The 60948-nt window shown below is 41.9% G+C and overlaps 1 protein-coding gene across 1 annotated transcript; it reads left to right on the top strand.

The window, feature by feature from the left end:
* Window positions 1-2265: 2265 nt before the first annotated feature.
* cpne7 (copine VII) lies at window positions 2266-53080 on the top strand (the record flags this gene model as incomplete). The annotated part of the gene is made up of 15 exons (XM_080765705.1): window positions 2266-2439; window positions 16621-16803; window positions 17959-18033; window positions 21116-21190; window positions 27783-27866; window positions 27985-28074; window positions 28722-28820; window positions 29021-29107; window positions 29493-29552; window positions 32634-32767; window positions 42892-42946; window positions 44264-44315; window positions 46118-46251; window positions 48627-48863; window positions 52928-53080. The coding sequence occupies 15 exons, from the start codon at window positions 2266-2268 to the stop codon at window positions 53078-53080; spliced, it is 1692 nt and encodes a 563-aa protein (XP_080621831.1).
* Between the last annotated feature and the right edge of the window lie 7868 nt (window positions 53081-60948).

Genomic DNA, 60948 nt, shown 5'->3' with positions numbered 1-60948 from the left:
CAAACCTTCCAGGAAGAGGCTGTAGTTTCCAATAGCTTGGAATCCCTACTGATGATGTCATTGGTAGTCAGTTTCATGAACTGTCCACAGCCCACCTCTGAGATGCAGAGCATATATATTGAAATTCACTTGGGTGAAGTCAAGTGCTCCTTTAATATTTTTCAACGCTCCTTTTCAGCCTGCCAAACTTCAATGGGTTGTTAAAGTGATGTTGCATAAGACATTTGTTCACTATTGTTTTAATGTTAACTATTAGGCTACTGCAGAAGGCTCTGGGCTACTGCACAACAAGATACAAATATGCAGGTGATTCATAATAGTGGAGTAGCTATTTAGAAACATACGTTTACGTTTTCAGTTTGTATGTGGAGAGAGCCAATACAATGTGTATTACCCAGTCAACAGGGCATCCATCCATGGATCAGTGCTGTGCCCTGTTGGCCAGGTGTAGCTAATCAGTGCTGATTACACCTCAATAAATGGCTGCGCCCAGGGCACCCCTCTGTGGATTCGTCAATTTACTCTATAGACAGCCTACCTCCAAAGACCATAAATTATATATAAAGTTCTGTGGGCTGCTTGTATGATTCTTTGGTGATATTCTGGACCCATAAAGTGTAGCCTATAGCGTCGAGGTTTAGCCTATAATAGTAGCCTACATAACCTTCTGTATTATCCACCCCTGTCTCTTCAAGCCGAGCACACCTCCCTTTCCCCGGCCGTGCCACTTTCCACCGCGAATTTCGGAATAAACACACAGTGCGCTGTCTGAGGGAGAGGATTACACGCCTAACAAGTGTGTTTAGTCTAAAGAGCCACGCCAGGTAGGAAGAAGCTCTGATTTCTCTCTCCTTTTGTTTTAAATTTGAGTTTAGTCCATTTTATGCATGTGGGGTAGATTTTTAGATAATAACTCAAGGAATTGTGTGCTCTTGTTTTTTTTCTTCTCCAAAATGGTCATTCAAGCGCAGGCTATAGATCAGAAGTGAGCAACGTTGTGACGGGTGATTCATAAAAATGTTTTATTTCCACGCGATGGTTCATTTTGAGACAAATTTCGTCCTGGACGAAATGTATTAAATTCGTAGCAAAACCTTAGTCTCTGACTTTTTAAATGTGATTCTCTCCGACTAGCCTATAGAAATAACAACCAGACGTACGTGTTGCTTTGTTTATAGCAGAAGTTTTGCCTACTAGTATTTGGTAGTGATTGTGCCACATAATATACTTGTGCTACACTCATTAGCATATTTAAAAAACGATTTAAATCAGTTAAGTCTAAGTATAGGAATATAGGATACACGTGCCGAGAGCAAGAGTCACTATGAAAGGCGCTGTCCATGGTTCTGAAAGCGCGGTGAAGGTAGTGCCTGCTGTCGCCCTATATCAATACGGGCTGTGCCTCAACCTCAACCCAATCGACTATTAGCCTAAATCTTGTACAATACTGTCCTACAAGTAATAAAGGCTACGGGGGGAGATTAGCCGATTATGGGTTTAAAAGTGTTTCAACTGGTCAGCCAAATTAGTTATCGGCAAATAACATTACACTAATTGTAAATTTGTTCTTGAGGTAATTGTTTAACACCCCAAAAACAAAGGCTATGACCGGATGATCGGAAAAAACGTAGTTTACTATACTTCGGCTTTGTAGGGCAGAATAGCTGTTTTCAGCACCATAAGGTCCTGCATGCTACAGAAACACCTTGTTGAATTAAATGTGTTTAATTCATAATTCCATTATTCACAACCACTATAAATGGGAAATTGGTTGTTGAGTTAGACAAAATGTCTATAGATAACTTTGAGAATAGCAAGGAAATGGCTTGGAGCTAATCCTCTGTTTTATAATGCAATCTTGGGTCATCATGGGTGGGGTGGCCAACCGCATCTTTGGACTGGACAGCATGTAAGGGTGGCCACAAAAAATCTGACTAACATTAAACATATTTTTTTAAATTATCTTTCCAGTGGTCTAATCAGGTGTCAACTTACAACCACACCATCTTTCCTGTCCTGTCAGTCATCTTTACCAAGATGAGATGCTTATCTTCTCAAAGGGAGAGCTTTGACAGGCAGTGATAACTGTGTGGGTTTGTTCCCATATATACTCTCATTTCTGTGACATCTGGAAAGATCCAATCTACAGTGAGAGGGGCTTACTTGACTCCTCCGACACATTGCCCATCCCTGTGAGTCATCAAACTGCATCGCCTCTTATCCGTTATCTGGTTGGTTGGCAGCTCCTGTTTCTCCTGAGCTAGAATGAATGACATCCAGGAGGCCACCTCCCCAGCGTCCGGCCTCGCCGGGCCCGCTACCTGCGTCTCCAAAGTGGAACTGCGTGTCTCTTGCAAAGCCCTCCTGGACCGAGAAACATTGAACAAGTCAGACCCGTGTGTCATCCTCATGGTGCAGACCCAAGGACAGTGGACAGAGGTAAGCCTCCTCTTCATTTAGGTCATTCAGTCAGTCCACTGCTGGACCTTTTGGGTCTCAATATCTGTGTAAGCCACATTAATGCAGTGTGACAAAGCAGTCAGTCAAAGATCAATATTGGAGTAAACTGACTTCACACTATTGAGTGAGTGAGTGCATGAGTGAGTGTTATTGAGTGATGAAAGTGGTGAATTGATCATTTAACAAAGTCAGTCCATTGTTCAAAACTGTAAGCTCTGTGTGTATAGGCTTTATCTTATGTCTTACTATGACCAGCACGTTCGACTTTGATCAATATCATTAGGGCGTCAGTGTAGTAGTAGAAATTGTGACTCAATCATAAAAACAATGCATCTAACAAGTACGTGCCTTTATCCCAATTTAACATGTGTTACATTGATTAAACCATTCGGAACACACTTTCAAACACCGATGACGGAGTTAACCGTGCAAGGCATTAACCTCCTCTTCGGGGAGCAGTTGGTGTCTTGCTCAAGGACACTTCGACATGCAGCCATGGGTTCCTAGCCGGCCACCAGTGGCGTGCACAGACATTTAGAGGGGCAGGAGGTGCTCAAGTGAAAAAAGGGCACCTTGTGCAGCGCGTGGAACCAGCTGGTTGCCTTAACCCATTTTGGGGCGGGAACCCATTTTGGTGTTAGCATTATGGTATGCTTTAGCTATTGAAAAATAGCAGATCTACAAGCTCATAGCGCGCCACCGAGTGGCGCGCTATGAGCTTATAGGTCTGCTATTTTTTTTTAATCGAAGAACCACTAGACATAGAAACATAGCTTTAGATTGTGGGGGCCTAAATAATATAGAAGAACCGTTTTTATCAAGAATTGATCAATTTCACCATGGTCCACACACTACAAAAAAAAAAGAAAAGAGAACTTTCTTTTCTTTTTCTTTTTTTTTTAAGAGCAAATTGCCAAAAAGGTAGGTGGTGCCAGTGTCTATCTGTGCACGCCACTGCCGGCCGCTCTACTCCTGAAATACAGTAACTACACTGAATTGTCACACAACCAGACATAAAAAGCACAGTGGGAGGGACACGCCTATCTCCATTTTCTGACGTCAAGGCTGCATGAATCACGTTGGAGCTGAAAACTGACAAACGTTTTATATGGAAAGGCTCATGTTTATAGTAGTGTGTGCACTGGCAGCGATGTTGGCAATGTAGTTATTATGCATGATGATAAATCCAGTTTTTGCTATGCAGTGTTTCTTATTTGAGACTGAGAGGAGTAGATTGCTTTCTCATATACACAGTAAAGTCCTCAGTGTTAATGTAACTCTGAGAGTGTACAGTCGGTTCCATTTGTACACTCTCAGAGTGAAATTAATGCTCGGGATTTTACAGTGTATCAGTCCGAGGCTGATCCTGGGCAGTAGTATGCTGTATAGGTCACTTCTATCATTTTTAATTAAGTTAGGTAGGCCAGGGGAAATGAAAAGCACATCTAGCAGAGAGTATGTCAACACATTGGTATGAGAATGTTACATTTTATGGAATTCCTGCTGCAAACAATCAAATCAAGCATATTCTCTTGTCCAAAAACCTTTCAAGAAATTGACAACCTGTGTTCCAATGGAAGTTTTGTTAATACTTTTCATTGGTTAAATATTTATAAAACCCTTAGACTGACTTTACCACTTCAACCTGGTGTCCCTATTTCGGGCATGTCATTATGTGTGACAATTGTCAAAAAACAAATAATCCAAATTTAGAAAACTAAGATCGGTGCCCGGCTGTAGAGCACAGAGTCAGGAACGATGGAAGTTGGAGATCTACACATCTGTGTGTGTCCCTTTTATGCCCATATATGGAGTTCTGTGTCAAGCATGCCCAATTATGGAGTGTTGTGATGTCAGAACAGGCCAACTCCATACTGTATATGGATCCTGGGCACGGGCCCCGTCCAGAGCCTGGTCAGAGGCCTTTTGTGGCGGTTCTTGACAACCGTGTGTCCGACCGACTCGACACCGGGCACTGCCCTCCCTGTGGGTGTGTGGAACACGTGTCAAATTTGATGTCGGTGGGGCGAACGTAGCTCTGTTATCTATCAACTATCAACTATCAACTTCCGCCGCTCGCATGAATGCAGACCAGCCTCTACTCTTTAGTGTAAATAAAAAGAACGTTTTTGCTACTCACCAAAACAAAGGCGGGTTGTGTCAATAGAAAGACTACTTTCCTTAGTGGAAGCACTCTGAGCCCCCCCACCACACGTATAAAATGTACTTTTTGGCCAAAAAGGGATTTTGTTTCCACCGGGAAAAAAAAACATTTTTAGTTACTCCGCTGCGCCCTCTACTGATATTGCCCAGAGAACTGCCTCATAGAGAATATTCTTGCTCTGGTGAAAAAAAAATCCCTTTTTGGCCAAAAAGTACCGTTTATACGTGTGGTGGGGGGGCTCAGAGTGCTTCCACTAAGGAAAGTAGTCTTTCTATTGACACAACCCGCCTTTGTTTTGGTGAGTAGCAAAAACGTTCTTTTTATTTACGCCAAAGACGAGAGGCTGGTCTGATTTCGATTTGAGATTTAAAATTGTAAGTCCCATAGCCTTGTACTGCGCAGGGCAGAATTGTAGAAGCAGTAGAAGGCTATGGATCAGAGCTAGGGCGAACGGTTCTCGAGTTATGTGCCTTACAGCCGTACACACAGAGAGACGTACAGAGTCATGGTGTATTTATAGATAGATAGACTAGACCGGTGCCCGGCTGTAGAGCACCGAGTCGGTAACGATGGAAGTTGGAGATCCAGGACCCACCTGTCTATGCAATACCCGTTATACCCGTGTCAGAGTACCCTTTTATGACTGTGTCCCTTTTATGCCCATATATGGAGATTTCTGTATGTCTCTCTCTGTGTCCCTTTATTCCTATATATGGAGTTCTGTATCAAGCATGCCCAAATGAAGTGTTGTGATGTCAGAACAGGCCAGCTCCATATATGGAGCTTGGGCAGGGGCCCTGTCCAGAGCCCGGGCAGAGGCCTTTTGTGGCAGTTATGGGCACTCTACTCCTTGTGGGGGTGTGGAACGGGTGTGGAACGCGTGTGGAACGAGTGTGGAACGCGTGTGGAACGTGTGTGGAACGCGTGTGGAACGGGTGTGGAACGTGTGTGGAACGAGTGTGGAACGTGTGTGGAATGGGTGTGGAACGTGTGTGGAACGCATGTGGAACGAGTGTGGAACGCGTGTGGAACGTGTGTGGAACGGGTGTGGAACATGTGTGGAACGCGTGTGGAACGAGTGTGGAACGCGTGTGGAACGTGTGTGGAACGCGTGTGGAACGCGTGTGGAACGCGTGTGGAACGCGTGTGGAACTTGAAGTCGGTGGGGCGAACGGATCCCGAGTTACGTGGATTACAACCGTGTGTTCGCCAACCATAATCCGGTCATTTTGGTCTACTGCCTACTGAGAAACGACAAGCCTCCTCATACCCTCACCTAAACATAACCGCAAGAAGCACGCAGCAGTGCGGTTCCAACCTTAACGCATGTTCGCCAACCTTAATCCGGTCGTTTTCCGGGTTTTCGTTTCATCAATGCCAATCGCAGCCAGTAGGCTCCTAGACTACATGCAGTAGGTCGATAAGATCGGCTTGATACTGTAAGTAACCTACTGGGAATTATCGGTTGATACCATTCGAAGCGGGTGGATAGATATAGTAGATCCAAAACGTGTTGTATTGCGATGTGTTGTGAGCTTCTTTCTAAATCAACTATTTTTGCTGCTTGTTTCAGGAAAATATGGCATTAATGCTAGTGATGTTAGCAAACTGGAGAGGCATGGAAAACATTTAGTTGAATGTGCCCCAGTGGTGTTTAGGCTATTTGAATGTGAGACTTTGTCCTGTGTTGTAATATGATGAGAAAATTGACCTGGTCGGAGGGAGGGAGAATCAGAATACATGAGCAGTTGTTTTTCATTAAATATCGTCGTCGTCAGGTTAGTCTCGCGTGGCCAGACTGTTGCCTCCCGCAAATTTCAAATGCTTCCGTCATACAGTCTGTAGCAAAAAGGAAGCTCTGATCATGAGAAACGATCATGTGACGTCTCCTCCCTGCTTCTGTTTCATCTTTACAGTCGCGCAAATGTATCCTTATATAAATCTAAATCATCTAAGCATACTGTATATAGCTTGCTGCTTAGCAGAAATGTAAATTAAAATATAAAATAAAGTCAAGTAAAGATATTTAAAAAAAACAAGATGAACAGACGGCAGCTTCCGTGTTTGGATTTCACGAGTTGTAGTTCCAGACTGTACATACATACTGTACATACAGTAGCATTCGGAGATTGTGGAATAGTTAGTACGCGAGACCACTGTCAGGTGGAACCTTGTATGTCCAAAAATGGAAAAATGAACCTGTGTTTCAATGGATCCAATGTATAGTTATTTTTTCAAATAGACCTGAAACAGCAGATCTACATGCTCGCACCATGTTGTGAGCATATACTGTAGATCTGCTATTTTTGTAGCTTTTGTGTAACACTGTAGTATGACGAAGTGCGATATTCATTTATTATATAAAAAGTTGAAATATGGAGATACAGGGTTTCTCCAAAAGCGACGTTAGAACAGTGTGTTTTATACACTAGTAAATCATACTACTTGAACTACATTAAACTATGTGTTGCCAGTGTGCAACTGTGTGTGTCTTATGGTTCACCAGTAAAACAAACGCACACACGCACACGCACGCAAGCACAAAGCAGACATACAGTACATTATAATAGACATCAGCTCTTCATAGCGGATATTATTTATGGTTATATACTTTACCACCTTGCAGTGCAGCTCATCCTTTGCTATTGGGGTCTTACAGTATGTACAGTACATGTGTGGGTGGGGTTTGGATGCACACTACTATGGAAGCACAGTAAAGACCAATAACCTCACAGTAAGTCCACATCCAAAAGGAGAAATCTAAAAACAACACCACTCCGTATAGGTACAGTATAGGCTACTATCTTCAACTGTTTGTTGTGTTTGAATATTTGCTAATGGAAATGAAAGAATAATTACTGGTCTTGGTTTAGTGTATTTAGTCAAAGATGGATGGATGGATCAATGGATTGATCATGGATTGATAGATCCTTTGATTCCTGTGGGGAAATTCAGGTGTCTTAACACCAAGAGCAGTAAGCATGGAACACGATATACTGTAGGTATACCTCTAAAAGTATAAAATAGATCCGCCTCACAGCAATGATATGCAGTGAATATAATGGGTAAATAATATACAATCTACACTATGCAACTTTCCTCTTCTTCACCCGGATTTAAATTTGGTTTCCTAGCTAATGGAGCCTGCCTGCTTGCTCAGAGGACAGATCCTGGGCCCTATTTTGCTGGTCTTAATTACTGCCAAATCTTATGTCTTCTGGAGGCGGTGTCAGCGCTAGTTCGCTATTTTGAGGGCTGTAAAATACGCATTGCACCGAGAAACAGAATCAGAATATCTTTATTGTCATTGTACAAGACATTGAAATTGATTTGCAATCCAGCTCAGTGCATTTAAAACAAAAGACATAATACTCTATATAAAATACAAACATTTAAGGCATATTGCACAGTAAGTCCTTTTAGTCCGTAGAGTGTCAAGTGTCAGAGTTCAAGTGTCAGTGTTTAGAGCTATGACTGCTCTGGGGTAGAAACTGTTTTTTCAGTCTGTTCGTCCTTGAATTTATAGCGCCTCCCTGAGGGCATGAGTTGCAGCAGGCGATGACCTGGGTGGGATGGGTCCTTGAGGATATACTGTTGGCTCTCCTGCTACAGTGTCTCTTGTAGAGGTCCTCCAGAGATGGAACATGCCATGATCCTCTGGGCAGTGTTTATGACCCCCTGGAGGGACTTTCTTTCTGCCGCCGTGTAGCTGCAAAACCACAGAGAGATGCCGTAGATCAGTACCGACTCGATGGAACAGCGGTAGAAGGACAGGAGCACACTCTCCATTAGGTCCATTTTCATGAGCACTCTGAGAAAGTACAGTCGCTGATGACCTTTTTTCTGGAGCGCAGTGGTGTTAATTTTCCAGGTCATGTTGTCCGAGATGTTCATGCCCAGGAACCTGAAGTCTGAGACCCTTTCCACCTCCTCTCCCTTGATGTGGATAGGCTGAATATTCTTCCTCCTGAAGTCCACTATCAGCTCCTTGGTGTTGAGAATGAGGTTGTTCATCTCACACCATTCTGACAGCACTTATTGCACCTCTTCCCTATACGCAGTCTCATCCCCTTCTGTAATGAGTCCCACCACTGTGGTGTCATCCCCAAACTTGATGTGATGAGGCGGTACACAGTCCTGAATTAGTCATGGTTGTGGTTTGGGCGTTGCAGTAATACAACTGATTACACCATCAGCTGCAGTAGTACAACTGATTACACCATCAGCTGCAGTAGTACAACTGATTACACCATCAGCTGCAGTAGTACAACTGATTACACCATCAGCTGCAGTAATACAACTGATTACACCATCAGCTGCCATTCCCTTTAAGATAACGTGCGCTGTGCGCAACAGGCAGCCAGTGTTATCTTCCCTTAATTCTTCCACCACGGAAAGGTCCGACATTTCTATCTAGAGCTATAATACATGAGCAAATAGATCTGTTTCATGACATACTTCTACAGACAAGACAAGCAGTAAACAAACTTTACGTTTATTTCATACTGTATAGGGTTAATGAAGGAATAAGTCTTTGAAATGCCCCCTAAATTGTAAGTAAAACATGAGTCTTTTAGATCGGCTAGAGTCTAGCCGATCTAAAAGATCTAGATTATCAGAGTGAGTAGGGCTCCTCTGGCTGCCTATATGCATACATTCACTCTGCTTTTCGCCCTATAGTGTTTGATAGAGGGATAATAAAATCATAATTTATACACCATTAGTTTGATAGAAGGATAATAAAATCATAATTTATACACCAAATTAGCATAGACATATATAGAACTTTGAATTATAACTATTAGAATTGGCAGAATAGGGCTTAATTAAACTGCCGGTGTCCTACAACCACTTTTGCACTTCCAGAGACGTCTAAGGGCTGATTCATACTCCTATTTTACCGCTGTTTCGGCGCTGTAGTGCCGAAGAGACGACTTTAGGATGGTACCCGCCCCCCCCCCCCCCCCCCCCCGAACCTCAAATGACGTCACATTGTAGGCACTAAAATAGGAGTATGAATCGGCCCTTAGTGTACATGCTGAGCTGAGTCTTGATAAGTCAAGTCCAGATACCACATTGTGTCACTGCCACTTAAATGTGTGTACTTCCTGTCCTGGTTATCTTAAGCTAGCATGCATGCAGTCATGCACGCACGCACACACACACACACACACACACACACACACACACACACACACACACACACACACACACACACACACACACACACACACACACACACACACACACTTCACCAACAAACAAACACATTTTCTTGGACACAAAATAAGTGGCCCTGATAATGTCAGTCAATCATCTATTGCTTGTTATGCAGTGCCCTTTATTATAGTGAAGTGTGTGTGTGTGTGTGTGTGTGTGTGTGTGTGTGTGTGTGTGTGTCTAGGTGAGGTGAGGTGACTCAATAGAAGAGCAGGTAGATGAAATACAACCACCCCAATTGTTTAAGTTATATTGTATTGACATACTCTACTACCGTACAGATTGGACAAAATTACTTTTATTCATAAAAGGGTTACACAGTGTCGCTTTAACTTGAGTCTTAACTTGTTTATAGTCTTAAGCTAGCATGCACGCACGCACGCACGCACGCACGCACGCACGCACGCACGCACGCACGCACGCACACACACACACACAAACACACACACACACACACACACACACACACACACACACACACACACACACACACACACACCACCAACAAACAAAAACTCATTTTCTTGGACACAAAATAAGTGGCCCTGATAATGTCAGTCAATCATCTATGGCTTGTTATGCAGTGCCATTTATTGTGAAGTGTCAGAGTGTGTGTGTGTGTGTGTGTGTGTGTGTGTGTGTGTGTGTGTGTGTGTGTGTGTGTGTGTTTTTTCTGGGGGGGGCACTGCTGTCAAATCGATCAGAACTGGGAGGCAAAATTGCTTTGCAAGTTGTTTACTGCTGCCAGATAAGCCCACACAATACTGTATAGTGTGTGTCTGCCCCTGCTCTTTTCATAAACTCTGAAGGCCTCAACAATTATTTTTATAGCATTGTATGTTTGGAGTTTTGGACTTCAGTTCAGTTCAGTTCAATTTATTTTCGGAAGGAGGACATACATTCATACATTGCACACAGTTTCCATCATTTTTTCCTTGGTATAATATATATATAATAATTATATAACACACATGCAACATATAATAAAATATATACATAATATGTGGTGTGGTTTACTAATAGTGGTCTGCTAATAATATATGATATGGTTTGACTATACTTGATTTATACTTGATTTATACTTATACTTAATTCTATAAATTACAAAGGAACTTTATACAAGAACCTTCAGAAAAATAGATCAATTGAAGCAGGAGCAATCACGGTGAAAGATGTTCCAAGCGAGGAAGAAGCAGTTGTACTCTCACTCGCGTGACTGAACTTCTCAAGGGAGATGCCTTTCTGCTAACCTGACGCTGCCAGATCCAAGAAGCTTGCTACACAAGTTTGTTTCACAGCTTATTGGGATCTGGGATCTCGGGAGGCAATTCGATGACCGGGCTGTTAATTTTTTTCAAGATACTTGGTTGATGATTGGATGGGACCGTCTGTCTATCACCGTGTGGGCGTGCAAACACAACCAATCATATTGACGTGTCTTTATAGCTTCACATCCGGTTTCGCACATATCCCGCCCTTAGCTCACGCTGATTGGTTCGGTACAGGAGCTATTCGGCGTTAGCTCAACTCCTTGAGAGATCCCAGATGGTTGCGGTGTTGGGGAACATGGTTACCCAATACCGCCCCCAGCTGGCAAAGTCAGGTTACCTTTCTGCCACCTTTCTGAGGAAACTCATTTTTGTCTGCTTGTTTGTCGTCATTGCAAAATTACACAGCAACACTTGGATGCAGCTACAGGTCAATATTCAGTGCAGCAAACTCTCCTCCTCTTGCAGCCTTGCCTGCTCCTCATTGTCTAGCTTGCCATCATCTTTTTCTTCACTTGCAGAGGACAACAATGACTTTTGCTCACTCACAAAATATGCAAAGTAACGTTTTTGATCTGGTACTTCAATGACAGGGAGCTGGATCCAAAACATACTTTCTTGATCAACAATATCATGATTTCTTCATAGTGCTTTAATGCATGATTGACACAAGCATGCTTTTAACAAAAAATAATAATCATAGTAGATTAATGTGTTGTTTGTTTTTATTTATGTATCATTATTATTTGACTAGTCTACAGAATTATAGCAACCATAATGGTGAAATAAGATAATAGATTATAAAATAATGGTAAAATATTATAAAGCAGTCAAAACACCCTTTTTATAATTATATGGAACAATTAAAGACAAGCGTTCACATTCTGACAAGCATTCATGGGACACTGCCACTTAAATGTGTGAAGAAATGTATTTCCTGTTTTGTTCAACACAGCTGCACACTGTTTCGCTTAATGACTATAGAGTTGCTGTGTACCGATTTGGAGTAGGCTACTGTTAAAAAAATTGGCCTCCTTGTGGGGCTATAACGTGTGTGTGTGTGTGTGTGTGTGTGTGTGTGTGTGTGTGTGTGTGTGTGTGTGTGTGTGTGTGTGTGAGAGAGTGGGAGATGCGGAAATCTTGTATATCTGAGCATGGCTGAGCATGAGTCAGGACTTTCAACTGAGTAGTGTTTCTTTGTTTGGCAGTCTCTGACAAACACGTTGGCCAAGTTTTCAATAACAATGAACTCAAAGTCTTAAGTTTGGAAAATCTGACAGATCTAGGTTGCCCATGAATGAGTGCATTTCTGACTGCTACTACAGAGCCCTTCAAAACAAAACTAAGAAAGGTGCTCTCAGTACTACTGTATATTTGTTGAGTTTCTTTGTATATACCTTTAACACTTACAAGCCTCAAAATGTCCACCACAATTGCCAAATGCTTTGTGTAGTTGGTGTTGGTGAGGGACTACCTTTGCTCCATGCAGCCTACTTGAATCTGGGCATATAGTTGCATATAGCTACTTAAAACGTATCCACCGACCCTTTCAGTCAGACGGCCTACAGTAGGGTGACCAGATCCAAACTGTTCATTTGAGGGACAGAAGTAGGCTATCACTTGTGTGGGACAGGGTTACCGATTTATTACTTAATACCTTGATGTCATATTCCACCACATTTTGTTATTAAACCCCTCTGGTGTCTCACATTAAAATGCTAATTTTGGTCGTCATGGGTGGTATGGTCGACTTGGTATTGGTTTGTAGCCTAGGCCAGGGGATATTTCTCATGTTATTTTCACAGGCTTAAAAACACATCTTGCAGGAAGAGAGATGACAGAAAAACAGTCATTGAGTGAGGGTAGTGTGTGCACAAAAGGCACGTGACACAGTTCTCAAACCTCAAAAAGTGTTCAAATGAGCAGGATACTCAAAATAGGAAGCCAGAGTTTTCTTAAGCAAAAACAAACTATTTTATGCATTCACCTTTCAAGTGTCAAAAACGGTGTCCCTAAAACAGTACAACCTACTGTACAATGGCCAAATAGGTTGGCCCTCCTGGTCTACAGCCCTACATCGACTGCCAGACAGTGGTAGCCGGTCCCCCTTCTTAAATATAGGCTAGGCCCCTCCCACTGGACCGTACCAACCCTAACAGTTGGTCTGATCCACTGGGATGAACTGAGCATGCTCCCTACAATGGAGTCAGGCACTATAAAAGGCAGCCTCATGCTACAATCGGGTCCTTCCCCACAGGTCAGCACCAGGAAGCACTGTGGTAACACATGTCAAACATTCTCCAAACATGATTCACGACTTAGAGAATAAAGGTGAGACTTTAACCCATTTTTGTGTCCTCATACATACATACATACATACATACTGTAACACCCACTGGTCTTAATGAAAGAAGTTGATTTTTATCCCTTTCTTTTCATTTATCTGTAAAATCAATAAATGGTATCCAGGCCTTGCTGTGAACTTTTACTCTTTTATGGTTTTAGGTTGTTTTATTAATGTCTATTTTTATATCCATTTTACCATTGGGTTTTAGAGGACAGTTTCAGACCATGGTTTAGGTTAGCCCCGCAAGCAGAACCCAAATGTAGTAAAGTTTCTGACACTTTGATTACTTATAAAGCGACAATCAAATTTCATAAAAGCTTTATGTAGGGTTCCGAGAGGGGCTAGGTTTAGGTATGCGGTCTAGCCTAACTTGGACTCAGGGGGGTGGACGCCTCTGCCTTGCATAGTCCCCAGTGAATAGGCATTTTGCCCTTCACTGGTAACCCTATTTTGGATTAGTTTTAAATATATGAAGGTATTGTGGGCTGGGCTTTTTACAAAAAAGCCCCCCCTTTTAAATACTACACACATACATACATACCTACCTACATACATACATCTCAGAAGTTTTAGCAGTTTTTAAGGACCCACTTTTAGGCCAGTGCACCAGAGCAAACTCTTGCCTTTTTTTAAACCCTACCCATTTTAACCAAATACATACATATACATACATACAGTCATACAGTCATCAAACATATAATTTAGGGGAGAACACAAGAAAACAGTCTGTCATCTATTAAATGAGTCAGTGGTAGGGTAATCTGCCACAATGGGACTAGGGCATTTCAACACTGATGTCTGCCAGTCACATTGTGGGACAGGGTCTTCATTTGTGGGACGTCTGAAAAGTCTTGGAAATGAGGGACTGTCCCACGCAAAGTAAGGCAATAAGAAACCCTCCTCTCTTAGTGATCAAGCTCTGTTCTGACGTCGCAAACAACCCCTTCTCGTCGGAGATTACAAACAAACGACTTGAATTAATATAGAAGATGTCTCTATTGTCTGTGTATACGGCTATGCCTATTGTCTTGTGAAAACATTATGCAAGCTAGGAGTTATTCACCATCTGAAACAGTCGGAACTCCCACATGACGGGAAACTGGCAGGCATGGCCGTAACAGATGACACAACAGCAGAGAACAAGATCTAGGCAATAGAACAGACGAGAGAGAAAAGGAAAATGTGTGTGCGTGAGTATTTGTGCGTGTGCACGTGTGTGCATGTGTTTCCTGTAAAGCATTTTGACATTGTGGCAGTAAGGTCCTTTGAAATTATAGTGTGTGGCAGGGGTGATATGTGTGATATGCGGAAATATTGTCTGCAAATCTTGTATATCTGAGCATGGCTGAGTCAGGACTTTCGGCTAACGGTTATCGTTTGGACACCCCTAGTGGAGGCTAAAAATATGTTTGAGTTCCTGATGTCAGAGTGCACAAGAAATCTGACACTCATCATTGGTATTAGCCCCTCTCGGAACCCTCCATAAAGCTTTTATGAAATTTGGATGATCGCTTTATGTAGGGTTCCTCGACATTACAACATTTTCTAATGCAATTGTTGGAACGCGGATATAAACAAACTCCTCGTTTAGTCCGTCTGCGCGGTATTACTACATTTTTTCCTGTTATGGTTTCCGAATGTGCGAACTATAAGTACCTATACATACCTCTGAGAATATCTCCTGTGTCGCGGAAGCCGTTAAGTATTTTTAATCCATGTTTGATTTAAAATGTCGCTTTGATTTCCTCTTGTTTATTTACCGTTTATTGTACCGCCTCCCGATGTGCGGTTGGCTTTGCCGGCTAACGTCATAGCTATAGCACCACTAGCTAGCCAGATAGGCGGTACAATGAGGTGTCAATAAACAAGGTAGGAAGAAGCGACATTTTTAATCAAACATAGATTAAAAATACTTAACGGCTTCCGCGGCACAGGAGAATTCGCAGCGGTATTTATAGGTACTTATAGTTCACACATTCAGAATAACTCAAACAAACAGAAGCCCTCAAACGGCGCCGCAACGACGTATCCGACGTATTTATGTTTATTTCTGTTCGGTACCAGGTGGCACCCGACCGTGGAATAGGACCCAATGGGGTAAAGTCTACCAAATGCCAGAACTTTAGTACCATTTGGGTTCTGCTTGTGGGGCTACATTGGTATAGTCATTTGCAAGAAATATAATCTCCCTGCCTTCGGCCTCGCAGAGATCAACATGGTTACTGTTTTACAAAGTCATTCATTCTCCATTTTATAGACAATCGAACAATGCTAGATTAGTTTTAGAAACAGATTCTGCTCTTGGCTCTTAGATTTGAGGGTGAACAAAATAATTGATTTTGGTCAAAGACCACATTTCTTTCCTTTTTAAATCAGGTCAAATGTAATATGTAATCATGCATCTCTAAATAATTAGAAGAAGTGATAATGTTTTCAAGAAAACTGTTCAACCTCTACTGTACATGTTCATGAAGCTGTGTGGGAGATACGTCATGGGTGCAGAGAAAGCTCTGCTCACTTATGAGCTAAGATTTTGGAAAGCCCCTTTTGGTCGATCTCCTTTGATTCTCTAGGCAGAGGTTTGATATTTACACTGTATAACAATGCTAGCACAGGCATGCATAAACCATGTCTTATTTGTCTCAGAGTATACACAATCTTTTTTGCTTTCTCATAATAATAGAACTGTGTATAGAGGGTGATGTATGACAACGTTCCGAACACAATCTTTTCCAACAACTTGTGAATATCTTTTGAATTTGAATAACCCAACTCATAATTGTATTTATTTTGTTTTATTTTATTTTATTTTTTGTTATTTATATTGTTTTTGTTATCTGTACCTAAATTATTATTTTTGTATCCTACTGTTTATATCACATGTCTGTATGTATGTTTGTTTTTGTATGTCTGTACTCAATTATTAATATTATGTCTTTATATTGTTTTAATGATGACGATAACTGGGGGGAGGGATGGGGTGAGGGAGAAAAATAAAATAAAAAATGGTATGTTCAAACTGTACTAAATTGTTGATGCCTACTACCAATAAACATATATTTAAAAAAAATAAGAGTATACACAATCTACTTTCTTATTATATTCCATAAATGCAGTTTAGTGTTTAATTATTCACTGTGTTCTCTCTTGTTTCAATTCAGCTGGACAGGACGGAGGTGATAAAGAGCAACCTGCACCCAGTTTTTGCCAAGGTCTTCATGTTGGACTATTACTTTGAAGAGGTTCAAAAGCTGCGGTTTGAGGTCTATGACATCCACGGCGCACATAGCATTGGGACTCGAGAGGACGACTTCCTGGGCGGCGTGGAGTGTACTCTTGGTCAAGTAGGTGTAGTTTTGACTGACCTCATTGGTGGTTTTGAACCCAGTTAGAACACCTATTCGTTGTTATACCTCTCAATCCGGGAACCCCTTTATGTAACATGGCTATGTATCCATCTGTTTCTGCGGGAATGTACTGGGGCTCCTTGTGTGTGGGTACACCCAGACCTACGTGACAAGGGGCGGCAAGATGCCGCCTTAGAGCAGGCGTCTTTTCCGGGTATTTAAACAGCTGGTGGATGGAAATGCTGCTCACGCACGGCTGCAACTTGACGCGTCAGCAAAAAAACGGAAACGCTTTGCCGGCGGTGCAAGTTTCAGCCGTGGACGAACGCCATTTCCATCCACCACTTGTTTAAAAACCCAGAAGAGACGCCTGCTCTAGGCGGCATCGTGCCGCCACTTGTCGCGTATGTCTGGGTACACTGCGAGTGCTTCACTTCCTTCAGCCAGTGTTGCCATGTCTGCTTATTATTAGCAACCGTTGGCTTGTTTTTCTGTAAAGTCGCTTGAAAATAATGGTAGTTGCTGGTTGTGTGTTTTTTTGGGCTTGTTTCCTAATGTTATTTAGACCAGTGGTTCCCACATTTCTAAACCATTTTGTCCACGGACATCCATCTGAAAATATTTTGTGCCACGGACCCCGTAAGAAATATTTCAATTATTCTCAATATGTTTGAAAATAACAGATGTACAACCTTAAAACGTGTTGCTGTGAGCTTGTAGATCTGCTATTCTCATTTGAGCTTGTTTTCATAGACCATGGCCACTTTGTTTCTCTTGCTAAAGCTGGCAATACTGCACACACAAAACGCAAAGGCTTCTGGGACACTGGAAACGGGTCAGGATTTAGAAGGCCTCAGGTCTAAATGGCCTCAGGTCTCAATGGGTTAATATCTGTTAGTTCTGTTACTTTGTACTAGTTGTCTCAAGTATTGATCAAATAGAAACAAACCGAGCACAACTCAGTTTATTCAAACAGCAGTTTACAGTTGCACGACTCCACAAAACTCAATGTATAAAAGAAATAATAGGCAGCACAATTAAAATGAAGGCATGCGGTCATACACAGACGTGTTTCAGAGTACTGACTCACATCCATCTGTACTGGTCAAGCTGGGCTCAAGGACAATCACGTGTTTATTCTGTTCGTTGCAGATTGTGGCCCAGAAGAAGATGGTCAAGCCTTTGCTGTTAAAGTATGGGAAATACGCAGGGAAATCCACCATCACGGTATGTAATGTCCCATATACATCACGGTAGTGACCTTACTGCTCTGTGGAAGTAGAAGCAGAAGGCTGAGTCAAGTGCAGTTAATGTAATTGTTTCATCCAAGTAAATTAGCGTAGGTTCCCGTCAGAATGCATTGCTGCTTGACGCATACTGGCCATGTGGCATTCTAGGAGTGAACATAAGTTGTGAGTGCAGTCGTTGTAATTCCAATTTCCATGGCATATAGGTTTCAAATTGGTCGCATTTGTGGTGCCATCTGTGGCCAGAAGTGAAAGCTTGTTTTGGCGGTGTGTTCTTTTTGATTCATTTGATGTTCATGATGATTTTCTTTGTAAAATAGGCCCCTCTCACAACATTTGGAAGCCAATACAAATCTGTATCATCTGAAATGGGTGAATGATAATGAACTTTATTTATATAGCACCTTTCAGAACACGGTTCCAAAGTGCTGTACAGTAGTACAAGGTTAAAAAACACAAACGACATATAATACTGTAGCAAATCACAATCAAGGGCAGTTTAAAAACGAGAAACACAAAAAGAAAAGAAGACAAAATAGCAGCAGTTAAAAATGAAGCATACATATATGGGAGTGGTGAATCAAACTTGTGGATACCGGTATAAGAAGATGTGCAAACACTATGCTGTCTATACTGCCATTCAGACAACGACAGTAATATCACAATAACACAGACGTTGTTTTTTTCCTTCCCCACAGTAATCTTGTTAACTGAGTCATAGCATTGCAGGCATTACTTTCTTCGTTATACTGAAAAAAAAGCAGAGAGGTAGAAGAAGGGTTTTTAAATCGTTGGGGGTGATTTCCCTTTGGCCATGGTGATACGTATCTGTATTGATTTTACTCTAATTCAGTGTACACTGACTGTACTGCTAAAGTGCAGTTTCTGCCTTGTGCAGGACAGTAACTGTTGAATAGAAAATGACTTGTAATGATTGAGGATCAAGTGATAGAAAGGGTTTATTCCACAGGGCTTGTTTGTTTACCAATTAAACTCCTTGTACATCAAATAGCAAAAATTGCAGATCTACAAACTCATAACACGTCTCTTGTGAGCTTGTAGAGTGAATTTGCAGAGTGAATATTCAACTATTTATTACCAAATGTTTTCCTCCATCATGACGTGCCCAGATTAGGGACGGTAGGGTTAATGTATACAACATGTCTTCATGTAGAGTAGTGTTGGTTGCATATTATTGTAAGCATCTTTGAAACTCCATCTGCTACACTTATGGTTGATTACATTTTAAATGTAAAGAGAGGGGGGGAAATGATGGTGGAACCACTGTGATGTTACTGTCAGCTCATCTCTCTCGTTGCTTCAGTGCAGTGGAGCAGTGAAAACTGATCTTCTGAAAGAGTAACACTGTTCTTTTCTTTTTGAGTGGTGCAAGCACTCCAATAGACAGCTATGTGTGTGGCTGTGTCCCTGGGTCTGTCTGTCCCATGTGTCCCTGGCTGTGTCCGATCACGAAAATAGTGTTATAGCGTTTGTTCACCACCAAGTGTCACTGTTGCACAGCCTAACACACAGACATAGACACACACAGGCCAGGGAGGAGGGCTTGTACAGTACAGTACAGTACAGTACAGTACAGTACAGTACAGTACAGTACAGTACAGTACAGTACAGTACAGTACAGTAGGTTGACTCATGCATGTGCTACTGTACATATAGGCTATATCTTAAAATGCTAATTTCACGGCTTATACATGAACTTGTTTTTTTTTAATATTTCATACATGAACATCACTGGAGTTCCGTCTGCTGTAGCCAGTTTCACATGATCCATAATTATGTTCTGCAGGCTGTGAACCATGAGTGGAGATCAGCAGAGGGTGCTGTGTGGGTCTTTTTTATTATTTTTAAAGACAATCCTGACTCAAATGGCTTAACCCATTTTGGGGTGGGAACCCCTTTTGGTGTTTTAAACATTATGTTATAACTTAGCTATTGAAAAATAGCAGACCTACAAGCTCGTAGTGTGCCACAGAGTGGCAAATACGAGCTTGTAGGTCTGCTATTTTTAAAGAAATCGTGAAAATATTTATTTCAGAAAACTGGAGGATTTAGAAGATTTTCTTTTTTTAATTTTGAGGTCAGGCCTAAAGCCTATACACACAAAACAAACAAGTAAACAGTGAAAACAAACAGCAGACATAGTTGCAAATTCACCAACCTTGCATACAGGCTCTTATCATGATGGTTTTGTAGGTTATGCAGCAAAACATTTACTGTACAACACCAGCATTTTAATTTGTGTTTCCAGATAACCACACCATCAAAGTTAAAGCCTGGCCCGAACGGTCTGTCCGTCCCCTGAGCATCTATTTCTGTCTTAATGTAAATTACTACTGTAATAAATGACTCTGTGTGAAAGCTTCTGGCCACACAACGTTCCTAAAGCTTCTGTCATGGGGTTGAATTTTCTATTTCAAGTTCAAAACGGGGACATGTGTATAAATTGCTCTTTCGGTGAAGAGCTGAAATGCTGTATGAATCCTGACAATGGGGTATTAAAAACGTCTCACTGTGACATGCCCTGCCGTTGCAAATTAAAGTCTCCAAACGTCTCCGAGCTTCACTATAATCACATGGTGTGATGGCAAACTAATCTGGCCTTGTTTGTTTGGGGGGGGGGGGGGACCTTCTCTTCATTTTAAACTGTTTGTTATGCCATCATGTAGAGAGTAGTGTGTAGATGTATGGACTCTACTCCCACTAACAACATGTTAACAACAGCAACAGGATTATAGCTACATTAGGATGAACAGAATTATAGTTTCATGTTCAATCGCATGAAGAAATGACATTGTGTCAAAAGGAGATGATGTATAGAATCGGCTCTGAATTACAGTAACATCATCCGTCCGAGCGTCATGTTTTTTTTACCCAATCCTGTGTTAGTAAGATTGTTGTCGGTATAGATATTGAAATCTTTTAAATCCTCTGGGTTGACTTGACTCCAACTCTATGTGTCACAATAGAGATTCATTAACACTGAGCATAAACAAACCAGGCAGAGGATGAAATGTCACTGATAAATGTAATTTATTTCTCAGGTGCACGCAGAGGAGATTTCTGGCAACAATGGATATGTGGAGCTCTCCTTCTGTGCCAAGAAGCTGGATGATAAGGTACAAATTGTAGATTTAACATGATAGAAATACCAACATGGTTACATCCTCGGATGCCTTTTATTAACCCATTTTCTGCGGGAACCCCTTTTGGTGTTTTAAACATGATGTTATAATTTAGCTGTTGAAAAATAGCAGATCTACAAGCTCATAGCGCGCTACGAGCTTGTATAGGTCTGCTATTTGAGCTTGTATAGGTCTGCTATTTCTGAAAAATGGTGACAATATTTATTTCAGAAAACTGGAGGGTTTTGAATTTATTTTTTTAACTTTTTGAGGTCAGGCCTAATGGGTTAAATATGGTATTGCATTCACACTGCTACATAGATAACATATCAGGCTGTGACAGGCTATATAGGCTTTGCATGCATAAATGTCTGCATGGATGTGTACAGTACTGTACATGTGGGATGTGTGGGTACGCAGCTACTGTACCATTCATGGAGATTTATGTAATGGACTCATGTTTTGTGAAGGTTGAGAGGGAGATATTATGTGATACTCTATACCGTGACCAAGTATACTCAGTAATGCATCACTTGCCCTGGAGCCCAGCAGGTATCACCATGTGTCTACAGCAGTAGCATGTCTGCACAGCCCTCTCTCTCTCTCTCTGCTTTTGAGCGTTGGAATGGACCATATTGATCTTTATATGCATTATATCCACATGTGTAATCAATCCTTAACATGTTCTATAATCGCCGTACAAATGGAAGAAATCAATATGGAGTCCTCCAGGCACAGCTCCACAAGGTTGTATTTGGTAAAAGATTCTGAAAATAACTATATTTTCACTGAGATACAAGTGTTATAGAAATTATTGATCACAGTATGAAACACCTTCTTTGAAGTAGTACGCTAGAGAGAGAGAGAGAGAGAGAGAGAGAGAGAGAGAGAGAGAGAGAGAGAGAGAGAGAGAGAGAGAGAGAGAGAGAGAGAGAGAGAGAGAGAGAGAGAGAGAGAGAGAGAGATCCCTAATTTGAATCCACCATTAATAACTCCTCACTCCAATATGTTCTGGGGTTAACAGTCCAAATGCGGAGTTGTGGAACATATTTATCATGCCAATAATGCAGAGAGAGAGGGGGAGGTCTGGTGATGTCTATTATTATTATTCATATCAGTAGTCATCTCTCACTGGTTATAATTGTTCACAAATCTATTATTTACATTCCGATGGCTCCGATTCCCTAAATCATAATTGATTTGTGAATTTCCGAGGCTATTGTTTGGTTAAAACAGCATTAGACCATCAGGCCATTTTAGTTAGCGAAATGGCATTCAGCCCTGAATATTCCCATTTCATTGTATGGCCATGACACAAACACATGGAAAAGGTAAGGGAATTGTTCAATATACACCACCATATTTCCAGACACAGGATTACAAAAAAGAAGAAATGGGCAGAAATGGGACAAAATGAGCAGGACGATAACCTACTGTTTTACGACATAGAAACATTTGCTTCATCACCATTTTAAAATTCCACTTCAGTCGCTTCATCCTGACTCCGGGCCTGATAGCGTCGACTGCAAGGGGGACATTCTTTATTATTTATTTTCACCTTTAACTCGCTTCATTGGCTTTTTATAGTTTTAGATAGAAGCAAGGGGGGGGGGGGGGGGGGATTCTATAAGGCAAAGATCAGAAAGGCAATTCAATAAAGCAGAACATGTTTATTGTAAAGCAATAACAGAGCGTGCCAGCGTGATGCTGACCCCGGACCGGCGGACCGCACTGACCTTTTCCTGTGTGCATTTTCACACGTGGCTTTTGATCGAGGCCAACACTTGACATTTCAGCCGACATTGTAAAAAATATCTCTCTAAGAGCTGTGAACTGTGAAGTGTGAACACAGACACGACTTTAGGCTTTACTGTATTTGCCCAAGCTGTGTCAGTAAGATTGTTGACAGTAGTACTGTATAGATTGAATGTTTTGCTGCATATTTGCTTGAGGTTCCTGTCAGTGCCAAGATTCCACAGTAAAATCCTCAGTGTTAATTAAATCAGAGTGTACAAATGTAATCAATTGGTTACCATTTTGGTTACAGTTGTACACTTTCTGAGTTACTAATGGTGAAATTATATAGCCTACTGTAAGTAACAGCTGTGATTTCAGCTGTGACTGCCAATGTCTGTTGCCTCTCCGTGACCAATGCCAAGCTTTGAATTTAACAACGAACAAAACGTAATTATAATATTTGCCACTAAATATTTCCACAAACAGAGAGGGTGTCCTTTATATTTATTTGTTGTTACCTCTGTAAAGCCCCCCCATGTAAAGCGTCTTTGGGTACTCAAAAAAGCGCTATATAAGTTTGAGATATTATTATTATTATATTGGAGTTAATGCTGTTTAAAGTTAAAATGTTAAAAGTTCCTATCGATCGAGTTATCGATCTAACTCCAGATGATGCGGTCGGACGGTGCATTACCCGTTTTAAACTGAAACGGTTAAATAAAATAAATATGTCTCTATATGAATAATAAATATATGCATCTGAAAACATTTGAGGTAGGAAATAATAGGCAATAGTGCAGTAGCATAACGTGCCTCAGTGCTGCCTCTCTCTGGCATGAGAAGTGCGCGACGCAGAAGGCTCAACGGCTTCTGCCAGAAATATGTGCACAAAGCAGCTACATGTGTGAAGCCCATCGATCTCGGTATCGGAGGGGAAGGGACGCTTGATTATGGATCCTGTCGCAAAAGAACACTTCCGCTTAGAGGCAGCCAGGCCCACGGCCGTCTTGAGTTACAGGCTGTCAGGCAGCCAGGCAGGCGGGCGGGCAGCCAGGCAGCCAGGCAGGCAGGCAGGCGGGCAGCCAGGCAGGCAGGCAGGCAGGCAGGCAGGCAGGCTGGCAGCCAGCCAGGCAGGCAGGCAGGCAGGCAGCCAGGCAGTCAGGCGGGCAGCCAGGCAGGCAGGCGGGCAGCCAGGCAGGCGGGCAGGCAGGCAGGCAGGCAGGCAGGCAGGCAGGCAGGCGGGCAGCCAGGCAGGCAGGCGGGCAGCCAGGCAGGCAGGCAGGCACTATGCGCAATGCGTTTTTAACAGAATAGCATTGTTATTTTAAACGCGTTTTTTAAACAAGCCCTACACAAGCGAGCCGTTTTTAACAAAACAGAGTTGTTCAGGCATTCAACGCGAATGGGGACCACCTGAAACCCAAGGACCACTGGTTGGATGGATTTAGAGAATTAAAAAGAAAAAACCTTCTAAGGTATACTTCATATTTTAGATAGATAGACGCATCGCGATTGTGTTCTTAAAGGGACACTTCACCCTTTTTGCAAAAAAAATATATGTTAATGACATTTAGAAGCTTTAGAACACTTTCCTGGGGTTCTTTATGTGTGTAATATGTGGTTTTAGATATTTTAGATTGTAGCAGTGAGCCCAGTGTCTCTGATGTCATGGACACTGGTCTCACTTCCTCCCTGGACTACAATTCCCATAATACTTTGGTGCACTGCTGCTCCTTGTGGATAGGGGAGGGCTGTCTTACTGAGACAACATGTAGCCCTAGATGTAGTCCAGGAAGTAAGTGAGCCCAGTGTCCATGACATCAGAGACACCGGGCTCACTGCTACAATCTAAAATATCTAAAACCACATATTACACACATAAAGAACCCCAGGAATGTGTTCTAAAGCTTCTAAACGTCATTAACATATATTCTTTTGCAAAAAGGGTGAACTGTCCCTTTAACAGCGGTGCCTGCCCAGTGCCTAGTGCCTGGCTGACAGCCTGTCACTCAAGACGGCGGTGGGCCCGCCTCTAAGCGCAAAGGCCACGCCTCCTTGTTCTTTTGCGGCAGGATCTATAATCAAGCGGAAGGGACAGTCCACTGAGATGGTGATTGGTTGAAGAAAAGCACACCTCCATTTCAGAAGATAACTTCAAAATAAAGATATAGCAAAAAGCCATTTCATGACATCTTTAAACTAAAATGTCTAATCTTTGTAATTCTTTGTAGTCCTTTCAACCTTTTTTTTTAATGATGTTCTAATGTTCTAATTATGTAATAATTTATCATCTTCATCCTCATTCATTTTCAGTAGCTGTCACCAAATACTAGAGAAGCCTACTTAATGACCAAGTTCACCAATTAAAAGATGGGGAGAGAGAGGGGGAGAGGGAGGGAGAGAGAGAGAGAGGGGGGGAGAGGGAGAGGGATAGGGAGGGAGAGAGGGAGGGAGAGAGAGAGAGGGGGAGGGAGAGAGAGAGGCATAGGGAGAGAGAGAGAGAGAGAGAGAGAGGGAGAGATGGAGAGCTGAATTAGACATGCCAGATGTCAAGAGTTCATAAAGATGAATTACTGGGTTACTCTCAAAGGAATCCGTGTGGCATTAAGATGACTTTGAGGAGCTCATTTCTCTCACATCATTTTAACGATCAGGCACATTATTTACACCACATGGATTGTCTTTTGTCATGAATCATGATCGCAGTCAACACTGATCAACCTTTTGGTTAAAGACGGCTTATCTTAACATGAGCGACAGCAGATGGGCGCATCCACCAAACCCTTTGTTAAGGTCATGTCTATCACACGGAATGAACAACTGTACACTATCCCTAATATCCCTATTCAAAACAATTATAAAAGTAGCAGGTCTAATAATTATTTAATTATTGAAATTGATTTTTCTTTTCTGGCACAGGATGCAATATCCTCTACGCCAGACTCGACACAATTTAAACATTTCTTTAAAATGGTGGCATTATATAACTAGAAATGCACTCTGTCGAGGTGCCAACTTGCGCCTTACACACCAGTAGGCCATACATGGCCTACTTGTACACAAGCAGAGTGTGCAAACTTACTGCTACTAACTAATGTCTAATAAACTGCTGTTCTGACCCTATACCAACCTTGAAACGTACGTCAACAGCCAATAAGGGACCACCAGTCTCTCGAGGGGAGGCAACATGGAGGCAAGCTTTCCTGAGAAAGCGAAGCATAGCGGAAGCTTGCTAGGCTTCCGGGTACGTAACAGAAAGGGGACGTTTGGTAGGCCAATCAGAGGAGCGACTCCCTCTTTCACAGCGGCACTTGCTTTGGCAATGTAAACGTTTGTTTCCACATGCCAATAATAAAGCTCCCTTGGATTGAATTGATAAGTCCCGGAAAAGACACACTGTGATTGGCCGGTTTAGTCACTTGAGTGGCAGCGACGCAGTGTGCCTCCAGCCCTTCAGCTTGACTTCCTCCTCACGCTGTTGACGGGTCGCTCCAACGAACTGCAGCGACCAATGAGGCATCGATAGGTTTCAATATCTATGGGTGTTGCCGTGGGAGCCTCCTGATTGGCACACACGCACGCACACTACTTTTTTTTTTAACTTATCCCCATTACGCCGGCTGGCGGCTGGCGCATAGGGCAGCAACAAAGTTCCTCCACTTGCATCTGTCTTTGGCCATCCTCTCTATGGTCCCCCATAGCTCTGATGTTGTAGCTGGAGCTCCTTCTCCATCGTCCTACGCCATGTCGTTTTGGGCCTGCCTTTCTTTCTCTTTCCTTCTGGGGTCCAGTCAGTGTAAAGCGACTCTTGGGATTGCATTGATGTCCATTCTGAGCACATGGCCAATCCGGGTCCACCTGCGTTTGTTGATTATGCTGTGCATGTTGTCTTGTTGGGTGATGTTGAGGAGGTTATTGTTTGAGATGGTCTTGGGCCAGAATATGTGCAGGATCTTTCGCAGGCATGATGTGTGGAAGGTGGATATAGTTTATGGATGTCATTTTCTGTTGTTTTCCAGCATTCTGCGCCGTACAGTAGTGTTGAGAGTACGCAGCTTTACGCACACAGTAACTATAACAATAAATGTTGGGTCTGATGTTTTTGCATTTGAAGAGGAAATGACTATGATAATGGGGGTGATGAACAGGTCACATTGTTAATGATTAAATGATGACAGATGCACTTGTGTGATACACATCAGTCCAAGCCGACACCTCTGGCTAGTGGTTGCCATGCCGACCAAAAGAGGGTTACTGTGACCTCACACTGTGTTCTGGTCCCCGTGGAGACGCATCAGGCTAATGTGGCGAGAAATGTGACATTAGCTATCATTCTCTGCCTCAAAAAGACACACACACACACACACACACACACACACACACACACACACACACACACACACACACACACACACACACACACACACGGTAATCATGTATTTTCTGCCTTGAAGAATCAATTGACCTGAACAAGCAGTGGCTTGAGACACTACTTGAGACTGTCGCTGTCCTTATTTGACAGGGATGTCAAATGAGGACTTTGGTCCTTATTTGATATGTCACAGCAGTGAACAAAGGGCCCAAAATGTGAGAGAGTTATTTATTTATTTATTCTTCAATAGTGCCTAATATAAGAGACTGTGGGCTGTATTTTGCGTGGCCAAAGAGCATTGATCACGCCTCCAGGTCTTTAGTTTACTCAAGTTAGGTAATAAGACCTGGTACTTAAGACATACAAAATACAGCCCTGTGTGTGCTACTGAGCGGACCCGAGTTCTACTCACGTGAAACATGCTTGCATTGCTTAATAGATAATACTTTGATTTGACTGTCATCTCTGTTTCCGTAGGATCTCTTCAGTAAGTCAGACCCCTTTTTGGAAATATACCGCGTTAACGACGACGAGACGGAACAGCTTGTGCACAGAACGGAGGTAAAAGCCTCGGCACGCCGCCTCGCTTTATGTGTCTTCTAATCATTTTCCTGCAGCGCTCGGTTGCCCCTTTTCGCTGGAATAATCAGTGTTTGGTTTTTTTCCCCTCCGTTCACAGGTGATTAAAAACAACCTGAACCCGGTGTGGGAGCCCTTTAAAGTCTCTCTCATCTCTCTGTGTAGCTGTGATGAGGACAGGAAGCTCAAGGTGAGTGAACCATGGAGGACTTCTGGGCCTCTGCTGAGTTAAGGTCAGCCAGATCAAATGAACAAAAAGAACAGCATCTGTCATGATCGGCACAGCACAGTAAAATCCTCCACTAACGGTTTTACTGTGGAGGAAGAAAGCAATTCATATTCATATTCATGCTTTGCATGTAGGAAAGCATGCATATTAATGGTTTTCATTTCTTCTTTTTGCTCCCTTTTCGCCACAATTTAGTCGTTATGCCAACATATCCCCACCCCCCCCCCCAACACACACACACACACACACACACACACACACACACACACACACACACACACACACACACACACACACACACACACACACACACACACACACGTGTATTGTCGCTGCTGATCATCTAGCCTTTTCAATGACATTCCCAACATAGGGATGCCAGGTTGAAAGTCTTCAGTCAAATTGTACTGTATAAATGTTTAACCAATTAAAAATAATGAACAATTTCCTTTAACTAAATGATAACTATACTTTGGATAAATCTTTTCCCCATTTCCTGAAAAGTAACAGTTTTGGAGATCCAGCTTTCATTCCAACAGTGATGATATGTAAATGCCATGCCATGCTATGCTATTTCAAGACATCTCTCTGTGTGTAATCACATACAGTGCCTGGTCTGGGACTATGACTCCAGAGGGAAGCACGACTTCATTGGCGAGTTCTACGCCACCTTCAGGGAAATGCAGAAGCTCTCCAGCGGAAATAAGGTCAGTGAATGATGGTGGCAGACAAAGCACAGGGAGAGACCCTTACCCAGCCATGTGCATCACTAATGTACCACTCGCTGTACTCTAGAGAACTCCATCACAGACCAGGGCGGTGTCCTGCAGCTACTGAGATATGAGGAAGATGTATTGCCTGGTGAAGAAATGTCATAACGACATACTGTATTCCTGTGCCTTTTCAGGTGTCATGGGATTGCATCAATCCAAAATATAAACAGAAGAAGAAAAACTACAAAAACTCTGGAGTTGTCATCCTGAATGATCTTAAGGTAATTCCACCTGTAATTCTCTTGTCTTTTTTTAGTTTTTAGTTTTTTTTAACTAGAATTTTTTTTTGGTCATGCCACTTCTGTCGTGGCCTCTGCTCAGTAGGCCTATCTATAATACTGAAATAATTTGTTTTACATTTATATGATATGCCTGGGCACACTAATCAGTATACCAATATGTTTGCATGCGTAAATATGGTTATTTGCAGATTCGTACAGTTTATGAATATGTAAACATTGTGCTTCAAATGACTGTTTACAACCATGGGATTTGTCAAACATCTGACGCACCATCAAACAAGTGCACCATTTAGCAACCATTCATAACGGTGATTTATTCAGAAAAACACCACTTTTTTACGTATGTATTTTCTTTGTCTTGCAGCTCCACAGAATGCATTCCTTCCTCGACTACATCATGGGAGGGTGCCAGATCCACTTTACGGTACGGTACTTAACCCATTCTGACCTGAGATCAGATTCATACGAGGTTTCCACTGGACACACACTGGTCTGATGAACCCATTCTGACCTGAGATCAGATTCTAAAAATGTCAGTCGTTCTTCGATTTTTCAAAAATAGCAGACCTACAAGCTCGTAGCGCGCCACTCGGTGGCGCGCTATGCGCTTGTAGATCTGCTATTTTTCAATAGCTAAAGCATAACGTGATGCTAACACCAAAATGGGTTCCCGTTCAGAATGGGTTAAAGCAGCCCTTCAGTAACACATCAACAGTGGCCCTGAATGGGTATACGATTCATCCAACACACTCCAATTCTCTGCGTATTAAAAGCCGTCATCCGCGGTTAAGGTGTCGTTGGAGATAACTGGCATAGTTATTACAGTTGTTGTTGTTATAGCCTAATTTCACTTGCTAGTCCATTAAAAGGCTCTGTGCAGTCATTCAGACCGGCGTGTGTCATTAAATATTACATTCTCTAAATGTGAAAGATTACACATTGTTCAAATTGTTTTCCCCAGGCATTATATTAGTTAAATTAGTTTTTTTCTCCTCCCATATGCACCATACAGTATGTACACGTACAGACAGTTTTCAGCTGGAGGCTTTTTGGAATTAATTCAAATCTTTCTCTAACACTGGCCCTTTACTCCATGCCCTTCATGGTGCTGTCTTATTCCCATGGCAGATTACTGATGCAATGAATATTAACCCATTCTGACCTGAGATCAGATTCATACGAGGTTTCCACGGGACACACACTGGTCTGATTAACCCATTCTGACCTGAGATCAGATTCTAAAAATGTCAGTCGTTCTTCGAATTTTTCAACAAATAGCAGACCTACAAGCTCGTATCGCGCCACTCGGTGGCGCGATATGAGCTTGTAGATCTGCTATTTTTCAATAGCTAAAGCATAACATGATGCCAACACCAAAATGGGTGCCCGGTCAGAATGGGTTAATGATGACATCTACAATCTACATCTATGGTAGATTTAGTGCATTGCACTAGCTGCTTACAGTTCTGTGTATCCAACACTTGTTAGCTTGTGTCTCTCAGTAGGGAAATATTGTCTAATGCTATCCTTTAAAAAATAATCAATTTGCAAGTTACTTATTTTAATTTGCTAATTATACCATGGATGTTAATTTAATGTTGGAACACATCAACGAAATGCAAACTTGTTCTCCCCGTGTCTCCTAGGGTAGGGACACTCACGAAAAACATGCAGTAATCCTGGTCTCTAAACTGCCTCCCCCTTGTCAGCTGGGGCGCCTGATGGAGGGGAAAGGAACTGGTTGGAATAACGTGTTCCTTCCACGCGCTACGTCCAACCAGGGAAACTCCCCCCTGTCAGGTGAAAAGAAGTGGCTTGGACTCCTCATGCATTGAGAGAGTGAGCAAGGATTACATTAGACAATTGAAAATGGTGAAAAGATAATGGGTTCCGAAAATCATGGGATAACATTTTGAGAAAAAAAAAAAATAATAATAATAAAAATGGTGTTCTGAAAAGTTTTTCCACCAAAATCTTTTTTTATGTTTTATTGTGGCTTTCGCCTATATTTTATATTATATAAGGGATAGACGGGGGTAGGCAGGAAATGGGGAGAGATGTGGGGGGTGACATGCAGTGAAGGCTGTCGGGATCAGGAGTCGAACCCGCGGCACACTGCCGGACTGGATTACCAGCCAAGGCCCAGGCCTTTTTGCACCAATTTTGACCCCAATTCAATTCAAGACCGTTCCAACTGTTCTTATAAATTCAAATAAGATCTTAGAAGGTCTTCTAAGGTCTTACTCTTAACCATATGCGTGGTGGTTTAATTTATTCTGTCTATGATCTTTATGCGTACGATCCGTCCTAAATACACCCACATACAGGCCACTACAGTGTGAATATGCATTTCTTCAGAGGTCAGAATATTGTGGCCTGCAGAGCTACATGTGGATTGGTTTGGCGCTCAGTGCCTGAGGCCTCTTTATCTGTATTGAATAATGTCTAGGCCTCCAAAGCGTCATGGGAGTATTAAACGATTCTCTCATATCTCTGCTGTCGGGAAGAAACCACGTAACTCCATTCATGCATGCAATATAATAATATAAGAAACCACCTAACTCCATTTTAGGTTAGGTTAGGTTTTAGGTTCATTTTTCTGAAAATGAAAAATACAGAAAACCGTATATTTTGAAAACAAAGCAATGGGGGGTTTGTTATTTATAAGGTTTTCTTCATTTCCTGAAAAATGAACAGGTGGTTTCTCCCCCCGATTGCAGAGATGTGACATGATATGAGCACGCTGCAGGAAATTGACCAACATTATGTAAAAGGATTCGAGTTGTTGTTTTGTTGTTGTTTTTTATTATATGATTAAAATGATAGTCTATACAGTTAGTGCATACTAATGTTGTTAATGACTTTGGCAAATCTATTGGCTTCAAACAAATGAGTTTTATTAAATCAGTGACAGACGCTGAACTGGTGGACAGCTTGCATGGATGTGCTAGAAAGGGAAAGGAATTAAGGAACTACTTTCAGTGTTGACATCCAATCATAAATAATATGATATGATTATGAAACTTTATTCGTTTATTTGGTCGGGACATCAGTGTATATTGATGAACATTACATTAAAAATGTAAAGTGTAAATATACCAGATTTAGCAAGACTTGCTAATTTCCATCTGCAGTCCCCAGACATCAAACATCAAACAATACAAACAGGACTGACATACAGGACATACTAGCATACAAATACCTAGTACATTTCAAACGTAATAAGACTAGTAAGAATAAGAAATAAGAAAAGATTAAACTATTAGATAAAACTATTATTAGTGTAGGTTTACTCTAATAATCTCTCTAACACAGCATACAAAAGAAATACACCTACAATAATCATGAATGGTACGTTGCAGCTTTGGTTTTCAAGCAACCATTTTTTCAGATTGTATTTAAAAGAGGAAGATGTAGCACATTCCCTTAACTGAAGAGCTCACAAAGGATGGACCACCTTTTTGCCTATAGTTTTCATGTTTTCTTTGATCTTTCCTTTGATCAGGTGGCTATTGACTTCACGGCCTCCAACGGGGACCCCAGGAACAGCTGCTCATTGCACTACATCAACCCCTACCAGCCCAACGAGTACCTGAAGGCTCTGATCGCAGTGGGGGAGATCTGTCAGGACTACGACAGGTTGGTCAACCTCTCATCTCTCACTATAATGAGTACACACTTTTTTTTCATTCCATTTTTATTTCCATTTTCCTATCAATTATTTCTCACCTATTTATTTTTTTTGTTTTTATCGCATTCCTGATCAAATATTCCAATATTTCATTAATTGACAATTTACAATTTAGGCATTTAGCAGACGCTCTAAGCGACTTACATTAAGCAAAAAACAAAAGCATGGCATACATCACATAAAAAGTGAGTCCCTCAGATTTCTGCCTCGTTTGAACACAACTCGAGGGGGGGTCAGTGAAAACATTACACAACTGTGGATCCGTTTGTAGGATGTGCCAATGCCTGTGAAGGATATAGGCTTAATTGATTCGGCATTTCTGGAGTACTTGGTAATAAAAAGAGGGATCGCATTATTTTTTTTATTTTTATTTTTAGAGGCAGTTGTGAAGAGGTCAGCTCTAGATCTATTACTGATCTTGTCAATAGCCGAATTCAATTGCCGTTCAGTATACCCACGCTCTTTGAACTTGTGGGTCATAGTTTTTTGCTTGAAATTAGTCTCATTTTTGCAAATGCGTTTCAGTCTGCAGTACCGGCTGTAAGAAAGACTGTTTTTAAGAGGAAGGGGATGGTGGCTATCGGCTCTCAACAGACTGTTACGGTCTGTGGGCTTTGTATATAGATCTGTGTATAAGATGTCATCCTGACGGATGATCCATGTGTCTAGAAAGCTGACTCTATGGGGATCATAGTGCATGGTGAACTCCAAATGTTGGGAAGATGAATTTGGGGTGTAGGACTACTCCATCCTCGTTATGGATTGATTGACAGAGCTCGTAACTCCCACATTGCAGATGTGACAGCCAACAACTTAAGACTGCTGTCTTGAGCACGTCAGCATGTCAGGCTCACTGACTAAAGGGATTTAAAGGGGGCTCGTCGTAGAACCTATACAGGACTAACCCCAGGTCCCCAGATGGGACTGTTCAATCTGCAGGGGCCTGCACTCTCACCCACGTCAGCCAGCCGGACACTATAGGTCAACTGACCGTTGAAGGCTGTGTCCTGCTGCGGAGCCCAGCACACTTTTTCTTTTTATATTGGTAGGCTCAGAAAATGCACACAGAGTGGTATAGACTAGAGACTCCGTCTTGCCATCAGCCAACAGCCTCTCCTATACAACGCATAAGAACTGGTGTTGTTGTGATTATGTCCTTTTGTGTCTGATGTGTTTCTGTCCGTCTGTTTGATTACCGTTTGTTTATTTCACATGATGCTGCTGTAACGCAACAATTTCCCTGCAGGGATAAAAAAGTACATCTCATCTCATTCTCATTCTCATCTCAATCTCTTGAGAGAGCCCAGTTCTATTTAGTCACTAATGCTATTCTTTATTAATGCATGGGCTCTCTCTCTCTCTCTCTCTCGCCCATGCATCTTCTTTATTATTTTGTTATTAATCCTCTTTTATACGTTTTAAATATTTTAAAGGGAAACTGGAACTTTTAGACATACCCAAAGTATGTGCAGAGTTTGGGTTGTGTGGTGTGTGTGCATTGGTTTTGCTGAACATCCCAAACTAGTAGTAGCAACTACTAGGTGAATGAGTTTTATTCTTATTTTTAGTCTGCAAAGTATTTGCAGATTATTCATACGCGGGGATGTGTACAGTCAAAATATTAACAGACTTTGGCTTATTTGATATTGGTATGAGTAGTAATGTGATTGCATGTCGTTGAGACTTTAATTAAACGGGATGAGTTGGTACTGGTGTAGCTTAAGTCAGTCCACCTGGCGTGTTTACTCCGTGACATTGTGTCTAATGTTGGGTTTGAGGCACAAACGGAGGCAATAGATATCAGCATTATTGTTATTATTATTATAGTCGTCGTTCGTTGTCGGAGAGAGAGGGAGAGAGAGAGAGGCTCGCCTCATTCTCAATAGATTGTACAATAGGCATTAGAGTTACTGGTCTACCTTAACTCTTTTTTGCCAACTACGTAAATATCCCTATGGGACGTTTTATGCCAGCTACGTATATACCCGTACCCCCCCCCCCCCCACACCCCCCTTTACACCATATATGAAGCGGTTGAGCGGTTTTAACATTGGTCCGGTTGCTATAGGCAACACCTCAAAGTTCAAAGTAGGATGGTAAGAAATATATTCCCTAATTGGACATTATTCTGATAATATTCTCTGACTACCAGTAAGACGCGCAAACGCGGGAAGCGAACGCAGCTCGTACATATTTGGGTTTTTTTAAGATTTATTTTTAAGTTATTCTTTTTTTAAGTTAAGTTATTTTTAAGTTAAGTTTTTAACTTAGCCATAACCATATAAGGAGTCCCGAAAGCAGCTATACGTCCAAATATGGAGTGTGTTGCATCAATCACAAACAAATCACTCAGCTCCATATATGGGCACAAAGGGGACACACACACACACAGACAGACAGACATGATCTGCTAGGTCTCATAGTAAGTGCTCATTGCGTTCGCAACTAATGCCCAATATAAGATGCCATTTTTTACTATGCCGTCTGTGTCTCAAAGGAGAGCTGTGGAAAATTCAGAGACATGCCTACCAGTAGACCTCTATGGCCATTTAAAGAAGACTATGGGCTATAGAACGTAGAATCCCTATCGGCGATGTCATTGGTAGGCAGCAGGTTTCTGAATTCTCATTAGCCCGCCAATGGGACGCAGAGTGAGTAGAATTATGCCATGTTATAATGAGCATTGTTGAGGAATTATATGACGATATACTGTAGGGTTATGCATAGTATCTCATAAGCCTACAATGGGATCTAATCAATGGCTTGTGAAGGAACATAAAAAGAGGGGAGTCTGTGATGTAGACTGGTCCTAATCTGTTGAGAGCTTTAGTAGAAAGACTCTGGAAGATACAGGACGACTATAAATAACACCCATGTCGCCTGGTTCAGGGGTCACTCCCTTTGGTAAAGGGAAAAAGAACATGTGTATCCACTCAACAGATTTTCAAGCTCCATCCATTTTAAAGCACCTCAACACGGTGTACCGTTCTGCCCTAAGATGACCCATCTTAGACCCATCTTAACTGGTGACAGTTACGGTACCCATCATGGAACACTCTATGGGAACGCAGGCTTATCCTCTGTCTGAGAGGCGTGATAAGCACTGGTATTATGTTTGTCTCCACCAGGCCGAAGGCATGGGGAGAGAGTATGTTTTGCACTCCGTGTGTGTGTGTGTGTGTGTGTGTGTGTGTGTGTGTGTGTGTGTGTGTGTGTGTGTGTGTGTGTGTGTGTGTGTGTGTGTGTGTGTGTGCGCGTGTGCGTGTGCGTGTGCGTGTGCGTGTGTGTGCGCGTGTGCGTGTGCGTGTGCGTGTGCGTGTGCGTGTGCGTGTGCGTGTGCGTGTGCGTGTGCGTGCGTGCGTGCGTGCGTGCGTGCGTGCGTGCGTGCGTGCGTGCGTGCGTGCGTGCGGCCGGCCGTCCGTTCCGAAAAATGGAAGAACGACTGACATAGAAACATAGCTTTTTCAGAAAACTGTCAGGATGTAGAAGACATTTTTAGAAACTGATCTCAGGTCAGAATAAGAGGACATGCAGCGCAGCAGCAGCGATAGGGGCTAACAATGGCACACAAACAGAAATGAGTCATGTGACATGTCAGTACGCTACAGTATGTAGAGTCAAAGTTTAAACCAGAGGAGTGTGCGCAACTTTCAATGTGAGAAGAGAGAAGTGTTATTGTGATCACACCTTTTCTGTGAATTAAGATTCTTCTCACTCTCTAAATAGTCGAGATTAATTCTTTCTGTGTTGCATTGCTATTTTTTTGCTCTCGTGTCTCACAGTCATACACGTTTCTTAACACCACTGATTCTTAAATATCTGGGACAGTATTCTCATCTAACCATGGCGGCGGTGGCTCAGGGGTAGAGTGCCTGGATGGTAACCGCAATGTTGCCAGTTCGAACCCGGTGCTCCCCCAGAGTTACTGTCGAAGTGTCCTTGAGCAAGACACTGAACCCCTGATTGCTCCTGATGTGCTGGTTGGTGCCTTGCATGGTTTCCGCTGCCATCGGTGTATGAATGTGTGTGTGAATGGGGGAATGTAATGCACAATCTATGTAAAGCGCCTTGGATAAAGGCGCTATATAAATGCACCATTTACCATTTTAACTATAAATGCACCAAGTCTCTGTTCATACGTACGTCTGTAACCCACATAACTCGAGAACCGTTCGCCCCACCGACTTCAAATTTGACACACACGTTCTACTCCACCACAGGGGGTGCAGTGCCCGGTGTCGAGTCCGTCGGACCCACGGTTGTCCAGAACCGCCCCAAAAAAGGCCTCTGTCCCGTCTCTGGAGCTGTGTCCATATATGGAGCTGGCCTGTTCTGACATCATTCTGACATCTGCATAGACTCCATATTTGGTCATGCCTGACAAAGAACTCCATATATGGGCATAAAAGTGGCACTGACATAATAATCTGGGTGGGGCACGCATTTCCAACGGTCCAATCGTTTAAAGTAGCCGCTGTAGAGGCTCCAACGGGCATAGTGTGGGTTAATTGGTCTTGTTAATTAGTATGTTGTACTTTTCTGAGAAAAGATCCTGTCATCTGAGGGAACTAAGCCAAATGAGCAAATTAGCAGTCGGACATGCAATTTATGCAGATCCTCGTTACAGGCAGTGTCTGCCTAATTATAGCATCCAACAGATAACGGCAGAACCACTGAGAAATAGTAGCTCATGCGGCCCAATGCAGTTGCGTCATCTTTTTGGTGTTTACGTAGGCACTCTCTCAAGTGCCTCTTACATCCAAACATGCCTCTGGGTGAACTGCTACAGCGTGCGTGGGCAGCCCTTCCCCTCATATAAGCATGGATTACTATTCAGGTACCGATGTGGGCAAGCAAAGCTCTTACAGCATAGTGAATATCAGGTGATGTGGGATTCTAGCCCATTTTAGGCGGGAACCCCTTTTGGTGTTAGCATTATGTTATGCTTTAGCTATTGAAAAATAGCAGATCTACAAGCTCATAGCGCGCCACCGAGTGGCGCGCTACGAGCTTGTAGGTCTGCTGTTTTTGAAAAATCGAAGAACGACTGACATAGAAACATAGCTTCTTCAGAAAACGGTCAGGATGTAGAAGGCATTTTTAGAATCTGATCTCAGGTCAGAAGGGGCTAGAGTCCTTACGGAGCGCTGCGTTGTGGTGCTTGAGTGGGTATACCTTTTGTCTGTGTGGGCAGAGGCTTGTTTGGTCCTGCGGAGAGGGATATTATATCGGGCACAACCCACAAGTGGCTCACTGGCTCATCATCTGATGAGGAAGGGAAGAACTGTTCCGCTCCATTGTGAAATCCTGTGGGTTAATTCTCAATAATTCCCTGTGTATTCACCTTACTGTGAAATCCACATGCAAGCATTGGCCCTCTTATTAGCTGTATCAGGAGACTCATACACCGCTCTTCTTTTTGACGATGAACGTGTTGAGTGGAAGTTCTGTATCTTCCAAACCTCAGGCTGGTAGAGAAAGTCATTGAATCAATTTTTCTCAGGGATAAAAAAATGGTACAACTTATTTATAATGATTCTGAATACTGTATAATGTTCACCGTTTTTTGAGCTTCATCTCTCTGCATTCAAAGTAAGATAAGATGTAAGCTCCACGTTATTTGGCTGCCGCGTTTGTTCTGACAAACACGTATGGGGAGTGAATGACCGGTAAATAACAGCTGTGAGAACGATAGCGTGATTGCAGCTGGAGCATTACTGTACATTCTGGATACTGTGCATTATAGTTTGTGTGTATAGAGGTGACCTAAATCTGTTCAGCCTGTTAGATAATTATGCTGTCCCACTACTTATCCGCATTGTGGAGTAGAGCTGCTTAGTGACACCCCTGCAGTGGATTGACTGGATATTTTTAATTTGCTCTCAAAGGACATTTATGTATGTATTGAATTACTATTCACTTTTCGCTCAACTTCATCTCCCCAGCTGCTGCAGGCTATTTTTAGGCATTTTCTGTTTCTGGAAATCTGGGGAGATCCACCATGGGATTCATTAGATAGAAGCTGGATTTACCATTAACAGCCACTATGTGAATGCTCTGTAAAAACCCTTATGGCCTGCATGGGATCATGCATTTAAAGCACTAGTCAAACTAAAAAGAACAAGCAAGTCCAGTCTGCTAGGATAAACGTATACAAAATACAAATATTTTAACAATAAATATTGTGCTTGCAAAAACACCAGTGTTGTTGGAATGATAGTGATAATTTGTTCCTTTGCACATTTGAAATTCAGAGTTGCAAATTGCTTCACAGAACATAATAATTCAACAATGGGTTTCTTTTTCTTTGACAAATGCTGGAACGTATTCATCCTAATTTGACAAATGGCCTTGTATTTGTAGTAACAGGGAGAAATAATAGTGTAGCCTTAGCAGTTATGTTTTTCTCTGTTTACTGAGAGCATCAGAGTAGGCAAGTGTAGTCCCATGGGGAAATAAATGGAAACAAGGAACATTAGAGCTTCACCTTCCAACATTCATGAGATGAATTACATCATTTTCATGCCAGGAATTAGTTTGGTTTTGAGAATAAACGTAGATTATTAGCCTCAGGCTCTATTGTGATAAATGACCATGCATGACCTGCACTCTTTGGCTACACCAGCAAACACATAATGAGACTTTTTAGATGAGATTCCACACCACTTCCAACTTCATAGAGATCAGCAATGCATAATGACCTGAATGATCTTATTTAGACTTAAGGCTCATACATAGTCTGGATTTTCGGTGGTGAGGTGACCACCGACGTCACGAGCCGCGGTGAAGAGAAAACCACCGTCACCGCTCCAGCCCTTCTCTCTGTTTTTACTCACCACCGCTCAACGTTATTTCAGCTCCGGTGGTCAGCTCACCACCGGAGCCGTGGTCACCTCACCACCGGAGCGGTGGTCACCTCACCACCGGAGCGGTGGTCACCTCACCACCGGAGCGGTGGTCACCTCACCACCGAAAATCCAGACTACGAATGAGCCTTTAGTTCCTCCCGTTCCTACTGGAACATTGGGCGACGAGTCCTCTCCATTTTCTCCGGTCTTTGGCGACCCTTTCTAGCTCCGTGCCAGCTGACACCCATCTCGCTTAGGTCTTCCTTGGCTGTCTGTCTCCATGTCTTCTTTGGCCTCCCTCTTTCCTCTTTCCACCTTCTGGCATCCAGTCCATCGCCACACTTGCCGGTCTCTCTCTTGGCAGTCGGAGTACGTGTCCAGCCATTCTCCTTCTCCTTTCAGAGACGATGTCAGACAGTGATGCTATACCCCTGCCCTTCTTATCACCTCCTCGTTGGTGATGTGGTCTCTCATCTGAGGCATCGTTGGTGATGCTGGCTGTCTTCATCCACGTCTCACAGGCGTAGGTCGCTGTTGTGATGACCACTGACATGTAGATGCGTAGCTTGGTGGCCGTAGTGATGGCTTTTGACGACCAAATGTTGCGGAGCCGTTGGAACACTCCTGCAGCTTTGCAGATTCTGCTGTAGACGTCTTTCTCCACGTCTCCTGTACTTGAAATGTTACTTCCAAGATGGGTGAAGTTGTCAACATACTCTGTCGTGTTGGCCTAGAGTGAGTGACTGTCTTGTCCGATAGTCATGGCCTTGGTCTTCTCTTGGCTGGTTGATCAAGGGAATGAACTGTGGCAAATACATGAAGAGATTCAAATGCCGAACGAGCAAAAACAAATGATACTATAGATCACGTTTCCCGTTTGGTACAGTATGTCCTTTTGGTATATCCATCTTCTATTCAAATTCCAACTCGAAGCCACTGGGCGAGACTAAACTAGTTGTTTACTTGATTCAGCATTTAAATGGGGATTGGGGGAACCAAAGCCTTTCGCAGCCGAAAAGCTGGAACCAGCAAACCGGAACCACAGTTTATTTAATTTCATTTAATTTGTATTTTTTTTTTTCAATATCCGTGAAATATTGTTAACCCATTCTGACCTGAGATCAGATTCATACGAGGTTTCCACGGGACACACACTGGTCTGATTAACCCATTCTGACCTGAGATCAGATTCTAAAAATGTCAGTCGTTCTTCGAATTTTTCAAAAATAGCAGACCTACAAGCTCGTATCGCGCCACTCGGTGGCGCGATATGAGCTTGTAGATCTGCTATTTTTCAATAGCTAAAGCATAACATGATGCTAACACCAAAACGGGTTCCCGGTCAGAATGGGTTAAAATGTTTGACGTTTGATTCAACGTTTTTCTCTGTTCAAGGTTTTTTGAATAACAGAAATAACAGCTTGTAGATTGGCTATTGTAAATGACCCAATTGAGGCACTGTGTGTCATACTTTTATTTTGAAAGGGTTTTTTGGTTGATTAGGTATTGCATATTAGGCATTGATTAGGTATTGCACTCACCTGGCTGCTCAGGATCAGATCAAGACAATGTTTGAGGAAGCAGCAGCAACACTTTCATATCTTAGCACCCAGCTAGAACGGGAACAAGGTATTGTGTTTGTGTTTTATTTTCTGTGCAATTACTTTGGAGATTTTTATATTAAGAGAGAAGGTGTCATGTAAACATTGTGATTATTTATAATTTATGTTTGTATGTTGTAAGAGCTCATTTTTTCTTGTTTATTTTCCTATAGTTCTTACGGTGTCTGTCCAAAAAAGGTGTTTCAACAATGAAAAATAAAACCTATTGGAAACATCAGTACGCTTCACCATTCTCTGGCTTGGGTTAGCTACAGCTATTTTCAAATAGCTGATGTATTGTAGGGTCAAAGTGGTAAATATTGTGACCCTGTATGAACTCATTAATCTGGGGACCCCCTGGAACCTCCTTAAAGACCCCTGGGGGTCCCTGGACCCACTTTGAAAACTATACTGAGTTGAGTCGAAACCCCCCCAAGCAAGCCAAATGAGTCATGACGTCCTCCGGTGACGTTCAGGACTAGGCCAGATCACAGCCCATATGGGGATGATCTTTACGTCATTTTCTTCACCAGTTACAATAAATATAGCTTATTCTGGGCTAGATCTGACTAGTTATGATCATATGACTTACTGTAAGTTGATCTGGCCTCGATCGTCCAGGTCCTGACCGACGGTCAGAATAGAATCGAGAGCAAGGTAAGCTACCACCCAGCAAGCACAGTCAGTGACCGTGCTTGCTGGGTGGTAGCTTACCTTGCTCTCGATTCTATTACATCGCTAAAAGCTCCAAAGCGTTCATATTTTGAACGAGAGGCGGATGAGAAGTCAGAAATGAAGCGCTAGTATATCCATCAGATCAAAACCACAGAGAGAGTCCTGCATTAGGAGAGACGAGGCATTCTTTCTGCCGCGCAGAAAGAACAGGCTAGTGAACGGGACGCTAATATGACTGAAGAGCGAAGCGTACGGTGGCCTTAGACTTACAGGCTCACTCAAAAATTAAAAAAGGAAAAAAATTCAGAATATTATTCTCTCGCCTGATAACATTGAGGATGCGCTATGCATCCGTCGATTGGATTCCCCCCTATGTTAATGTGCTGACATCAAGGTAATTTCAAAGACATTGCATTTGACGGTGTTCAACTCCAATTCTTCTCCTTGAGCTCAATGTGAGATCAGATGTATGGCCAGAATGTACAGTATACTGCACAGTATGTACACTGCTTTCCGCATGCAGTGCTTTGATCGTTAGGCCGTGCATCCACACCTCCCCCACTCGCCTTCCTTTCATCGCTGCAAAACCACACACACACACCACCACAAAGGATATATCCGGGAATAACATAAACAACTGTAATATCAGCTAATCAGGGGGGGCAATGTTAAGTTCAATGACTAAATTAAAAATAGCACAAGAATCTCCATACACAGGTGCCAAATAATGGCTCCAGGGAGAGTGGAGCAAATTTAAAATTGTAATGCGGCGAGTGTTTCAGCACATTTTAATGAATCATTAACAAGCTTGAAAAAGCAGGGGAGCTGCCCTTGGTAAAGTCAATAGATGAGTATTCTCATCAATATTTTCCATTTGATCAGTGGTGAAAGTGTTAACTACAGTGACTGTAACATTATGTATGATTGCTTCCTTCATTTACATTTCAGTGACAAGAGATTTTCGGCTTTGGGATTTGGTGCCAGAATTCCTCCCAATTATGAGGTATGTATTTTATCGGATAAACATTCGTTAATTAATATTCATGTACGTATACACACATACTGCGCAGTACGCTCACAATATTTTATAATTAGGAACCATGTACACAGCACCTTCAAGCACCTAAAAGTGTGCTATTGTATTTGTTGTTACTGCATGCTGCTACATTATTGAGGAACCTAAACCAAAGAATTGTACTCTTGTGTAGCCTAGTCGTATACAGTATAAAATAACATATTGAATCTAGTGCTGGTAATTTCCAGTGCCCTGGGACCATGCATGTTGGTAAAGCTGATTTGCGTGACCTTCTGTCATTCTGTCAAATTTTTACGTTTAAAACTCCTATTTGAGTTTATTTATATTCACACACGCCGTCTATTTAAATGTCACACTGCCTTGGTGAAATAACATTTTGTGTTATTACAACATTGGCTTCACCTGTTGATGGCCAGTAGTCATAATAATTCATGAGGTAAAGGCACATAGTGTTTGTTTAAGAAAATTGGACATTGAAAACCAAGAGCCTATACAGTTATTTTAAATGGCAGCCAAGAAATGCGTTGACGGACAAAGACAGCCAAGCACATGCATGTTGCATGCGGCGCACACACTCTTACATTCATTCACACACACACCCACACGCACACGCACACGCACACGCACACACACATTCCGATCCCTCTACTTCTGTATGCTTACAGTAGATGCCTTCCATTAACCCATTCTGACCTGAGATCAGATTCACACGAGGTTTCCACTGGACACACACTGGTCTGATTTAACGCATTCTGACCTGAGATCAGATTCTAAAAATGTCAGTCGTTCTTCGATTTTTACAAAAATAGCAGACCTACAAGCTCGTAGCGCGCCACTCGGTGGCGCGCTATGAGCTTGTAGATCTGCTATTTTTCAATAGCTATAAAGCATAACATGATGCCGACACCAAAATGGGTTCCCGTTCAGAATGGGTTAACTCTAACCACTAATAATGCATTCAATAATGAATTGCATAGCATTTACTTTGGCAGTGATTGCCATAGAGTGAAATTACCGTTGGCTTATTCTGAGTGATGGGGTGACAGCCAATTATTAATGCTAACTATAATTGTTGCATTTTCAACATATATAGGTTAATGATTGTTAGCCCTTTGTGGATGTTCAAAAAAGGGCCCGACATATCGAAGATTGAAAGCCAACATAAAAAGCTGTATTTGTCATATTCAGAACAGCTGTCACACACACAGAGCCCACAAACTTCACTCATGCCTACTGTATATTCAGCATAGTAGAATCTGATCATTTGTATTTGTCCACCCACAGGTGTCGCATGACTTTGCTATTAATTTCAACCCAGAGGACGATGAATGTGAAGGTATGAATTATGAATTTTATATTCACCATTATTGTGACATTTAGTGCCATTCATTCATGTGCAATGTAATTTATTAATGTGAAGGCAGTGGTGGAAATTAAGTAGGCCTACATGTACTAAAGTACTGTAGTTTAATAATTGTTTTAGGTACTGTTACTTTACTGGGGCATTTCCAATTTGTTATTCTTTTGTTGTACTTTTTACTCAAATTATTTAACACTTAACCCCTTCCGTTTCCATTCCCCAAAAAGCAGGTAGCGAAAATTGGCTATAGCTAATGTGTTCATCGTATATTTAATAGTATTCAGAAGCACTAATATTGTCTGCGAGTTAGCGAGGATTTAGTATTGAGCCCCTAACATCGTCGCTTTGTTCATTCCACCTCAATCTGAGCCTCAATTCCGAGAAAAATGCCTCTAAAGTTTGACGCTCCCATACAATTTACAATTTAGGCATTTAGCAGACGCTCTTAATCCAGAGCGACTTACATTAAGCAAGAACAAAAGCATGGGAATACATCACATAAAAGCATTTATCATGAAACATGCGTAAGCTAAGAAAGTAACAGTGGAATATCTATATAATGAAACTATACATATAAACTATACATATTATACTACTATGCTATACATATGTACTATGGCGTGCTATGACTATATACAATGCAATTCTAGTGTTGTCTACATAACATGCTATAAGTCTGTATCAAATGCTATCCAAGTCTACAGAATTGTGCGGGCGGCCATCTTGTTACAGGCAAAATGCAGCGAGCTGAGTGTTGCCTAACAACGGGGAGCACTGTTTTACGGTAAACATTAGCAAGACGATAAAAAAAGCGTTCCTGGCGGTGTATAAATAAATCAAAATAGCAAATGGCTCAGAGGTCTGTCTATATAGCCAAGGCAACCTGTACTTCAAGAAATTGTCAAGCTTTCCTCTGGAAATTGACTCCCACAGCTCACACTTACTGTGTACATTAATGGGTTTGCACATTCAATCTGAGTGCTTTTAGTCTTGAGCACTGATCACACTAAAAGCCAGCCCCTCTTCGCTGGAAACCTTGTCCAATACTGTTACTTTGCAGGTTTCTTTTCCCAATTGATCCAATGTACGTTGTAGAGTTGTAGAGCTTGTATCTTTCATTGAAACATCTGTTTATTTACTTCTGGAGACTCCGTCCAGGGTGCACTAGGGTGTCCAGGGCTATAGGACTTTCGCCCTATAGTTTTAGACCGCGATTTGGGGCGCCGTCTCAAGCGAGAGACACCACCGAGCGAGCAAAAGCTAGCGAGTTGCTGTGTTGAACGTTGCAAAGATCAAAGATCTGTTAGGAACCTGCAGGCAGAGTTCAGGTTCAAACCCACGCCCATCCGCACGAGAGCCTCTAATTACTGCATAAATATTAATCAAACCCACAGCGACAATATTTCCTGAAGGGCTTCGCTTGATGTTCCGACACATTGAATCAATGATTGCATTTATTCTGGTTTTCAGAGAGCTTTTAACGCTGTCCTCTGCAGGCTTTAAACATTACTTAACTTGAACACAATCTGTACTGTAAATCTTACCACTGAGATAAAGACAATTTCCCATTCTTCTCCAAAAGGTTTTTAAGCTTTCTCTGGTAAATAGATTTTCAAAAGTTTTAGGGTACAAACTGAGCATTTTCAAAGATAAACATCTAAATCGTAAATGGAAAATCGTAAATCGTAAATGGAAAATCGTAAATGGTAAAACAAGCCTGTTTTAAGGTTTTCTAACTTGGTTTGTGAACTTATCCTCCATCATGTTCTCGCTCTCAGAAATCCAAGGAGTGGTCGAGGCTTACCAGAATTGCCTTCCCAAGATCCAACTGTACGGCCCCACCAACGTGTCTCCCATCATCAGCAGGATAGCTAAGCTGGCAGCAGGAGATGGGACCGTTAACGATGCCTCTGTGAGTTCCGTTATACTGTCAGGGGATGGGACCGTTAACGATGCCTCTGTGAGTTCCGTTATACTGTCAGGGGATGGGACCGTTAACGATGCCTCTCAGGGGATGGGACCGTTAACGATGCCTCTCAGGGGATGGGACCGTTAACGATGCTTCTGTGAGTTCTGTTATACTGCCAGGGGATGGGACCGTTAACGATGCCTCTGTGAGTTCCGTTATACTGTCAGGGGATGGGACCGTTAACGATGCCTCTCAGGGGATGGGACCGTTAACGATGCCTCTCAGGGGATGGGACCGTTAACGATGCCTCCCAGGGGATGGGACCGTTAACGATGCCTCCGTGAGTTCCGTTATACTGTTAATAGAGAGATGTACAGTAGACGTACAGTAATACAAGGTTTGCTGCCGTTTCTACCGGTGAGTTTCCAACCTCTGCTTCATCTCAGTTTTCTGAAAAACCTCATGTTTCTATATCAGTGGAGCTCAATATTTCATGTCAAGAACACCTGGTCGCCGACCCCCATCTGAAAATATGTTGTTTCAGGGACCCCCCCCCCCCCCCAGAAGCAAATATTTGTGTTAAAAGCGTTCACTCTGAAAGAATAAATATTAATAATAATCATTTTCACAATTAAAAAAAAATAGCAGACCTACAAGCTCGTAGCGCTACGAGCTTGTAGGTCAATAGCTTTTTCAATAGCTTTTTCAATAGCTAAAAGTGTAACATAATGCTTGAAACACCAAAAGGGCTTTCCCGCCCAGAATGGGTTACCGGTAATTATCATACATACCCCACAGGAAACCATTAGTGATCATAATTCTCTCATACTTTCTCATGTTTTTTAAGCTGGTTCCACATGAGCACCTCTGAAATCCTACAATGGAACACAGTGTAAATTGAACAGAGGCTAATAAGGCTTGGATTGACTCATATGTAATATTTAATGTCCAACTTACTTACAGTATGTAATTTGTTCTGCCTTTCCTTCTGGCCATGTGAACATTGCATTAAATTGCTTCTCATCCGTGCATGGCCCTTAATTTCCCCGTCAGCTCATTTTTCGTTGGTATTCCTTTTCAGTCATTGCAGTCACAGCTCTTCCTTTGATCAGCAAATTCATACAGCCTTTTTGATGTGAGAATTTTGTCATATAAATAGTAAATATTACATTTTAAAGTCAGATTTGTGGGCTTTTTGCCTACCTACTCCATGGCCTTAACCCATTCTGAACGGGAACCCATTTTGGTGTTTAGCATCATGTTATGCTTTAGCTATTGAAAAATAGCAGATCTACAAGCTCATAGCGCGCCACCGAGTGGCGTGCTACGAGCTTGTAGGTCTGCTATTTTTGAAAAATCGAAGAACGACTGACATTTTTAGAATCTGATCTCAGGTCAGAATGGGTTAATCAGACCAGTGTGTGTCCAGTGGAAACCTCGTATGAATCTGATCTCGGGTCAGAATGGGTTAAAAGGCCTCACTGTCGGCGCACCTGCCTTGTTGGCGTGTGATGATGGTTTGTCGTTTTCTGGTGCAAAAGATAATTATACATTACCTCCCCACTGAAAGCTGGAAGTACAGTAGGGGCACTGGGGAATACAATATATCAAATAGCTATAGTTGTATATAAAACAAAGATCTTCCCAAACAAACCATAATTCATACTGTGAATATTAACACAAAATGGATGAGGGAAAAAAAGTTCAGCTGTCCAGTTTAGCAAAAAGAGAAAAATGCACTGAGGTATGCAGCATTGCAGATATGTCATGTGTTTGAATATAATGTCATGTATGTAATGAAATAGCCTAGTATAACAGTGTCTGTATGTTTGTTGGCCTATGCTGCTTACACTATACAGCTGGGCTGTTTGTCTAGGGATCCATACAAGTTAGAACCGGTCCTGTGCAAGTTAGAACCCCCACCCCCCTATACGATGAATGCTGTGTCTCGAGGAATCATGAAGGATTCAAGCCATCTCTGTTTGAGATGCCGCCGCATGGAAAACGGTTTCACAGCCACTGGAAATAGGCTGCAAAAAAGCTTCTTTCCCCGAACAATCGGATACATGAACGAACTGATGAGAAACAGAGCCCTCTTCTCGCACTATTAAGCTCTAATTTGCACCTTTCTAAAATGAATTTGTTGTCAATTTATGGAACATAGCCTACTGTGAAGTTGTGCTTTTTGCTCTTTTTTGCAGTCTATATTCTATCCCTTTGTTTACCGTGTTTGCTGTTAAATATGCTGCTGCATTGTCCGAAGGAAGCCAAACAAAAATACGTTTTACACTTATGTACCTGTACACAAGATGTAACAATAAAGTACAGCCTTGAACAATATGACTAAAATACTACGGTAACTTTTTCGCCCCTCCCAGCGATACCATATCCTGCTAATCCTCACGGACGGCGTGGTGACGGACATGGCGGACACGCGTGAAGCCATCGTCCGCGGCTCCTACCAGCCTCTGTCCATCATCATCGTCGGTGTGGGAAACGCCGACTTCACGGACATGCAGATCCTGGACGGCGACGATGGAGTGTTGCGTTCGCCGAAGGGAGAGCCGGTCCTCAGGGACATCGTTCAGTTTGTGCCCTTCAGAGACTTCAAAACAGTGAGTGTTATCTCTTTACGTGAGCCACCCCTCCACACCGCCACCACCCTCATCATCACATTTACTGGGCTCCCAAGCTGTGGAATGACCTCCTTCCATCAATCAGGACTGCACTGTCATCTTCCACCACAGTCTGAAAACAGACCTCTTCTTGAGGTATACCCTCACCCCCCATTTGGACTTCACTAAACACATGTGATAAAACATGGCACTTTCCTGTCGGGTGTTTAAAACCAGTGTGCAGTTAAAAACCAACATTAAACGTAGGTTTAACATCCACACGCAATGAAACAATGGCAAATAAGCATGTTACTGTACATGCATACTGTATGGATCGTATGCACACACTGCTCATTGGCAATGGCAGACGCAGCCATGCTTATCACTCTGACACGGGCAAATTAGTTAAATCTTTCAGAATGGCATCCATTGGCCCTTCAATAATAGCTTATTACAACAGATGTGGTTGGAAAGAAGCAGCAAACATCTTCTGCTTGACTTGCCAGTGTTAGCTGCAGCTTGTCTGAGCACAGGCTGTTCAGAATATTAACTGCATGTAAATCAGTGGATGATGGCCCATGGAGATGGTACCATAACTAGACTGGTATTAATTATGGTACCTGCTGGGAATAAAGATATTAAGACTTTTGAGTCAAGCTGACATAAACTTTATTTCCAAATATGCAACAACATGCAGCACACATTAATCAATCCACTGACAAGTTCACAGTATAACTTGAACACTGAATGAGAATTCAGTGTCGATACATTCAAATTGAATCACTTGCAAAGTTAGGCTGTGCACTGTTTTGGAATCACCAGATCAGTGTCCTTGTGGTTACACATTAGAGTGTCCGCCCGGAGACTGGAAGGTCAGGGTTCGATCCCCAGCTGGGTCATACCAAAGACATACCAGGGACATAGCATCATGTCCAGGGGGTGTACTGTACTTACTACTTATCATGTTCAGATGTGCCTTGGATTTGATTATTTTTTTCTTTTTTTGCATGGACGATGCCTTTTTCTTAACCTTTGCATGAATTATTAATTATGCATGGTTATTACCATTACGTCTCCTGTTGCATGGATATGGCATGGATGCCTATGGCTAACTATCATTGTTACTTTTTCCTTTTTTACCTGGCGTTGGATAATGCATGTTTCTTTGTTGTGGATATCAATCGTTGCACGGGCTGGATTCCACTGACTTATTTATTTTATTTCTTTACTCGTGCTGCATTGGATCGCTTGAGGGACATTGTTCGCTGTGACTTGTTGTTCCATTTCATTTTTGTAGGCCTACTTTGTGTTCATTTATTATTTTCCCTTTTGCTGGAACTGTTTTGCTTATTTGTAGTCTTTTTCTGCAAGTCGGTTCGGTGTGTAAGTGGCTGTGTGCGTGTATGGTGTTTGCGTGTACATGTCTGTCCCTGTGTGTGTGGCTGTGTATGAGGCGGTGCACGTCTGCGTGTTTGATCATGCTTTGTGGTCATGTGTACACGTCCGCGTGTACTTTGTATGCGTATATGCCTGACCGTGTGTGCGTGACGGCGCATGTGGTCAAGTGTGCGTGTGTATGTGTGCTCTCCTGTGCGTCTCTCTGTACGGCAATGATGAACTACATGATGAACATGGTGTGTGTGTGTGGGTGTGTGCGTGTGTGCGTTCACACGTGCACATCCTAAACTGTACTGCATGAAGGATCGCCAGTATATAAAATCGCCAGTATATAAAATGACTATAGACCAATATAAAAAATGTAGTGTGGTCACAGTGTCTGAAAAAACCAACAGTGTAGAAATGGAAGGATAGGAGTTATACACATCTCACAGGACTAATAAAACAGGGGGAAGAGTTGCCATATATGTTAATAAAGCATTCAAATCCAATCTGGTAATGAAAATATCCTTGAGTCCATCACAGTTGAGATCACTGCTGCAAATGCCAAAAATATAATAATCACTTGTATATAATCGAACGCCGGGAACCTGCCTTGACACTTTCAACTCCAGTATTGACAGCATGTTTGGCAACACAAAAAACAACAAAATATACATAACAAATGGTGGTTTTAACATTGACATTCTTAATCCTCATGGAAATAATAAAACTGATAATTTCATTGACACCATGTTTACCAACAACCTATTCCCTGTTATCACAAAACCCAGTAGAATAACAATAGACACAGCAACATTAATTGACAACATATACACTACTTATAGTCTACTTATAAATGATATAACTGACCACCTCCCTGTCTTTTCTATTTTCTCTTAACTTCTTAAAAAGGAAAACAAACACACAAGTCACTCCTATGCAATGACACGACTAAGAACATCCAATGCTATAAATGCCCTCAAATAATGCATGTAAAATGTACTCTATAAACATTTTTTAAAGGATAGAAACAAGGATACAGAAAACAGATACAAGAAATGTAAAAAAGAAACTAACCAATATAATTAAGTAAAAAGGACTAGCCTACTATCATAAACTACTGGAACAACAGAAAAACAATATGCAAGGAACCTGGAAAATACTAAATAGTATAATAAAGAAAGGCACTGGAAAAGCTGAAAATCCTACATATTTCAAAAAAAGACAATAAATTAATGGATAACACAAAATGAATTGCAGATGAATTTAAAAATTTTGTCCTAATTTGGTAAAACTTAAAACTCTTTTTTTTGGCCAACTACGTAAATATCCGTACCCCCCGCCTATGGGACGTTAAATACCAGGTACAGATATTTTATTACTGGCGGATGAGCTTTTTGTCCAAATCCATGTGTGCATATTAATAATCCGCCCATTATCCGACTGCATTCATTTATTACGGTAATCCAATTTATTTATCCCCCTGGCTGCAGGGTTTACCTACAACACCACCTAGCAGCGTGGCACAGAAATAATAAAAAATAAATAATGAAATAATCTTCTCCATGACACCACCATAGAAGACAAACAAAGGCATTTCAGTCAGACAACTCACGGATAGATTTACCAATATGTATTACAGAATGGAATAATGAGTGTGCATATGATATTTGACTTGGCGTTCGGCTCTGCTGGATTTTCTCCCTGCTCGGCACGATTAAGCACCAACATAAAACATTAAGAGCAGATATAGATAGATAGATAGATAGAAGAGATGGATACACAATAACCCCCCCATGGGAGCATAAATAGCAGAGCCACCGGTGGTGCTGGGGTGGTGGTGGGAGAAAACATCACATACAACCAGGAACCATGAGCAGAGGAAGGCAGGAAGAGCATGCAGTCTAGTGAGCTTAAGTAGCCCGCCCAATTGGTCAGCTGACTGCCGCATTGGCGAATGACGTGTGGGACTTGCACACACTTATAAGCCCACATACAGTAGTAATGCAGCATGTTAACCCCTTGAGTATAGAATGGGCCTTTGAGCATGGCATGAACCCCCTCGAGTATGTCTGAATGAACTAACTCCGCAAGCTACAGTACGTCTCATTAGTATAAATATACATTTACATTTCTTTCCCCCAAGATTTGGGGGGCACTTCCAGTGCATTTTTGCAATTTTGATAAACACTCTTGTCGTTATGTCTATAGACTATAGAGCGTCGCAGTCCCTCCCCCTTTCAGAACGACGAGTGGCCCAGGAAATGATTCTCCGTTCATTTTCTCCATAGGCTTTTCAAAACGTATTTATTTAAAGACCTTTTAAGCGTCGTACGAAGCCAACTCTTGTCGTGACAAATCATGACAACACACACAATATCTTGGACCAAACAAATAAATAAGAAGAAAAACAACAACAAAAGTGTTGTAACCTGCCGTTTTTTTCTACTTTCTAATTCTTTGTTTGGCCCGAAAAATTGTGTTTGTTGTCATGATTGGTCACGACAAGAGTTGGCCTTGTCCGCGGCGTAAACGTCTTTAAATAAATACTTTCTGAAAAGTCTATGAGGAAAATGAACGGGGATTTCTTTTCCGGGTCTCTCGAGGGGGCGGGACTGCGACGCTCTATTGCCAGCTGGATGTGCAACGGTATGAAGTTAAGCTCTTCTCTGTCTCTGTCCCAGGCGTCGCCTGCTGCCCTGGCCAAATGTGTCCTGGCGGAGGTCCCCAAGCAGGTGGTGGAGTACTACAGCCACAAGGCCATTTCTCCCATGTGTCCCATAAATGACTGTCCCACACCCACCCTCACCCCGATCGCCACCAGCCCGACAGAATAGCAACTCTGTATTTTGTGTAAGCACAATCAAGTCCATCATCAGAGAGATGGAGAGGAAATTAATAACTTGCTGTTTTGGACAAGAAGAAGAAGAATTATTTTTACTGTACAAGTGTTGTCATTCATCTTATCATCATATTCCCGCTCTTCACCCCAGGGTCTTTACACAAAGACAGACAACTAAAACCTTTGGGATGTTTTATTGTGCTCAGTTTGGATCCACTCCTTCTGTCTGACTGTGTGTCCTGATGATAATCCTGGTTATAATACTGGTTGAACAGCATGAGTGGTCGAATGTCCTGCTATTTGGTGATGCACGCAGGCCAGGCATGCAGTTTGATCCCTCAAGAATGAAGGGTCACTTGATTTCACAGCCATTGCGACTTGGCACAATATCAACCATTTCTCAATGCCTTCCAAGACCGTTCAATGCTTCAGGCTGCCTTTCTTCTGTCCGATATTTCTATTTTGCTCCCTTCTGTCACTGTCTATCAGAAACATGGCTTTGTGACTGACAAGTAGAAGCTATAACAGGATTCAAATTGTAGACTGATGCAAGATTTCAGACGCTTTCTGTGCTGTTAACAATTTGCTGAATGTTGCACCTTATATAATAGCTTGGTATTTTGTTATTATCTGACAAATTGTGGGAAATGGTTATTTTGTTACCATAATTATGTTGTATTTATTTTCCTGTTACGTTTTTAAGATACCATAAAGTCGTTGATCAAAATACTACAGTAGAACTTTTAAGAAAACAAGATTATTTATAAGTTTATCATGGCCTGGCTGTATAGCTGATTTTATTCGTTTGGGGGATGCCTGTTCTCTGATCTTATCTTAACTGCAGATCCAGCAAACAGTTTACAATCATAAGTTTCAAACTATCCTACTAGGAGCAAACGGTTTACAGGCATACGTTTCAAATTATCCTACTAGAAGGAATAACCATATCATATTTTTTGTTTAATTTGATAACCACACAGGAAATATTAAACGGTATACTGCTTAACAATCCAAAGCAGACACTTGAATTCAATAGCGATATCTACAAGCTTGGACATTTCTGGAAGGAGTGTTGCAGTTAGGTAATGTCTGTTAGTTCAAATTAAGTCAGCCAACATGGGAACAGTGTGTCTCCCAAGTGGATTTCAGACTTGATTGATTGATTGATACATGTATTAACAGATTGGAGAATTACAGTACATTTTAAGCACAACTCGATACAAAACGGTTAACTGACGACACCATAAAGTATTACACTCGTTTACAATAGGGCCCACCATGTTCAATTCATCATGACAATTAGAGACGTACAAAAACCAGGAAATCATCATAGGAGGTAAAAAGGGGGGGAAAAAAACATATTGCAGCCGTCCTTATAGGTGCCCTTTTAGAGCGGTTTTGAAGGAGTCAAAGGATTCTCATGTCTTAATGACTGTTGGTAGGGTGTTCCACATTTTGGTGGCATAGAAGCGAAAATAATTTAGTCCCTTGTTTGTGCCGAATCTGGGTTGCACATCGTTTGTTGAACTCCCTCTTCTCAGCCTGTGACGTTAGTCATCTATGAGTATGACACATATAGGATGTGTACATTTGGGCAATATTTCAGCCTGATCAGAGCCTGATCAGAGCCTGATCAGAGCCGGATTGACCACATCGAAGGTCAATATTTCAAATAATAATGTGTGGAAAGGTTGCTGAGATAAGCTCCGGATACACAGACCAACAACCCTATTATACATGACTATAGACTCCTGCAGAGTAGCCTCGGAAACCCAGACGTTTTTATTTCCAGGGAGGAAAACAAAGTCTGGGTCCGAGTCCACTTCAATTCGGCAAACATTGCTCACTCTCTGCTGATTTCTGATCGTCTGCACCTTTGTTAAATTGACATACACACACGCACACATGTACACACACACACACACACGCTCCTCTCTCTCTCTCTGTCGCTCTAAGTAATTAGTCTCATGTCGCGCAGCTGCGCATAGTTTCTCCCGCCGGGAGCTGCCTATGCAATAAAAAGCATAGGTGAGTTCCAGGCTACCTGCAGAGCCACTCTGTAATAATCTAAATGTATTTTAAAACTTTTTCATTGAGGCCCAAAACAGATTGCCGTACGAATACATAATGTTACACTGGACATGAACTTGAATGTGTCAACAAACTAATCTCTTTCTGAAGCCCACAGCGAATTACTTTGCATTCCTAAACTTTATAAGGTGATAAAATAAAAAAATAAATACATCTGGCATGCACCATCATGGCTGTATGCCTTCATTTGCAACTCCATTAACATTCATAAGTTGTCCTGCTCGTCTTTCAGTGGAAATAGAAAATGGTGATGAATACGACGTTGATTAGTGTGCGCATGTGCTCACAAAGGTTGAGTCAGAAAACGATTATAGGCCATTCTTCTGGGAAATGCTCATTTTGAACATTCTCCCAGAATAAGGAGCAAGTGCGCACATTCTCCGGCAGCTGCGTCAGACGCGGTGTTGCCGGTGTTAAAACATTACACAAACAAAGTTCACTATGAATCCAGGTTTTGTGAAGATTTTCGCATATAACACAAACGAAAACAAGAGAGAAAATGAACAAAAAAACCGCAGAGACCAGGACATATTCAATTAATTATATATTTTAAATGATAATGTGTGTAACAGACCAAATACAGTGCACCGGATGAAGCACAGGAGAGATTTGCAGACCATGTTCCGTACCTTCTCTTATGCGAGAAAGCTTGGGAAAGAGTTTTGACCAAAATTCAGTTAGAATCTGCCATAGTATAGGAAGCATTATATATGGGAGGGGGGAGTGAGGGCGATCGAGCAACAGATCTGGCAAAACATATTATTTTCCATACTTTGTGAATGTCAAAAAAAATTGCACAATGAGCTTTAGGATTTGTTATACAATATACATCGTTTGAAATTAGACTAATCGACCCATTTTGACCAGACCCCAACATTAATAGTAAATGGGGCGGGATCCAGGCTTCTCTGTACTTTATGCTATAGCTCTCGTGTATTACAGGGACTTTGGTTTGTTTCACCATCCATCTCCAGATCATGCAGGACAGACCACTTTCTACTCATGAGTCGTGTTCTGCCTTCAGAACACCTTTGAAGAGCCTTTCCTGTCACTGTGGAGCACAAGCTGAGGCCGATTCAGCAGGCCCAGATCTGGAGCCATACTCAATTACCTGAATGTAAATGATCCCAGATAGACTTTGATCTCAGAACTTAAGCACAGCACAGCACAAATATTCCGCATATTTATTTATTATGTACTATCATTTTGTGTGTAGTGATCAGATTTTTAACCACAATGTCTTATTTAGAGACGTTACAGATTTTGTCTGAGTTTGAGGATTGTTAATCTTCAGTTGCAGACGAGATGTGATATGTGTGCCATAACTGTGTATGAAATCATCACAATGTTGATCTTTTTCTTTTACATTTGCGTTGTAAATGAAGCCGTAAAACAGCTGACGCCAGCCAATAATTCTATTCCTTGGAGGTATAAAAGGAAATGGGCTTTATACTTGCTGAAGGCAAAAGGTTTTGTACATCTTTGCATGTGTGCTCTACTGTGATACCGTACTCCGTGTGCCCTCCGGCACAGGTCTTTGTCTCCAACGGAACATCTGGCTGTATAATGATATTCACCACCTTATACTTGCATCAGTTTATGTGTAGAATTGATACTGCTACTGTGCTACAGTATGTAAGTGATTCAATGGCTGAATTTAGAACAGAAACTCTGTTGTTCCTTTCTCCTCCTTTCTCGTGTTAAAGGGGTAATGTCCTTTCAGTCTCCCTGTAAAGCCCAACACACACACCGGGTGCGCAGCGACACGGCACAGGCGTTGCCGCGGGAAATAGAACAGTGGCGTATCGGAGCGTCAGGCGAGGCATGAACGCACGCGTCGGACGCCACCGGTGTGGGATAGGTTCATTGAAAATAACGGAGGCGGCTGTTTTGACGCGTGGTGTTCGCAGACGGTGTGTGTGAGTGTGTGTACACCTTCAGTCAACAGAACACCAGGGGTGGTGTGATTAATGTGGAGTTCAATGGGAGGGGGATGTTCTGATAATTATGATCAAATCAATATGAAGTGCACACAAAAGGCTGAGTATAGCCTAGACATGAAAATGACCCAATAATTGTTTTAAAGTGAAATAGTGCTTTAAAGGGCCATTTCACCACTAGAATAAACTGCAATCACTCCATTTTAATAGTATTTGTAGTGGATAACATTAGCACAATTTGAAATTTGCATTATATTGCCAGAAAAATAATGAAGTCTGTGTGTTTGACTAGGGTTTGACTGGATTGTTGAATTCCTACAATGACCATAATGCTTTGGTGCACTTCAGGAAGTAAGCGAGACCACATTTTCATGACAAATTTTGTTCATGAACATGGTGTAAGTTAACACCTGTCAGATGATGACAATGCTGTGCCTCCACCGATTGTGGGGGTGGAGAAATAATGATAATTTGAAATATATTTTTCAGCGACGATCTGAAATATATGATGGGAAAATAACTGCCTTAATTAGTGTGAAATTGAATTAATTATATGATTTCCGTTTGAGACATTGAGACACCCACACAATGCTTTGTGAATGTTTGACGTCATACTGCAGGGTTTGCCTTATTATGGTAACAGATGTGGTGTGTGGTTCTTTAATGTCTTGATAGATCTGCCCCAATGTTTTTGATTTCCAATGCTCCATGTTGTACAAGTTTTGTTTGTTTTTGGTACAACGGTTTTGGTATCAATGTCTCTATGAAACGTCATTATTATTTTTGACACAAACGATAACATATTGGAGCTTGGGAGGATGCAGACAAAAGTTTACCCGGCCGTAATGCACAATCTGCAGATTGACCTTTACGTCTACTATAAAAGGGAATTCATTGCATGCTTACTTTTGTTGTTAAACTGTTATTGTACAGCCATTACTTTGGAATTCTATGATATGCTCATATGCAAGCCTGCATTTGCACAAACTTCTGTCCTTGTGATGTACAGTACATTATCAATATTGCATTTAGTTAAATAAATCCCATCATACATGACAGTGTTTGTGATATTTTAATCTTGTGCATGCAGACATAATTAACTTCCCCATAATAAACTGTCTTTTTTTTAAAGATTTATTTTTGGGCTTTTATGCCTTATGCCTTTATTGATATAGGACAGTAGGCTGACAGGAAATGGGGAAAGAGGGGGGGGGGGTTATTGTGGTCACAGCCTAGGTGCCTGAACTGCTGCGTTAGCCGTCCGGGCCAATAAACCCCCCTTTAACCCATTTTGGATTAAAAAAAGGCTTCTAAATCCTAACATTTTTCTGAAAAACCCATGTTTCTATATCAGTGGTAGCTCAACCTTTTTCATGTCAAGGACCCCCAGAATTATCTCTATTGGGGCCACACGGACCCCCATCTCAAAATATGTAGTTCCAGGGACCCCCCAGGAGCAAATATTTTAGTTAAAAATGTTCGCCCTGAAATATATATTCAATGATTTGCGCCACATATTGACGATTTTTCAAAAATAGCAGACTGCTATTTTTCAATAGCTAAATTATAACAATGTTTAAAACACCAAAATGGATTAAAGAAACGATTAAAAGGCAGAGCTTTATGTTATAGCATAGGATAATTATATTAGGGGAGATCAAAAGCCTCTAATGAATAATGAATTGCATTTTTATAGCGCTTTTCCAAGTGCTCAAAGTGCTTTACAATGGTTCATTCATTCATACATTGGGAGGTGTCTACTTTTGATACCCCTCCTCTGGCCATTGGTCATTCATCCGTGCATCTGGTCAGACTGGATTAAATGCATGCATTTACTTTTGGGATGCAGTGTGCACTTTCTGATATATTTGATCATTAAATGTTTGATAATATCACAATTTCAAAACTAACAAATTAATTAAAAACAAGCTCATAACAGGTTGTAATGCAATGCGCTGTGAGCTTGTAGAGTGGCTATATTTTCACTTTCAATTATAGGGCTGGTTGAGAAAATGTCACCCCTCCACCTCCTTTTTTGTATTAACTGTAATAAAACCCAGAATATTATTGATTCTTCAGGCTAGAAAAGCATAAAATATTTTGTATTGATTTCTACATTTCCGTCTAAAGAGCAAGGGGAGCTGGAGATGGGCAGGATTGTGTGAGGAAACAAAGGCCTGCAGTATTTCCCTACTGTGACTCAGCCATGGATGGTGAGGCCATAGAAAAGAGGGCTTGAGCACTCTTCACTTCCATCAGAAAGCTCCTTTTATCTAACAGCCATTGTCGAGAGCGTCAAATCATGGTTGTTTCCATGGTGACACGTTGTGGGGGAATGCAGACCTTCAAATTCTGTCAGGACCTGCAGGGGCAGAGATGCAGGATATATGAGAGCAGTGGCGTGCACAGACATTTAGAGGGGCAGGTGCACGCTCAAGTGAAAAAAAAGGGGCACCTTGTGCAGCGCGTGGAACCGGCCGGTTGCCTTAAACCATTCTGACCTGAAAAAAAATGTCTTCTACATCCCGACAGTTTTCTGAAAAAGCTATGTTTCTATGTCAGTCGTTCTTCGATTTTTCAAAAATAGCAGACCTAGAAGCTCATAGCGCGCCACCGAGTGGCGCGCTATGAGCTTGTAGCATAACATAATGCTAACACCAAAAGGGGTGCTCTAGCACCCCCTAGTGTCTATCTGTGCACGCCACTGTATGAGAGCCGCGCTGTGGCTGCAACACTGCGATGTCGTCCATCAAAAGAGAATCTCAAAACGGACCAAAGGCTTTGATTGTGATTGCTTTGGTGCCTCAAGGCTAGCGGATATCCTGCAGGTAGAGGTCAGGGCAATATACGAGCTTCATGTGGATTCTCTGTTGGACATTTATGGTTATTGTAGAAAACAAAAAAGCATTTTGTAATGAGAAAATACTCATGTGAGCAATCTTTCACAACATCATGTGGCTTAAAAGGAACTATTTAAATGCCTTCTCTCTCGCTCTCTCTCTCTCTCTCTCTCTCACTGTCTATTTTCAATCTTTCACAACAGTGAACAACATCATGTGGCGTGAAAGGAACTATTCAAATCCCCCCCCTCCCCTCCTCTCTCTCTCTCTCTCTCTCTCTCTCCCTCTCTCTCTCTCTCTCTCTCTCTCTCCAACCCCATTTGGGACCAGTGTTGTGATTTATGGCCACAGTTAAAGAGCAGTTAGCACAGCTAAACATTCATTGGCAATAAAAATCAACAACAGAGTTGCACCCTCCCTGAGACAAGGTCATAGCATTTAGTTGAATCAGTTGATCGGTTCATTTGCGTCCTGTTGCCCTGGTTTTCTTTTTTTTTTTATTTGACACTTGTACTGTACACACAATTGTTACAGAGCACCTACACAGTAACATCACCAGTGTTCATTTAACTGTATGAAATGGACCCATATACTACATACTTGGCAACAAATAATGGCAAAAATAGCAGATGTACAAATGCTCAAAAGGTGTTGTGTCATTGTGAGTTATGTCATTGCATGAGATTGTATATCTGCTATTTTAACTTTTGAATAAAACAATTATCTTTTGAAAACGACATGCCCAAAATTGGGAAAATGTTGAGGATAACACAATAGTAAAACATCAACAACAACAACTTGTGGTCTTGAGGTATCTTGGTATATAATATTGTACAATGTACAGTAGGTTTATATACTTACTTTATATGCATGCATGAGAAACTTGAGTGCTGCTATAGCGTGTTTTGTTCCCGTCGCTGGTTGCCAAACGAGCAGTCTCTAATGAGGAAACCACTAATAGAAGAAGGAGGTGAAAGATGCTCTGGAGTAAT

The sequence above is a fragment of the Protomyctophum bolini genome (assembly GCF_963924005.1).
Source record: "Protomyctophum bolini genome assembly, chromosome: 1".
NCBI classification, from domain to species: domain Eukaryota; kingdom Metazoa; phylum Chordata; class Actinopteri; order Myctophiformes; family Myctophidae; genus Protomyctophum; species Protomyctophum bolini.
This window is presented reverse-complemented; position numbering and strand designations above follow the sequence as displayed.